The 72,089-nt window shown below is 35.4% G+C and overlaps 1 protein-coding gene across 1 annotated transcript; it reads right to left on the bottom strand.

The window, feature by feature from the left end:
• Positions 1–24,805: 24,805 nt before the first annotated feature.
• On the bottom strand, positions 24,806–67,273 carry LOC123564025 (bone morphogenetic protein receptor type-1B-like). Its single transcript, XM_053526042.1, has 11 exons — positions 67,149–67,273; positions 60,439–60,620; positions 58,625–58,745; positions 56,755–56,869; positions 52,424–52,556; positions 48,384–48,576; positions 45,937–46,128; positions 44,641–44,746; positions 40,359–40,534; positions 32,496–32,626; positions 24,806–25,564 (listed from the first exon to the last, which is right to left on the bottom strand). The coding sequence occupies exons 1-11, from the start codon at positions 67,228–67,230 to the stop codon at positions 25,409–25,411; spliced, it is 1,587 nt and encodes a 528-aa protein (XP_053382017.1). The 5' UTR covers positions 67,231–67,273; the 3' UTR covers positions 24,806–25,408.
• Between the last annotated feature and the right edge of the window lie 4,816 nt (positions 67,274–72,089).

The following is a 72,089-nucleotide window of genomic DNA, read 5'->3' as shown; positions in this document are numbered from 1 at the left end:
GTCTCCCTTAATAAAAAGATTCAAAAATAAACAAAAAATTCCGACCTACCTACCTACCCTAATTTTTTTCAGCATGTTACCGGAAACAAAAAAACTTTTTTTTTAGGCCTAACTTTGGCAGCGGGTAACCCCCCCCCCCCCCCCCCCCTCCCCTCCCCACTCCAGTATAAAAATGAACAAAATGGCGTCTTTCGAAAAAATCTTTCAAAACTGGACTCCAAACTTTCAGAGATAACTTAGATTATAGCTACAACTAATTTTTCAGTAACTGAATCGGCACGAGTAAATGATCTTCACTGGCTTAAACGATATTAAGAAAACAAACTAGGAACTGTTTTAAGGCCAATTACAGTTCAACGTGTGCAGATCTTTTTGGCTGTTTCCTTTAGATGATGCAAAGATCGATATCCTGACATTGTACTATTGGAAGGCAAGCCACTCATTCTGTAGCAACCTACTATAACATTGTAGATATAAGAATTCAATGCTATTTTTTGTGCGTTAATACGGTATAAACCACACTGGGACCCTTTGCAAATCATCCAAATATCTCTAGCGTGATTCATAGATTGGCAAGAAGTCCCAATGTGATTTTACCCGTATCAACGCACAAAAAATAGCTTTTAATTCTTAAGCCTTTACACTACTAGTAATATCTACAGAACGCAGACGACAATTAAGAGACCATATCGGCATAAAATATAATACTTGTAATTGAATGTCGGATAATTTGCTCGTTTTCTTGCTTCCGCCATAGCCAGGTCTCAACAGTCTAAGCCGTGTATTTTCACGAAACAGTTTAATAACAAGTAAATACTTACGACGATACTTATATTGGTTTTGGACAGTTGAATTTTAGCCAAGAGACAACAGTTGGAATGTTTTGAGAAATGAACATCTTCAAAAATGTTTTTGATGACATTAAATTAAACAAATAACCAAGTTTACTCCCTTAGCAGGGTTAATGAAATATAATTTATGTAAAAAATTAAAGACTGTGTTGTGATAGTTAAAGATCCTTTGGAGGCGTGGAACGCAACCAAGACTGCATGTCAGCATTCGATGTGTAGAAGCAAGATGTTTCACGAAAATAAATTCCGTTTTGATATTCAGATAAATCGCAGGAACTGTTCAAAATTAAATGTTAGAATTCTACCACAAGGTCGGTTTTAGGACAAATGTTAATGTAAAACTGATTCAGAATCTATATCTATAACAGGTTAAAATTATGAACTGATAGTCTTATTAACCTTTTACAGTGCACGTACTCGTGTTTCGTTAAACATTTATGCATGGCATCAAATTTTGATACGCCGCTCCAAATCACACAACACGGTTTCAGTATGCATTAGACGGCGCCAAGCTTTAATGAATCTTTCTTTTTACACTGCACGAACTCATGTTGTGTTAAACGTCTTCACATTGGACTGCATGACATCAAGTTTCAATATGCATTAGACGGCGTAAAGTTCATTATACACTGCGCGTACTCATGTTGTGTTAAACGGCTTCACATTGAGCTGCATGGTATCATGTTTTGTTAGATGATTTCATAACTCCTTACGGTGCATCACAACAAGTTTTTCAATGCATCGTTCCATGTTTAAATGGATGGAAGGAAGTTTTGTATTAAACGGTTTCAAAATACAATGCGTTGAATGCAAATATATTGGACGGGATGGAGTTTTAGACTAGACGACGTTGAAATGCACTGCACTGACTGACTTGTTTGTGAATGGATTGTATATTTACTATTTTTGGCGGTAACCGCCGCCCATAGAGCGCTCTACTACAAGGCTGTCAAGACGGTCCACACAGCAACTTAATCAAAACAAAGCTTTTGTACCATATAGGCATAATGTTCTAACATTACCAAGATGTAAGATTATTTTTCAGTTTCAAGAAGATAATAAGTCATCTGTACGTATAATAGCACAGTTATGTTTAGAAATGACTTTTCTAAGGCTACTTGGTTATCTAATTGTCCTATTTCTATTTTCATTCAAATAAAACATTTTGGATTAATTTACAAGAATCTATCCCACTTAGACCTTAAGTGTTTGTTTTACTGTTGGAACAAAGGTCAAAAAATTTAGTGAAAACAGTGAGCTGCAAATTCCCACAAAACTGATTAACATTGTAAATCTGATATTAAAATTTTTTGTGTTGAACTCTTGGGGAAAAATTCAAAGAAATTTTATGGAAATTGGTTTTTGAAACTGAAATAAATCTATGCCTTGGAGATATTTTTTAACAATACTGAACTTCTTAGCATAGCCTGCAGTCTCCAGAATGATACTGATAAATACATACCATTTCTTTCATCTTATCAACTATTATAACACTTGGATCTTTATTGAATACGATTCAAACTAAAATATGCGATCTCAGTGCAACTGCATCGCTTTATTCATAACATCATTTTTACAACAGCGTCTCAACCCCGGTCCACGCCCATGATGAAAATATGCCTGGAGGGACACCTGGGGTCTTCCGCCACCATGAAAAGCTGGAAAGAAGCCATATGACCTATAACTGTGTCGTAGTGACGTTAAACTCAACAAAAATGTAACTAAAACAAATCGAACATGAAAATATTGAAAATTATGCACATGTCCAGTTCATTTTGATGATGTATACCATGTTATTTCGACTGGATAGAAACTTCAGGTGGACTTTAGTACAGAAGAAAGTGTGACGGATGGACTTATGGGCGACACTATGTCTCCTGCTGGTCTTTGATACCGGGTGCATAAAGTGTGATACAGATGGTGTGTGCATATTCTTTCCATTTATTTCGAATATGCAAATCAAAGTCTTTTTCTTTGGGTTTAACGTTCCCTCAGAGCATTATTTTGTCACGGGGCGGGGCACCTGGGTAGAACCACAAACCTTCCGTATGACTGCTGGATGGCTACCTAACATAAAGAATTTTACGTTCTAAGTTAGGTTCAAACCCACATCAGTGAGGGAAAAGTGATTTGAAGTCAACGAACTTAACCACTCGGCCACTGAGGCCCCTTAAATCAATAAGTGAGTTGTATGGATAATTGGTACAGCATTTCTATCATTTTTGATAAATGATGAATTTGAACTATTGTCCTTTCTGATATAAAAATCTTCTGTCATTGATTTCACTTCCAATTTCTTTCAGGAGAGAAACTAGCACACATACTGATTTCTATCGCTTAATGTATTCGCTTGTCAGGGTGTTTTTTTCTGTGGGTCATCGTAGCCTTATGATGAGAGAAAAAGCTCTTTGAATTCCAAATAAATTAATTTTCCTTAGACGCTTGATTTAGGAACATAATTCAAAGAATGAGAAAAAGATGTAACATTTCCTCTCAAATTTTATGTTGTTTTACAAACACTGTTTCATTTTGACTGACAAGAAATTCATATAATTATATAAAGATATTCTTTTGGTGTTTTTGATATTGATATGTGGCTGACGATTTAATTCTCATGCGAAATATAAGAACACAAATATGTTATCTAACCACTTTATACAACTGCGTCAGGTATCGATCCCAGTTGAACTTGCAGTTCGAATCTTAATTACGACACTATTTGTGTCTGTATTTTAAAGGTACATAGGACTTGTTCTATGACATAAATCTATTTTAAAAGTACATTATATCTATTTTAAAGGTACATATGACGTGTTCTATGATATAAATCTATTTTAAAGGTACATTATATCTATTTTAAAAGTACATAGGACTTGCTCAATAGATCATATCTATTTTTGTTTGAAGAAAATGTAATCATCAAGGCCTACAAATCCAATTAATATATAACTAGAACATCATCAGTACAAGTTCTAGCCCTCAAAAACAGCAGTCTATCCTTTAACAGGGACTCTTACACTTTTACAAAAGGCCGCAAGTCTATTACAGATTTCATTATATGGACCTACATCTTTTAACAATCCCTACTAAGAATGATACAAGTTAAGAGGAAAATGGAAAGCATCTATACGTAGTTTAATATCAGCAACTTACTGCCGTGTTAATCTAAAAAATGAAACTTGCTGCCTTAAGATGAAGCAATAAGTATTTCAAAAACGGGAAAACGGTTTTGGGATGTTAGTAAATTTTAAATTCATGAGTAACTTCACCCGCTGAAGCAGAGAAAAATAACAGAATAGTTTCTATTAAAAAGAAGGCAGCACTACGACAAATTTGATACACATTTATAGATGTACATGATCATTGATAAAACTTGATTCAAAGGTGCCTATTTTCATATGAATATTTTTTATTATTTTATAAACATTTCTGGTATTTCTGAAAAAGACTTATATCAAAAGCTCAGCAGACATTCTTCAAAATCATAGAATTTTTCAAAAAATGGGGCCCCAAAAACACCCGGGCTTTTAAGTTTTATAACAAAAACAAAGATCCTAATTCCGTACTTTTTTTGTTTAAAAGTCCCCCGTCATACTTTTTCCCGTTCACTGCCAATCTTTTTAAAGCAAAATCCAATTTTAAAATTATTTTGGAGTAAAATAGTTCTGTCAATTATACATTTGGGATACTGGGGGTTTTTTAATGTAAATTGTTATTGGTGATCTTTTTAAACTACAGGGGGGGAACCCTGATGTTCGTTTTATTAGGTTAACTCATAGCCCCCCTTTTCCCCTTTTCTTTAGATAAAAGCCTGCCGCATACTAAGGGTTTTCTCAAAACACTATAAACTGAATATAAATGCATCTAGATTGCCACTTTTTAAAAAAAAAAAAAAATTCTTACTTTCATTTCCAGTAGTTACCCAAAAAGAAAGTTACTTTTGGTGTTTTTCCCCAAATGAAGATTTAAGAAATGGAAAAAGCGGGGTTAATTGTTTTTCTGTATTTTGGTTTCAGTGTGGGAAATTCACTGTAATTATCAGAAAGGGGACGGGTACAAAAAAAATTTGGTTGGAATTTTGCAGGTTAAAGCTGGTGTGTGGCGAGACGGGGAACATTTTAGGGGTTTTGATATCAACGGTGGGGGAAAAAATTAAAGCCCCAAAAACGACAGATTTTGGAGATGTAAAGAAACGTTAGATGAACACATAGCCGGGCAAAAACCCACCAAACTTAATTTAACGTTTTCAGGGTAAAATGGTTGTTTTTTTTTATGGCCCCCCGCCCCTCCCCGCCACCCCCCAACCCAAAAAAAGGAAAAAATTGGGGGTTATTTAATTTACCCGTCTGTATGCCTTTAAAAATTTTCATCTTCCCCCCAGATTCGCGGCAATTTCAAGAAAAGAATTTGTGGAGCCATAAAGCGTTATAGGATTGGTATTCAGAAAAGTGAAGTGTTCAGCCGGGATTTTGTTTTGGGGGTAAAAAAAAATCAGAAAAACCCAGAAAAAAAGGCCCTTGATTTTGAAAATAATATGAAAAAGGACCTAAATTTTTGCTACACGATCAATAGTCATGAACATAGGGTTTTTGTTTATAGCATATAAAGTTGTGTACCGGTGTTTTTTTTTTTTTGGATTTCAGTCCACAATATGGCCATTGACTTAGTCAAAAATATACATTAATAGCCTAAAGTATTAAATGTTATACAGCCTGTTGAGTTGTGCAACTTGATTTACAATTTTTACGCGTTGAGGCTTTTTTTTTAATTAGTTTATGGTCAGTTATATTCTTACACCCTTCGTACTCTATGACCTAACAAACCAAAGCAATATGAAAGTTTAATAAGTCCTGAACAAATAAAAAAATATCAAAAACCCCCAAAAGAATATCTTTATATAAATATGTGAATTTCTTGTCAGTCAAAATGAAACAGAGTTTGTAAAACAACATAAAATTTAATAGGAAATATTACATCCGTTTCTCATTCTTTGTATTATGTTCCTAAATCAAGCGTCTAAGGAAAATTAATTTATTTGGAATCTAAAGGTTTTTTGTCTCTTCATAAGGCTGTTATGCCCCGCAAAAAAAAACCAAAGCAAATTTCATTAAGCATAGAAACCCGAGTGTGCTATTTTCTCTCCTAAAAGAAACGGAATTAATAATGACAGAAGATTTTTTATATCAGAAATGGCAATAGTTCAAATTCATCTTTTTTTCTCATTTATCAAGAATGATAGAAATGCTGTACCACTTTTTCATACAGCTCACTCACTTATGTTTTAAAAAGGGGCCCAGTGGCCGAGGGGTTAAGTTTGTTGCTTAAATCATTTTCCCCTAATGATGTTTTTCGGTTTTAATTGGAGCAAAAAATTCTTCATGTTAGGAACCCCTCCAACAGTCTACGGAAGGATTATGTTCTAACGGACAAAATAATCCCCGGGGAAGGCCGGGGTTTCCTTCCTCCCCCCATAAAACCGGAAAGCATAAGACCAAAAATTTGTGTCGCTGTAACTTTAAAAACCCAATGAAAAAAACTTTTGATTTGCATTTCGAAATAAATGCAAACTATGCACCCCCAATTTTCCTCGGTTCGAAGACCAGCAGGAGCATATATGTCGCCCATGCCCATCCGTCACTTTTTTCTTCTGTATTAAAGCACCTAAAAGTTTCCATCCAGTCAAAATGACAGGGATACATCAAAAAAAGAAGGGGACATGTGGTTTTTCTTTATTTTCATGCCCGGATTTGTTAGTTATTTTTTTGAGTTAACGCACTACGAAAATTTATAGGTCATATGGCGATTTTCCATTTTTCAGGGTGACAATCCCCGAGGTGCCCCCCCGGGGGCATATTTTCATTAGGGCGGGCCCGGGTTGAACGCAATTGAAAAAAAGACGTTATAATAAAACGATGCAACTCCGAGATGCATATTTTTGTTAAAATCGTACCAATAAGGGTCCAAGTTGTTTAAAAATTGATAAGAGAAACAAAATTTTTTATTTGCAGTATCTTCGGGAAAGCTATCTTTAAGTTCAGTATTGTTAAAAAAATATCCCCCAAGATAGACTTTTTCATCTCAACACACTTTCCATAAAAGTATTTGGAATTTTCCCAGGGTATCTTAATATCAGATTTAAAATTTTTGAAAAAGTTTTGGGGGGTTTGCGCTCAGTTTTCAGTAAATTTTTTGCCGGGCAAGAGAATTCTGTTCTTTAATTGTTTCTTATGCTTCTTTTGACGCATTTGAACCAGAATAGAATCAATGTCTCAGGATAGTAACCTCTATTACCATTCCTTGCTCTGGACAAATACATCATTTGAGATTAATTTAATAAGTGGCATTGGTTACTGGTGGTAATTAGATCCTTCAGGCAATCTTATTTCTGCATCAGTTTGGAAAATAGTGTTGAACATGGTAATAGAAATTACAAGCCTAAGAAAACTGATTGGTTTTTCATGGTGACATTAATTACATTTTTAGCCCTTAGTAGTTATTGAACCAGTAGTAGAAAATTTCAAGGTTGAATTTGTAGAAACTTGAAAGTGAAGATGAAACCCAAATAAATTAGGATAAACAACACTTAAAGGGAAAGGGAAGCCATCCCCGTTTTTCATAACCGGAAAGAATTTCCAAAATCGACCCGTTGAAAAAAAATTTGGCATTTTTGAAATTAAGAAAATGGCTGATCCCGGAGGCAGCTATTTTAGTGTGTTTATGACGTCATTTACACACTGCTGAATTCCTTATTTAGCAAATATAACCTTTTAAATAGATTAATTTTATATGTTTCTTGACTGTAAGATGTATAGTGAAACATGGTAATTTCTTCTTTATAGGGGAAAAAGTAGTGAAATTTTTTAAACAGAAATAAAAAAATACAGTTCAAATACATTCTGAAATTTAACAAATCCCCATAGTTAAGGGCCACCTTTTAATCAAATATTTCATGCTCAAAACTTTCTCTTTTTTTAAGGCCGTTTTGAAATTCTTTCACTTCTTTAAAGATTTAAGAAATTCTTGCAGACAGAATAACAAAGAAAAATTTTTCCTTTTCCCCTTTAAGGTTAAACGGGAAAAAAAAATTTTCTTGTAATTTATTCCAAAATTTTTGAGGAAAATAGAATAGGAAAAGAAATTTAACCCTTTTTACCCTCAGAATTGTGTTAGTATTAAATTACACAGATATTCTAATTTTCTTGAAACCAAAAAAAACCTCATTTGTAAAAAACTTTTTTTGTGAAAATTAATCTTGGTTGTCTTAAAAAAATATTGAAGAGCCTAAATGTATTATCATAATTTTTTTATCTGAATCAATTTGAACATCAGATTCAATTTCAACAGTATGCCTATATGGTGCAAGAGCTTTGTTTTGTGGACAGTCTTGTAGTAAGCGCTCGCTTCTAGTGGGGGAGAAACAAACGCCCCCTGCCCATAAACGGGAGCTTTTTCGTTTAGCGTTAAACTTTAAGGATAGGTCAGGAGGCCACCCAGTGTCATAAAGTGCCTTGGTGGGGATCTTCATATTTTGGGGCGTGATTCATAAGGAGAATTAAAAATTTTGCATTTTGTCCTTGCTACAGCAACACTGGAAAAAATTTTTGGAAAAAGACCTAAACCACCACACACACACACCCCACACGCCCACCAACACGGGTACATTTCCCCTAAAGGGGGGCCAGGGAAAATCACTTAAGTAAATTTATTAAACTGTTTTTTGTCGTTTTTAAATCTAATTTAGATTTTAAAAGTGGTGAATACACCCTTTAGACTTTATCGCAAGGCCGGGTCAAAAGGGGTAAAATGCATTTTGATAGACTTTCTAATGGGGGCCATATCTTTTACACACGTCTTCAGCTCAAGTACATTGAGAATGTTTTTATTGGGCCGACAAGAGTTTTGAACCATGTATAACAAAAAAATATTTGTCGGCCAAATTTTTTTGAGGGCAATGGGATTTTTATTGCGTTCTAAAAAATTTTTTTATGCGATTGCATGACAAAAAAAATATCTTAAATGGAAAACATTCGCTTTCGCTGCTGCTGCTGCTGCGCTGTGCTGCGCTTTTTAAAATACTTCTGAAAAAATTTAAAATATGATTTAATACAAAAGTAAGGCAGTACAACAGGCTACACATCGACGTTTCGAATGCCGACAGCAGCCTTAAGGGTTTCCCGCCCAAAAGGTATTTTCACGGGTTTTTTTTGGGCTACTTTTTAATTAGTGCCGTGGGCGGCTGTCACCCGTATTCGTTTCATGCTGTGTTGTTTATTTCGGCCCTTAGGATCGGAGACTTTCATTTTACTATAATGAATTCCGTTTAAGCCGTGCTAGGTTTATTGGGTTTTTTTGGTTGGGACTTTGTTTCCCAAAGGTCTTTTCACAGATTTATTTTACTCTCCCAAAGAACGTAAAGTTTGTTGTTTGTTTCATTTAATGTCACCAAAAGCTTTTTGAGATTGGTAACTTTCTTGAAACTCTCCACCCGTTGTTGAACTGTCAATTTTTTTAGCCTGAGCCAAGAGAAATATCGTAAGCTTTAAATATTTACTTTAGTTCAAACTGTTTCGTGAAAATAACAATAGACTGTTTAACAAACATCAATACACCGGGTTACGAGGAAGCAAGAAATAAAAACTCCGGCTTTCAATTCCGGGTGTTACATTAATTTCGAAAATAAAACCCGGGTAAAAAAGTGAAGAATTAAAAGCTATTTTTTACGTTGTACGGGTAAAAACCCCACATTGCGCATGAAGGGATGTTTTTCAAAAAGTCCCGTGGGGTTTATTCCCGTATAAAAACTTTTTTCTATTCTAAAAGATAACGTGAATGTAAATATTTTCCCCATTTAATTGCATAAAGCATGTTTAAAAAAGCAAAAGAAAACTTTTTTTTGGGGCCATTGTCATTGCAGAATTTTTTTGATAAATCTTTGGTTTTTGGCGGAAGCGGAGAACAAATAGATGGACAAGGCTTTTTACTAACTTTCTTCAATGTTGATAGTCTCTGCATTTTAAAAAAAGGGTAATATTTTTTTTTTCCATTTCCTGTCTAGATGTTTTAAAAGTCTGTAAGTGATGGAAGCAAATGCCAGAAATAAAACACACGAGGGAAAATTTGGGATGTTACGAGTATTTTTAATTCTTTAAAAATAGAACGAGCAGTGAACTCGACGAATTTTTTTTAAAAATTTAAATTTGGGGTTTTTTACATAATATAAAACGATTTTTTTTTTATCAGCTGAAAATTAGGCCGTGCTGCGACGATTCGGTGCCCACTCTAAGCTTTTTTTTTTTCTGAGTTGTTAAGTAAAAACACATAGGCTTCTTTATATATCTTTTTAAACTTTTTTGTAATTCAAAAAAAACTGCAGACCAATTCGATGTAACAGAACAATATGAGTACAAAAGTCAGCCCTCTAAAACACAATCTAACTTTAACAGGGGGTTTTTACACTATTATAAAAAGGCACAAGCATTTAAAAATTTCATTAAATTTAACCTACATCGCTTTTTTAAATAGCCCCCCACCAAAAGAGTCTCGTTAAAGGGGTAAAGGGGGAAACCTAATATCGAGGGTTCAAAGGTAAAAAGGGGACAACTATAAATTTGGTCAAAAAAGACATTTTTTTTTTTTGAAGCATACTTGATTCCTTTTTATCTGGTATAACCTTAATGGGCCCCAAAAAGAAAGAATATATTTGTGCCAATTCCTTTTGGCTAAATTTTTTCCGGTAGAAGGTTCCAAGTGATTGGCACCTTCTTGTGCTCACTTTTTCACATTTTATAATAGTAAAAGGTGCATCTGCGTTTAAAACGTACTTGGAACCTTTTACAGTAGCAGTTGAAAATGCAATAAAAAAAAAACAAGTGGGAATGTTTCGGGAAAGGTAACGAGGGGGGGCACCACCTCCAATAAGACAACTGAAAATGAAGAGCGTTTGTCAAAGAACACATGACAAATTTTGCAACGGTAACTCGCACACACCAGAAAAACACAAACAGGAAGTACTGCCACAAATTTTAGTTCGAAGAAAGTACTCGCTCTTTGTGAAGAATGCAAGAAACGCAAAAAGGGGTTTTTTTTAACGAAGCAGTGTACAAATATACATTTTATTTTTTAAAGATAACAGCTTGTCCATTTTCCATCCCAAAAAAGACCAGTGCCAAGTATTAACTAGTATGAAGATTTGAAGGCTGAAGGTACTTTATATGATGAAGCTGATTACCAAGCTCACCAAGAGAAAAAACAAAAGCCAGACAAAAAAAGAAAACGACTAAAAGCAAGAAACAGCCCTAACATTCGACCTGCAAGCAGTCTTAACAACGCCTTGTATTTGATTGGAGACTGTATTTAAAAAGAAAAACAAATTGTTCAACTTTCATTTTATGATTTGGAAAAGGAAATGGTACGTGTTATCTCTGGGTGATCTCACGGGAAAAAAAGGGGGCTTTTTGGTCAAAAGTGCTTATTTTTTACATTAAAAATTCATTTCAAACAAAACATATGCATTTAAGCCGTTTACCTTCACAAACGACACTTGGGGGGGCAGAAAACCGAAATCAGTATGGGGGCCCGCCCCTTGGTTTCTGATTCAGGAAATTCCAATCTCAAAATCATTAATCCAATTCTTGAAAAGTGGTTTAGTTGAAATGGAATGGATTTTTAAATTATGCTTCGATTGAACATTTTCCAAAAAATAACAAAGTTGTTCCATCACAATGGGAAACGTAATAACTTTGGGGACATCAATAAACTTCGATAATGGGCAGTTGGTCCAATAATAGGGTGTTTTAAAGATAATCTCCGATCTATTGTAAAGAAACGTTGGGTTTACCCGTATTGGAAAATAAAAAAGTGTTGATTGTTTTTGGTCAAAGGCCACGTTTACAAAGTTTTTAGATGTCGTGTCATTTAAAAATAGAATATAAAATATAAAATATACAATGACCAGAACTTTTGTAGAAAGAAAAATGATGTGGATGGGGAGAAAGTTAACTGGTTGAAAATAAAATAGATCACATGCGGGGGACCCCCTAGTAGCATCTTTGTGTCACGATTTTTTAGCTGACCCTAAAAAGAGCAAAGGTTTCAAAAAGGGTAGAAGCAAGCGAAAAATATTCTTAAAGCACCACGATAGGCGTATAAGGGGAAGGGACCAACTCCCTGCAAAGAAGGCCCCAAAATCTGGAAATTCCCCAAAAAAATACTAACCCTACTATAAACCTGCCAAAATAAGACTGAAAGGGGCAAGCTTCCATCAGTGAGAAAAGGATGAAATTGAGGCAAACTAAAACAATGCGGTGAGTCAGTTAAGACAGTTATTGCAATCACAAAAAAATATTTTGGATTACAACACATTAATTAGTAGCTACATGAAATTTTGAACTTACGGTAAGAGGATTTCCTTGTTTACAATGGAAAAGGGTTCAAAACAGTTGCCACCTTTTTTCCCCTTTTTAATTCGAAATTATGTAAATAAAAAAAGCGGTAAAAGGTACCATTGCATTGGCACTTTTTATTGAAAAACAAGTATTTTAACTTTTGCCAACGGCAATAGCAATTTTTTTCCCCCCAATATTTCTTTTACTTTTGTAAATGGCTGTTTTTTAAACGCAAATAAAACGTTTATCAATCTTCTTTAACTCAATAATTTCAAGCAGAATATTAATGGTCATTTTCAACAGGGAAAACAAAAAAAAGCTCATTTCTTTTTGGGAAAAAAAATGGAATTTTAAAAAACCCCTTTTTTTGCGATTTTCTCAAAATGTTAAAAAATGAAGTTGGCCCTTTTACCTTTGAGCCCCCGATTCACCCACTTTATAAAAAAATATCAGCAAAAGATGTGTGTTAAATTTTAAAAAAAAACTTCTACCTTAAGGTGAAGCAGCAAATTTTGTCGGAATCTAAAAGCGAGGAAGTTCGGGTAGAGGAAACATTTCGACCCTGTTGAAGGGAAGAAATATATCAGGTTGTTTCCATTTTTAAAAAGGGGCGTGCACACATTTGATGCCATTTTTATAGGTGACTGCAATATGGATTTTCAAGTTTTCTTTGTCTTAAAAAAAATCATATAAAAAATTGTTTCGAAAGTGGCCTTTTTCCATATTAAATTTTTTTTTCATTTTTAAAAAAAATTTCTAGTTTTTTTGAAGAAGACTAATTTTTTAAAACCAGCACATTGCGTTCATACTTCATATAAAAAAAAAAAAAATTATTCATTCATATTTTCTAGAATTTTTTGAAAAAACACCAAGTGTGTCTCCTAAAAACAGCAGTAGGTATTGTTGCAAGTATCAGTAATATTTTGTAAATTGCATTGTACATCTAAGAACAAATAAAATTCAAATTTAGTTTTTCCCCTACAATTTTTATCGTAATTTTGTCGAAAACCCAGCAACATAAAGAAAATATGGGGAAATGGAAACAACATGGGATTTTTCGTATCTAACAAAATATGAGTGTGTGAAAAAAAAAAATAGATTTTAAAAAAAAAGATCCTTTGTGCCCTGTATCAACTTATGTCGCTTTTCAACTGCTTTTCAGTAAAAACAAAGGGAGTTTCCCGTATATATTTGCCCCAAATGACTTTTCCCAATAATCATGCACCTTCCTCACATAATTCAAAAGTAGGGGATGAATTTCAGACACATTTCCGTCAGATCGCTGCATACTTATTTACAAATACTACTGCCAAACCTGTATCATTAAGCAGCCAGTAAAAATTAATATCAATTTGATAAGTTGACTGTCTGCTTAAGGCAAGTTGCTCCTTAATGCAGGTGACGGGTAAGGAAGGTTTGGCTGTATTACATTTGTAATTACAGTGGAGAAAAAAAATAGAAATTAGCTCCTTTCTGGAATATACAGGTATGTAATACAGAACACATTAGACCTGTTAATTATACTGTGACTGGGTTTTCATTTCTTGTAACTTATAATAAATTGGTATCAAGAGGCTTCTATGGTAGAGTTGTCAAAGTCGCTGACTTAGAAACTTTTGCCCCTAATCAATGTGGGTTTGATACCTGACCGGAGTGTGAATTTTTTTGTAAGGAAGCCTCCCGCTGGGTTACCCAAGGTTGATGTTTTACTCAGGGCGTTCGGCCCCAAATGAAGACATGGGTGGGGGCCCCCCCCTGAAAAGCTGGGAAGTCTATAATTGCGTTTGCATGACATTAAATCCAACAAAAATGGGATCATGCTCAGCTTTCAGCAATCGGCTTTTATCACACAATCTGCTTAAAGTGGTATGTGAAATGAATAGTCTTTTAGGGCGAAAAATTTTTGAACTGATACATATCTCACTTTTTATTACCTTTTTTAAAATTTTCCCAAATTTCTCTTTAACTAAAGACGTTCTTTTTAATTTCTCACATTCCAAACAACTCAAATGGGGCGAATAGGTTTTTTTTTAATTTTCAAAAAATTTTTATTAGTTTTGAAAATTTTTACAAAAGCTATTTGATGGGGTATTTTCCTTGTAGATTTTAGGGATTCTGGCCCCATTTTAAAAAAAATTAACTATGACTTTATTGTAAATGATGTAATTGAACTTTTGGGGTAAAAGAAAATTTTAAAGCAAAATTTTATTCCATTTCTGAAAAACCCATTTTTTATAATTTTGATTTTATCCGATATTCACAACTGAAAAAAATGTTTGACTATAAAAGTGACAATATTAAACATATTTTGAAGATTCAAAAAGATCCAAATATCCACCTAGGAAATTATAAGAATGATAGATAGTTTACATATGGATCTTGCAAAACAAAGCTGCAATCGAAAAGCACTGTTACAGATGGTGTATCAAACAGTATGGTGTCCGACCATGCCCTTTCGATGAACCAGTACGGCGTTTCCGGGAAAGGGCTATTTACAGGAATTTTTAAACTGTGAATAAAGACTCGTGGAAATAAGATAAATTTCTGATTTTACACAAATCTGCTTATAAACCCTTTTATTATCTTTGCTAATTCAGGATTTACAATACAAAGACAAGACATCATTGACATTTTTTCACTTTTTACAAGTTTATTTACAAAAAATTATATACAAAAAAACAGCATAACAGAGGTAGACTACAAAAAGTCAAAATAACACAAATGCACAATAAAATTCATTGTACAAAGCTGCTAAAATACAAATAAGATTTGATCAGCAATTAAAAATATCAACTTTAAACAAATTTGATCACTTCAAATGTATATTTACAATACAAGTATTTCGCTACATTTATTCGTTTTGGTAAAAAAGAAGAGACTGCCAAACATATCAACCTTTTTTCCCAAAAACGTGGTTTTTTTTCCTCCAAACGAATTGTGTGGAATTTTTTAAACAATATTTCAGTAAGTTAACAGTGTCAAAATTCAGATAATCATAATTTTAACAACTTTTGCATGGAGTTCAAAACCTGGAACTTCTGTATATAAGGAAACAATTATTCTGAAAATTTTAGCAGACACATAATTATGTATCACAATATCTTTTATGTTGAGATAGGTATTGAAATCTGAACATCTTCAATCAGTAAAACTTACAGGACCTCACAGCTTGTCCTCCCATGTTTAATGATTTACCACAATATCCTGTTCAATACCGGAATAACTGTTCTTGAAATTTGATTTCACGATTTCAGCCAGAAGTTTTAACTGCTTTTACATATTTCTGCATCAAATCAAACCAAACACTATAATTTAATAGTAGAAGAAAACCTGAATCTAAATACTGATATTTATATCTTTATATACAATTATATGTATCATAAACTTATATCTAAATTCACCTGATTTTTTTATAAACTTTATATTCAAGACACATTTTCTTTCCACTACGTTAAGTATGTATATGCCAAAAAAATCATAGCTTTTTTAACAATTACTGTGCCATCCAAAAAGCGTGGGGGAAAACAACAAAATCAACATTCTTACCCCCCACCCCCCGCTAAATTGACAAAGGGGTACAAATTCCCCCCTTTTATTTTTTTCCCTTAATGCCAATTTTTACTTCATGTCCTTTTTATGATAATTATCATCTTAAAACTGTTATCTTTGATTTTGGTTTATTTTTTTTGTAACGTCCTAGACCCGATGCGGTTTAATGCAGACAGAAAGTATATAAGTTAGTAACCATAAATTTTCTTGATTAAAAATGGTCTACACTTTTTTTTTTAATTCCACATACACATCTACTACAATCAGTATCTTAAAAGACAGAATACTTACTGTTTGTTTCTTGCTATCAACAGAACGTAAATCTTTTCAAATATATGTATTATCAAAATGAATCAAAATCTTTTAAATATTAATACTTGTCAATCATTTTATGATTTTATGAGTGAAGGAAGGCAGTTAATATTACCCCACATACAAAATATCATAAATCTTACATTTTAAATTTTCATTTAATAACTGGAAAGCCTTTTAAATCTCGAGTAAAAGTGAAAGCTTTTTTTCCAGCAAATGAAACATACCATAGCTTTATTTCTGATTAACAGTAAACAGAACTTTATGAAACTTTTCATAAAGGTAGCCACTTTTCATTAAACTTTTTTCTAAACTTTTTTATAACAAGTTTTTCCATATAAAAAATCAAAATAACTGAGAATGCTACTGCAAAAAAACTATATTTAGCACAAATCCTATTTTGATACAGAAACTAAAGCAGATATTGACAGGTGTCAGTGGGCTGTATATTTCGCTGTTTATTTCACACTGTGCAGTAAACAATATAGAAAGTAACACATTATCACTACAGCAGCAAGCATAACTCTCTTGATTAAATACTTGCAACTATATTTAGCACAAATAAAAACTTGTAAAACATTATCTTATTCCAACATGTTTTTCCTCATACAAATAATTAGATAATTAGGTGTTACATCTATTAAAATGCCTATATATTTTTTTGTTCACTGATTCTAGAAACACTTCAGTAAAATGTTAACATAATTCAATTCAGTTGCTACTTTGAAAAGTCAAAAAAAATAATATATATATATATAAACACAATTTAACAACAGTTTTTCATTGTATATATAAGTATATTGCAAACAGACTACACACCCTGACAACCACGTTGTTTAACCAATCAGAATAATTTTACCATCTTGGTGGAACTCTAGGTACATTTGTTTGCAATTATTTCAAAATCAAGCAGCAGTCTCTGACAAGAAGATTTTTAAAGTTTCAACTACATACATATACGGAAAACAGACCACGCCCCTTCATAGCCATGATTCTTAAAGAACTGAAATTTGAACATCACCCAAGGAACATTTCTGCCAATGAACTAGCAGTATATGAGTTTTTCTTTTCTGATGCCATGGCAATCACAGTTAGAATAGAATTGTTTTCTTTGACCAATTTTGAAAGAGAAACATCTGATGGACATTCCTGTGAAATTTGGTTACAATTGGCCTAGCAGAATAGGAGATGACATTCCAATCAATTGTTTGTTAGATAGAGAAAGTTAAAATACCAAACAGGACCTACTTATTTTTATCTTATTATTTTACATAAAAGTGGGTCAAGGTATTACCTAAAATAGTTACTTTCCATTACCTGAAAATGATAACTTCACAAAATTACTGAAGTTCAGGAAAAAACTGAGGCATAAAATAATGCTTTAAAAGAGGTAATGAAATAAATACAAAATGATTATGTTTTCTATGTACAAAAATAATCCCATTTAAGCACGTAACATTGCAGTTTGACAAAGCATTGTGTTTCAGAAAATAATGTTATGAAAAAATGCTTTTATTCATATTTGTTTTCAAACACCAATAGAAAACAGAAATTCTTCCTTCAACACTATTTCTAAAAATAATACGAACTTTTACTTGGTTAAAATTCCTGCATGGAAGTTCTTTTCTCTTAAAAATTAACATTTAGACAATTCCACACAAGTTTACAAAAATTCTTCGATAAAACATTCCACACACTTAAAAGAAATTAAAACCAAATATATCTGTAGTATTCCCTAAAATGACTTTGATGTAAAAATCTCCAAAAAGGTATTGTATATAAAGTTAAAAACATGATTTTTTTAGCTTAAAAAGAACCTACAGACATTGCCATTTATAATGGTCAATAAACATCAAAGGAAATATGAGGACTATATTGTGTATGTAACATATAAAACAGCAACAGAATAAAATGTTTTGATAAATCACTGAGATCAAACAAGATGCAGCCATACTATTCTACATATGTAAATATCATACACTATCCTTCAAACACTTCTTTCAATACACATTTGTAAGAAAGTAAAAATTTGCTCATACTAATATGCATTTGCGAGCATGTAAAACCTTGCTCATACTAATACACAATTGAAAGAAGGTAAACATTTGCTCGTACAAATATTCATTTTTAAGAAGGTAAACACTTTTTCATACAAATATGCATACGTAAGAACGTAAAAACTTCATTTATGAAGTAGTGTTGAAACCCCTTTCTATTGTATATTGCTGGAAGTAGATTGTGTTGCTAGTTTTACTTCCTATTATTAACTGCACTCTTTTACATAACTGACAACTTCTTCACATAAAATTAACAGGCTATATCACCTTGATCATTAAGCACATTACATAAATGAGGTGCAATCTTGTAATGGATTAGAGCGAGTGTAGGACAAAATCCCCTGCGGACAAAACCCCCTTCGCTCATTTTTGCATAGGCGGACAAAACACCCTTCGTCGTTTTTACAAAGAGGACAAAATCCCCTTCGCTGAATTTTACAAGGAGGACAAAAACCCCTTCATGTTATTTACAAGGAGGACAAAACCCCCTTCGCTGTTTTTCACAGGGTGGACTTATAAAAGTTGAAGGGGGTTTTGTCCTCCTTGCAAAAAACGTGAAGGGGGTTTTGTCCGCCTTGTAAAATTCAGCGAAGGGGGTTTTGTCCTCCTTGTGAAAAAGATGAAGGGGGTTTTGTCCGTCTGTGCAAAAATTAGTGAAGGGGGTTTTGTCCGCAGGGGATTTTGTCCGGATCCCGATTAGAGCATGTGGTCATCAGTTTCAACCACATTTCAAAAAGCAGCACTGATTTTTCTGATGAAGCATGTTCCAGGGAAATTCATATAAACTAAGATCTTTTAAAACAGTTTTATAAACAAATGTGTTGACCCAAGTTAGAAGTGAAAACTTTCTAAAAAGTCATCCATATTGACCTAGCTAGCTATAACCAATGCACTGAAGTAAACACTCAGTAACAAACTTTGTTGTGAAATACTTCTCAGCCAAGCACATACTGTCAGTTTAAGAGATGTTGTTAGTCAGATTTACAACAAATTTCTGTAAAACCTTTGATACGAGCTTAAACTGATGCCTAAGTAAAGACTTTCAATCAATGTTCATTGTAAACAAAAATACTAACGAAACAGCATCTGAAGGACAGGCATGTATATCTACACATGAAGTAGCACCAGTAATCACACACATACGTAATTTTTCACCTTCACACAATGGTACAAACTACATGACAAACATATGAAAAATGTAAAAAGCTTATAAAACAGGTGAATACAGCATAATGCCATTTTTAATATTTTTTAAAGGTGGGGGTGCTGATGCTACTGGATTGCATGATTAAAAGATAACAGTTACTGTGTGATAAAACATGGTGAAATACAAAAGCTTGTTCAGAGAAAATTCTCTGAAAATTCTGTTAAAGTGATTACTCAATTTGGCACAAGAAAGTCTCAATATTCAAACTTAACAATACAATATCATCTACAATGTACTTCAAAATAGAAGGATGGATGTCAACTTGACATATCTTTAAGCAAAACAAACTATCTTAACTGTACTCAAAAGAAGAGACAATTTAAATCTAAAATGTTAAAGCCTGTCAATTTAGGTAAATATATCTTCCTGCACATTACTTCTTACATTTTCCAAACTATATTTTATATGCTAAAACATTTTCCTCCCACAAATCAGTACAAATGTATTGTTAAAAATACCAGAACATGATCAAAGTTAAGATTGCTTTGAAGAAGACAAATTCCTAGAACTGTACAGGATAGATCATAAATTTGCTATGATATTCCTGATCAAAACGTCAACATTGAACAAAGTGCATAAACATGTACAAAATGTGACATATATTTACAACCTACACCAAAATATTTCAACTGAATGTGCACCCAAGTGTGAAATTATTTCATTTTAACCAATTTCCTACTTTTTTTGTATTTAAGCTTTACAACTTTTCAAACTTACAGCAATGAGATCTATAAAAGCTATGCTACAAGCATATCTATCTGTTTAAAACGATAATACTGTCAAGTTTGTACATCAAAGCTGTCTTCATGTATATTAACCTGAATTAACTTTATTTCCATTGCATACATCTTTCCATTTATAATAACCTAACTGGGCAAAACAAAAGAGAGATCCTAAAGCGGTTACTTAAATTAAACAGGACAAGAGGGCCATGATGGCCCAATATCACTCACCTGGGTTTAGTTGCTTACTTGAACAGTTAAAAGTTTCAACTAAATAAATACAGGCAGGTAATGTGTATGTGTGGTTTTTGTTTTGTTCTTCTTTGGAGGAGAGGGGTGGGTGGGGGTTTGACGGGGAAAATGATGTGTTATGACAATATCAAACAAAAAGATTCCGAAAGTTTCCACCACATAAAACAGGAAGTTTTTCTCTATGTAAGTCAATATAAACCAGGTGACCACCAGGGTGGAGCTGTATTTGACCTTGGGGGATAATTTAAACAATCTTAGTAAAGGAACACTAGATGATGCTACATACCAGATATAAAAGCCATAGGACCTGTGGTTTTGGACAGGATTTTTTTTTAAATGTTTCCCTATCGGTTGCCATGGCAATTAGACTTCTGAACAGAATTTAATTCTTTGGAGACCATCCAAGGAACATCCCTGTGAAGTTTCATCAAAACTGGCTTGGTGGTTTAGGAGGAGATGTTGTTTAAAGGAAAATGTTGACGGACGACGGACAATCACTGACCACAATAGCTCACCCTTGGCCACTTTGTGCTCAGGTGCGCTAAAAAGCAAACACAACTGGCTGATAATTTTCTCTGCCTATACATACAGTGAAATCACTAATATTCATGGGGGACTAATTTCTTCATGGATTTTGTGGTTGTTTCAGCACATTAAATTAAATCCCAACAAACAAGTACAATTTCCATTCATATGGGAGACGTACTAGGTAACATGAGGAATGGTTTGATGACGAGTAAAGTATCCGTTTGTATGATAAAAGTCTTGGTTTTGTTACATAGTTAACATATGTCAATCATTTCTGATGCTCAAGAAAGTTACAACATCAGGACTTCACTCCAACCGTTACAAAAAGTACAAAACGTGTGACAATTATTATTGACATCAAACCAATCCAACCATTTCTTGTGGCAAACCCAAGGGACTTTTGGATACCATACACATGGAGAAAACATCCGTATTCAGGTATCATTTTGCCTATATTTTCCTTATTGCTTGGCATATTTTCATAAAATCAAGTGCACCTAAGACAGCAAAATGAATGTAATAAGAAAAATTCATGTGTCACTCGAATCTGGACATTTACTCCGTGTGTATGGTATCCTAACGTGATGTGGGTTGGCTGCCCTGTGTGTAACCTCTGATCAAAGCCATGAAATTTAATGCCCATGAAACTAATTTTGCAGTTATTAGATACTAACAATAGTTAGTCACACTACTTGTGAAATTTCTCTAGTCCAGGGCAGTTGAAAAGGCTTGAAAAAATGGCTGTTTATTTATGAGACATGAAGTTAATAATACCAAATCAGTTTACAATCAAATTCAATTTCATAACTAACTAGAGCTATCACTAAAGGTGATGAATGTACCCACCCGCATGCACTGACACAAGACTGCATAATTATGTGGACTGTATGTATATAGACTGTATGTATACAGTATAGTAACAAAAAACAAAGTCCCATAACTATGCAGAATATTTATCTAAAAGAATGTAACATGCACCATGCACAACTAGGGTTGGTACTGATCACTTGTGTGAAGTTTCATTAAATTGTGTGCAAGGGTTCGGAAGATTAGGCACGCACAAGACTGCATATGCAGACTGTATGTACATAATATGTTAACAATAAACAAAGTCCCATAACTCTGCAATTTTTGTTGTTGAAAGAACCTAACATGCCCCATGTACAACTACTGTTGTTACTGATCACTTGTGTGAAGTTTCATTAAAATGTGTCAAGGGGATGAGGAGAGATGGTGCCCACAAGATTGTGTCTATGTATATAGTAAAGTAACCAAAAACAAAGTCCCATAACTCTGCAAATTTTTTTTCTGAAAGAACCTAACATGCCCCATGCACAACTGCTGTTGTTACTGATCACTTGTGTGAAGTTTCATTAAATTGTTTCAAGGGGATGAGAAGAGATGGTGCGCACAAGATTGTGTCTATGTATATAGTATAGTAACAAACAAGGAGCTGCGTTCAATAAAGGCTTGATGCCCCCGGTGGCATCCTTGTCGATACAAAGCAACCTAAGGCCAAAACGAGGTCAAGGTCAAACTGAAGTCAGGTGATGTTTGAAGATGAGGAATGGTCACAGGTTACATCTGTATTAGTATCAATTCATTCTTGTAAGCGGTATTGATGCTAGACGAAATGGTCCCATTTGGTTAACCAAGGGATGGCCCATATAAAGCAACCTAAGTCCAAAATGAGGTCAAGGTCAAGGTCAAACTGAGGTCAGGTGATACTTGAAGATGAGGAATGGTCACAGGCTACATCTATATTAGTATCAACTCATTCTTGTAAGCGGTATTGATGCTAGACGAAACGGTCCCATTTGGTTAACCAAGAGATGGCCCATATAAAACAACCCAAGTCCAAAATGAGGTCAAGGTCAAGATCTAACTGAGGTCAGATGATGTCTGAAGATGAGGAATGGTCACAGGTTACATCTGCATTAGTATCAAGTCATTCTAGTAAGGGGTACTGATGCTAGACGAAACAGTCCCATTTGGTTAACCTTGTACGGACGGACGGACATTCCTACATATGGATACTTATGTGGCTACTCTTTTGTTCTCTCTATTATTCTTTTAGCCACGTAAGAGAAAAATAGCCACATAAAAGCCTTACAGAATGAATGACATCAAAGGAAAAGTACAGTTACCTATTGTTCCTATAGCCACGTAAGTATCCATATGTGAGCTCGGACGGACGAACGAACGGACGGACTGGAAATCACTATATGCCTCCCGCATCAGTAGATGCTTGGGGCGTAAAAACAGAGTCCCGTAACTCTGCAATTTTTTTTTCTGAAAGAATCTAACATGCCCCATGCACAACTACTGTTGTTACTGATCACTTGCGTGAAGTTTCATTAAATTGTGTCAAGGGGATGAGGAGAGATGATGCGCACAAGACTGTGTCTACAGACAGACAGACAGACAACCTGAAACCAGTATACCCCCCTTACAACTTTGTTGTCGGGGGTACAATTAACTAAAAGTAATTGTTCAATAATTTTTACTAATATTTGAAAAATGATCCTGTAAATAAAACTAGCAATGTTTAAATATACCTGATTAAAATTCACCATTATGTAAACAAAACATGTATATTAATGACAGTAAGTATATCATGTTATAACAAGAGGGCCCTGAAGGCTCTGTATAACTCACCTGACCAAGTTGTTACCTCATATAACCTAGTATCTAATTTACCCTTGACAAACATTTTGACCATCTTTTATGTATATCAGGTAGATCATTAACCAGGTTTTTCAATTATTTTACCTAGTGACATAGTTTTAGACCTCTGGTACCCCAATTTGAACTTCACCTAGATTTCATGCAGACAAACATTCTGTCAAAGATTTATGATGATCAAGTTGAAAAAAGTGCCCTCTACAATGTAGACAAAGTTTTTCTATGATTTGACTTAATGATCTAAATTTTCCTAAGTGACCCAGTTACAAATTTATCCTAAATTTTAAACAGACAAACATTCCTACAAAATCGCATAAAGATCAGGTAGAAAATTTGGCCTTTTGTTTGTTAACATTGTCTTTCTATAATTTGATCTAGTGGCCTAGTTTTTGCCCTAGATAATACAGTTTCATACTTGACCTAAATTTCACAGCGATATTCTGACAAAGTTTCATGAAGATCAAGTAGAAAATGTTGCCAATAGAGAGTTTTTTTTCTCTAATTTGACCTAGTGTCCTAGTTTTTGACCAAGTAACCCAATTTTGAACTTAACTGATATTTCATAGAGACAAACATTCTGACAAATATTTCTGATGATCAAGTAAAAAATGTGGCCTCTACAGTGTTAACAAGGTATGATTTGATCTCGTGACCTAGTTTCTGATTCCAGATAGACCAGTTTTGAACTGCCCTAGATTATAGTGACAAACATTCTGACAAAGTATAATGAAGATTAAACAAAAAATGTGGCCTCTGGAGTGTTAACAAAGTTTTTCTATAATTTTACCTAGAGACCTAGTTTTGACCTAAGTTAAACCAGTTCTGAACCTGACCTAGATTTCATAGAGACAAACATTCTGACAGAGCTTATAGAAAACGAGTTTTAACAAGATCTTTCTATAATTTAACGAATGATTTCAGACATAATGACTTTTATCAAATTGTCACGGAGAACATATGCCCCGTCTGGGGATCGAACTCATGACCCCGTGATCCATAGATCTGCACTCTCCCTATTGAACTAAGTGGCTGACCTAGTAACCTAATTTCTGGCCCCGGTAACCCTGTTTTACATTTATCTCACAATTCAAAGAGACAAACATTCTATGTCAAAAATTCGACGATGCATGAGCAAAATGGACACAGGGTGATCACAATAGCTCACTTTGAGCTCAAGTGAGCTAAAAATGATGTGCATATCATGATATATGTAAAATGCCTCTCATTTTTAAGATTGACAAAAAAAAGTTTCCAAAATAAAAGTTTAAATTTTTTTTATCACAACAAACATTGAAAACAAGGCTAAAAATACCACTTTATAAAACTTAATTCAACCCAAAGACAATTAGCAAAATTTCTTTGTGTTCATAAAGATGAAATAAAATGTTAACAAATGTAATAAAAAGTTGATTTTGATACACGTAAATGCTATATTTGCGATATAATTAAAACAGCATACTCGATATTGCTTTATATAAAGTAAAACCTGTTTCAATCAATCTATTAAGTTTATAATATGCCTAGATAAGGTTTATAATATGCCTTCTTAATTCAAATTTCAGCTTTAATAGTTTCACTATTAGCACATTAAGACTCAAGACCTGCAAAAATGAACCTGTATTAAAAGGTACTTGTTGAGGAAACAATCAATAACATTGTCCATGCTTGCTCGCTCTCTCTTCACCAGATATTTGGAGATTGTGACACATCACTTCTAAGCACCATGTTCTATCTGCAGTCTATGTATTTAGATAATTTTAGCATATTGCTACAGTCAAGTCTGTACAGACCAATAAGTTTTGCAATTCTGCCATTTTATCTCGACATTGCATGTTTGAATCATTTAAGCATTCTGATGCTGTCACGGTTGTATGGACTGAAGTTTTGCAATTTTTTCTGTGGCTTCGAGAATTTCTTCCAATTTTGAAAGAGTTTTCTTCACACGTAACGCTGTAAGTCTTGCTGCTGGGTTTGCACTCCAACACTCGGCCATCACCTTCATCATCACCTTCATGTACTGTAGCAAACAAATAATAACACATTAATAAAGTAAAGAATTACTAAACAGTTATTTTAAACTTCATTTTAATGCCCTTTGTATCAACTATTTTCATGACTTACATCAATGCTGCTTGTTGACTGAATTGTTGACTGCCTGTTGACTGAATTACTGACTTCAGATCAGGATCCAAGGTTAACAAGTGACCGAGTATTGCAGTGGCAATACAAAAGTCCTCTACCGGTGGAAAACTTTGTTGGTGTTCTTTTCTTGTGGATGCTGGCAATAGCGTTTGGATTAAAAATGCTTCAAGGCATTTAGGAGCTAAGAAACACAAATTATTTTTACTTAAATTTCAATAGTGACCTTGACCTACAAGCATAGATCTTGTAAGAGACACATTGTCTAATCACGGGGAACATTTGTGGGCAGTACTAAGATATTCCATCGATGCACATAAAAGTTTTATCGCAATTCAATTGTGACTTTGACCTTTGGTCTAAAACCATGGGTCATGTGCGCTACACATAGTCTAATCATGATTGGGAACATCTCTGTGTAGTAATAAAAAATCCTTCAATGCATATAAAAGTAATGTTGTGGAAACAAATTTTTATTTGACCTTGAACAGTGACCTTGACCTTTAACTGACAAGCATAGATCATCTGTTGACACATTGTCTCACCATGGGGAAATTCTTGCATGTAGCACTAAGATCCATCAATGCATATAAAAGTTATGGAGCAGAAAATTTTTTTACTTGACCTTCAATAGTGACCTTTACCTATAACCTATAAGCATAATTCATGTAAAAGCATAATCTAAATACTGCCTTCTATTCATAGACCAAGTTTTATGAACCTAGCTTGAATACTTTTTGAGTAATTGCAGGATCCAGATTTGCGGATGGACAGACAGACAGACAGACAGACAGACATACCAATGGATTGAGGGCATTCCTACAGTCCCCTCCGGTGTTCCACCAGTAGGGGACTAATAACTATTGTAAAACAAGACCAGTCCTGATTGCAAATGTGCCATTGGTCAATTTCAAAATTTTACCATGAGAGAATCAGTCAGATGCTGGAGATTTTAGACTGGTTTTCAAATAACTTGTCAATCTAGTAAATATTCATGATGCTATACATATAGACATATCTAGCTCCCAACAGGGCACTTTGATACCATTAAGAAAGAGGTACAATTACTTCACTAATGTCAAATACAAATTGTCTGTATCAATGTATAATGGTAATGAATTTTCACAACACATTTGTGATTTTTCTTTTTGTTTCTAATGATTTTTTTTGCGTGGGAATTGACTGGAAGGTAGAAAATTTAATTCAATATATCAAAGAGATAGAAAATATTCAGAATTTTCCCAAGGTATTTTTCGAGAAAAGAAGGATTGACATGAGATATACACGTGCCGTCTGCCTGGGTGAATCAAATATAAGAAGATATTACTATTTCTTAGGAGACCAATTATGGCTACTATATGGTAACATTAACATTTATAACATTTTCCACTAAGATACAAATATCTGTCTGGACCCAAAATTTGCACAGAAATAATTTTTCTTACAAAATAAATGTAGTGATATCGGTTATCACTATGTCTATATATTAACAGGTTCCTATTATCTTGGTCAATGGATTCATGTTACAACAAATTTCTGGAATATTCACACAGTAATATTGGTATATGCTACCCTACTGTTTAGCCAGTTATAAAAGCACAAGTTTCCAAATTATTTCACAGATATTTTTTTCTACCAGCAAACACTAAACTCCTAATTGTGCTAATTTCATTCAATAAATATTACCATGAACACCTTATATCATTACCTATATTATCATGTGTAAAGACACTCTTAAACAAACATTTAATAGAACTATGCCATTTTGAAAATGCAAAAGGTAGTAAAATATGAAACAAGAGCTGTCACAGGAGACAGCGCGCTCGACTATTTCGATGCTGGATAGTGAAACTAGGCACATCTGAGGAGACTGGAACTGTCACTGGAGTGTTAAATGACTCCAATGGTGGATGAAGATATTGGACAATAGCTTAAGTCTGTGTCAAAAATATAAAGTAATAAGAGATAAAGATAAAGTGTATCAAAACACTAAGTATAATTCTAAGTAAAAAGGGGGCATAATTCATAAAATATTGGTGCAAGACTTATGCACCTTGTGTCATATGATGTGGGTGATGATGTGGAACAACTACTTCCAAGTTTGAATCAAATCCATTTAATAATAACTGAGATATGGTGAAAATGCATCAAAATTAACTCTAAATTCTAAGTAAAATAGGACATAATTCATAAAAAAATGGTGCCAGAGTTATGCACCTTGTGTCATATGATGTGGGTGATTAGGTGGAACAACTATTTTAAGTTTGAATCAAATCCATTCAGTTATAGCTGAGATAGATTGAAAGTGCATCAAAACTTTAACCTGAAATTCTAATTAAAAAGGGGGAATAATTCATGAAATTTTTAGGCCAGAGTTATGCATCTTGTGTCATATGATGTGGGAGATGATGTTTAAGAATTATTTTATGTTTTAATCAAATCCATTTGGTAATAACAGAGTTGGAGTGAAAGTGCATCAAAACTTTAACCTGAAATTCTAAGTAAAAAGGGGGAATAATTCATGAAATATTTGTGCCAGGGTTATGCACCTTGTGTCATATGATATGGGTGATGATGATGAAGAATTATTTTAAGTTTGAATCAAATCCATTCGGTAATAACAGAGATGGAGTGAAAGTGCATCAAAACTTTAACCTGAAAATCTAAGTGTAAAGGGGGGATAATTAAAAAAATATTGGTGCCAGAGTTATGGCCCTTATGTCAGATGATGTGGGTGATGATAAGGAATAAGTATTTTAAGTTTGAATCAAATCCATCAAGTTAATACAGAGATATGATGAAACAAGAGGGTCATGATGACCCTGGATCGCTCACCAGAGTAATATGAGCTACATGTTTCAAATGTCAAACTGATGATTTTTAGAATTTTTTTGGAAGATTTTCTGATGTACAATCAAGTAACCCCTGGGGCGGGGCCAAGTTTACCCCGGGGGTCATGAATGGAACAAAGTCTGTAGAAGTCTACTAGGCAATGTAACATATCCAATATCTAAGATCTAGGCCTTCTGGTTTATTTTTAGCAAATTTATGAAGATTTCCCTATATACAATCAAGTAACCCCTGGGGCTGGGTAAATTTGACCCTGGGGGGTCCAGATTTGATTTTTTTTTGTAGAAGTCTACTAGGCAATGCTACACGTGAAATATCTAAGATCTAGGCCTTCTGGTTTATTTTTAGAAAATTTTTGAAGATTTTCCTATGTAAAATCAAGTGACCCCATGGGGCAGAGTCAATTTGACCCCGAGGGTCATGATTTGAAATTTTTTTGTAGAAGTCTACTAGGCAATGCTACACGTCAAATATCTTAAGATCTAGGCCTTTTGGTTTATTTTTAGAAAATTTTTGAAGATTTTCCTATGTAAAATCAAGTGACCCCTGGGAGAGGGTCAATTTTGACCCCGGGGGTCATGATTTGAACAGATTTTGTAGAGGTCCACTAGGCAATGCTACACGTGAAATATCTAAGCTGTAGGTCTTCTGGTTTATTTTTAGAAAATTTTTGAAGATTTTCCTATATAAAATCAAGTGACCCCTGGGCCGGGGGTCATGATTTGAACAGATTTTGTAGAGGTCCATTAGGCAATGCTACATGTCAAATATCTAAGCTGTAGGCCTTCTGGTTTATTTTTAGAAAAATTTGAAGATTTGGGCGGGGTCAATTTGATCACGGAGGTCATGATTTGAACAAATTTTGTAGAAGTCTACTAGGCAATGCTACACGTTAAATATCTAAGACCTAGGCCTTCTGGTTTATTTTTAGAAAATTTTTGAAGATTTTCCTATGTAAAATCAAGTGACCTCTGGGGCGGGGTCAATTTTGACCCTGGGGGTCATGATTTGAACAAATTTTGTAGAGGTCCACTAGGCAATGCTATACGTGAAATATCTAAGCTCTAGGCCTTCTGTTTATTTTTAGAAAATTTTTGAAGATTTTCCTATGTAAAATCAAGTGACCCCTGGGGCGGGGTCAATTCTGACCCCGGGGTCATGATTTGAACAACTTTAGTAGAGGTCCTCTAGGCAATGCTACATGTCAAATATCTAAGCTCTAGGGCTTCTGGTTTTTGAGAAGAAGATTTTTTTAAGATTTTCCTATGTCAAATCAAGTGACCCCTAGGGCGGGGTCAATTTTGACCCCGTGTTCATGATTTGAACAAACTTGGTAGAGGTCCACTTGGCAATGCTTCACACCAAATATCTAAGCTCTAGGGCTTCTGGTTTTTGAGAAGAAGATTTTTAAAGTTTTTCCTTTCTGTTGCCATGGCAACCAGAGTTCTGCATGGAATTCAATTCTTTGAATAATTTTTAAGGACGACCACCCAAGGAACATCCCTGTGAAGTTTCATCAAAATTGGCCTGTTGGTTTAGGAAGAGATGTTGTTTAAAGGAAAGTGTGGACGGACGGACGACGGATGGCCGGACGGTGAGCGATCACAATAGCTCACCCTGAGCACTTTGTGCTCTGGTGAGCTAAAAATAGAAAGTGTTAAAAATTTTTAACCAAGGTGGGGACACGGAAAGACGGCGATGCCAGGTCGAGTAGGATAGCTCTCCTTATACTTCGTATAGTCGAGATAAAAAGTGTTGTTATACATTGTATTTGTTAAAATCCATTTATCATATTAAGACAAATGACCTTTTATAATAACATAACCTGTAGAACACAGATGACAGAATTTTCAGGATTTTCATATTAATCCTTTGAAATTGTGCAATGGTACAGTTCAATTTTTTATTCTAATTACAGAAATCTTTGTTTCAGATAACAAAATCTTCTTTGCATGCCAAAATAATAACCTCCAATCAATCTTCTGAACAGAAGATAAAACTTTTGAACAATAAATAGGAAAAACTGCTGCAACTATAAAAGCTACAAAACATAACATGTATATGAATGAAAAACAAGAGGACCATGATGGTCCTGAATCGCTCACCTCTTCCCACATGACCCAGTTTTTCTATTATTTGACATAGTGACCTAGTTTTTGAGCTCATGTGACCCAGTTTTGAACTTGACCTAGATATTATCAAGATAAAAGTTCTGACCAATTTTCATGAAGATCCATTGAAAAATATGGTCTCTAGAGAGGTCAAAAGATTTTTCTAATTTTAGACCTACTGACCTAGTTTTTGACCGCAGCTGACTTGACCTAGATATCATCAAGATGAACATTCAGACCAACTTTCATACAGATCCCATGAAAAATATGGCCTTTAGAGAGGTAACAAGGTTTTTTTATTATTTGACCTACTGACCTAGTTTTTTAAGGCACTTGACCCAGTTTCAAAATTGACCTAGATATCATCAAGGTGAACATTCTGACCAATTTTCATGAAGATCCATTCAACGGTATGGCCTCTAGAGAGGTCACAAGGTTTTTCTATTTCAAGACTTACTGACCTAGTTTTTGATCGCAGTCGACCCAGTTTCAAACCTGACCTATATATCATCAAGATAAATATTCAGACCAACTTTCATACAGATCCCATGAAAAATATGGCCTCTAGAGAGGTCACAACGTTTTTCATTATTTGACCTACTGACCTACTTTTTGATGGCACATGACCCACTTTCGAACTTGACCTAGATATCATCAAGATGAACATTCTGACCAATTTTTATGGAGATCCATTCACATGTATAGCCTCTAGAGAGGTCACAAGGTTTTTCTATTTTTAGACCTACTGACCTAGTTTTTGACCACACATGACCCTGTTTCGAACTTGACCTAGATATCACCAAGATGAACATTCAGACCAACTTTCATACAGATCCCATGAAAAAAATGGCCTTTAGAGAGGTCACAAGGTTTTTCTATTATTTGACCTACTGACCTAGTTTTTGATGGCACGTGACCCACTTTCGAACTTGACCTAGATATCATCAAGATGAACATTCAGACCAACTTTCATACAGATCACATGAAAAATATGGCCTCTAGAGAGGTCACAAGGTTTTTCTATTATTTGACCTACTGACCTAGTTTTTGAAGGCACGTGACCCACTTTCGAGCTTGACCTAGATATCATCAAGGTGAACATTCTGACCAATTTTCATGAAGATCTCATGAAATATATGGCCTCTAGAGAGGTCACAAGGTTTTTCTATTTTTAGACCTACTGACCTAGTTTTTGAAGGCACATGACCCAGTTTCAAACTTGATTTAGATATCATCAAGATGAACATTCAGACCAACTTTCATACATATCCCATGAAAAATATGGCCTTTAGAGAGGTCACAAGGTTTTTCTATTATTTGACCTACTGACCTAGTTTTTGACGGCACGTGACCCACTTCCGAACTTGACCTAGATATCATCAAAATGAACATTCTGATCAATTTTCATCAAGATCTTTTGAAATATATGGCCTCTAGAGAGGTCACAAGGTTTTTCTATTTTTAGACCTACTGATCTAGTTTTTGAAGGCACGTGACCCAGTTTCGAACTTGACCTAGATATCATCAAAATGAACATTCTGACCAATTTTCATGAAGATCTTGTGAAATATATGGCCTCTAGAGAGGTCACAAGGTTTTTCTATTTTTAGACCTACTGACCTAGTTTTTGAAGGCACATGACCCAGTTTCGAACTTGATCTAGATATCATCAAGATGAACATTCTGACCAACTTTCATAAAGATCCCACAAAAAATGTGACCTCTAGAGTGGTCACAAGCAAAAGTTTACGGACGGACGACGGACGCTGCGTGATCACAAAAGCTCACCTTGTCACTATGTGACAGGTGAGCTAAAAACAACAACAACATGTGCTTGTATATACTCACATCATCTCTGAGCCACCTGTTTGGTATCATCGGTCGTGCTCTGTCCATACACACTACTTTCTTCATCTCCTCAAAGCTTGGGTCTGATGGCACCAAATCTTGATATGGTATCGCTTGCTCGTCTACAGCCCCTAAATGGCAAACAAAATTATATTTTCAACAATAAGTTATACCAATATACAAAATCTATAGTAATCAAAATTACAAAATGGATGACATTGTAGAAAATCTGAAATAGATAAATAACTAGTTTTTGGTTCTGTTCATACCAAAAGGACTTATGGCTCCGTATAGCTCTTATTGAACGAGGGTAAAGGTGAGCAGAAGCAATGAGTTCATCAAGTTTGAGAATCATAGGTAGGGGTCAAAGCTGAAGTTATTGAGCTATAAATTGAAAATAGACAGGCAGATGACCAGCATGATCACATTACACTTCCATCTCGACAGACTGCATGACAGTGACCTTGACCTTTGAATAAGAAACCTCAAATTAAGATAGATCCTTAGTGTATGCTCTTTTTGTACTAAAGATTACTGTTATCTAAATCTTTGTCCCACTGACCTTGAAATCATCTGGCAGAGCTCCAGGTAAGATGCATATTAGCGTAAATTACGCTTTGAAATAATGCATATACGCATGTCTGATAATTTTTAAGTGTATAAAAACGCACGCTATGACTTTTTACTAGCGTATACAAAATCTGAATCGTCTAGATGCTTTACGTAACAGAGAACAGTCAGCATTAATTCTCCACATTTAACGTACACACGAATTGAATGGCACTCTATAACTCTAGGTTAAACTATATTATACACTCAATGCATGCGTAAATCAAATAATTGGGAATTGAATTAATATCGATGGTACGGTAGTGTATTTTAAAGCGGTGTCGATTTAAAATATCAACTTCCGGTGCGGAGTAAACACGTCTCTTTCTAAGAATGTAAAAAGTGAACAAACACTCAACGCATTCTTTAAACCAACAAAAATGATTCCCAAAACATAGTTAAAGGTATATTGAATATTCTATTGGGTAGGGTAGCGAGTGTGAAGTCAAAGCAGGCCAAGGGAGGAAAAAGAAGCAAAAACTTAAATTCTGAATTGAAACTGGACTGCAAACAAATTCATGGGTGTTACACCCAATAAATATGTTATAAAACTGATTTCTGTTGTTTTTTTTTTCACATTTACAAATTTCAGATTTTACCATTTTACTCATTCACAAAAATTATGATGAGTAAATACTCATAGGCCAAAAAAATTATCTGGAGCCCTGATTCTGGGGTCATTCACTGCCCATTAGTAATAGCCTAAGTCAAGGGATTTTAGAAATAGTTTTTGTACAATCACTTAATCTCTGACCCCTTAACCCAAGGATGAATAGTGGTCGTCCACCGCCCATGGGCAATGTGCCTGCCAACTGTGAGAACTGCATGTTAAAGCATTCTCTAGACATCCAACGGAGATTTTTTTTTGTATTAACATTTACCATGACCATGACCTTTGACCAATGACTTTTAAAATCAATAGTGGTCATCCACTGCCCATGACCAGTGTTCACGTCAAGTAAGATGATCATAGGTCAAAGCATTCTTAAGTTATTGAGCGGAGACAAAATCACTAACAGACAGACAGACTAGGAGATGTCCTGCACCATTACGTATGTCTCTTCAGATTTATAATTATCAACATGATAAAAGTCAAAAACGATATACAAGAGGACCATGATGGTCCTGAATCGCTCACCTCTTCCCACATGACCCAGTTTTGAGTATGACGTCATTTTTTTCTATTATTTGACATAGTGACCTAGTTTTTGAGCTCATGTGACCCAGTTTTGAACTTACCTAGATATTATCAAGATAAAAATTCTGACCAATTTTCATGAAGATCCATTGAAAAATATGGTCTCTAGAGAGGTCACAAGGTTTTTCTATTATTTGACCTATTGACCTAGTTTTCGAAGGTACGTGACCCTGTTTTGAACTTTATTTAGATATCATCAAGGAGAACATTCTCACTAATTTTCATGTAGATCTCATGAAAAATATGGCCTCTAGAGAGGTCACAAGGTTTTTCTATTTTTATAACTACTGGCCTAGTTTTTGACCGCATGTGACCCAGTTTTGAAACTGACCTAGATTTCATCAAGGTGAACATTCAGATCAATTTTCATGAAGATCCATTGAAAAATATGGCCTCTAGAGAGGTCACAAGTTTTTTATTATTGACCTCTGACCTAGTTTTTTATGGCACGTACCCAGTTTCAAACTTGATCTAGTATCATCAAGGTGAACATTCTGACCAATTTTATGGAGATCCTTCAAAAGTATGCCTCTAGAGAGGTCACAAGGTTTTTCTATTTTAGATCTATTGACCTAGTTTTTGACCGCACATAACCCTGTTTCGAACTTGACCTAGATATCATCAAGATGAACACTCAGCCCAATTTTCATACAGATCCCATGAAAAAATGGCCTTTAAGGGGTTCACAAGGTTTTTCTATTATTTGACCTACTGACCTAGTTTTTGATGGAACGTGGACCCACCTTTCAAACTTGACCTAGATATCATCAAGATAAACATTCAGACCAAACTTTCATACAGATCCCATGAAAAATATGGCCTCTAGAAGGTCACAAGGTTTTTCTATTATTTGACCTACTGACCTAGTTTTTTGATGGCACGTGACCCATTTTCGAACTTTACCTGATATCATCAAGGTGAACACTCTGACAAATTTTTCATGAAGATCTCTGAAACATATGGCCTCTAGAGAGTTCACAAGGTTTTTCTATTTTAGACCTACTGACCTAGTTTTTTGAACCGCACGGACCCAGTTTTGAAACTGACCTAGATATCATCAAGATGAACATTCAGCCCAATTTTCCCATACAGATCCCATGAAAAATATGGCCTTTAGAGAGGTCACAAGGTTTTCTATTTTTTGACCTACTGACCTAGTTCTTAAAGGCACGTCACCCAGTTTCGAATATGACCTAGATATCATCAAGGTAACATTCTGACCAATTTTCATGAAGATCTTGTGAAATATATGGCCTCTAGAGAGGTCACAAGGTTTTTCTATTTTTTAGACCTACTGACCTAGTTTTTGACCGCAACGTGACCCAGTTTCAAACTTGACCTAGAAACATCAAGATGAACTTTCTGACCAATTTTCATGAAGATCTTGTGTAAAAATGGCCTCTAGAGAGGTCACAAGGTTTTTCTATTTTTAGACCTACTGACCTATTTTTTTGAGGGCACGTGACCCAGTTTCGAACCTGACATAGTATCATCAAGATGAACATTCGGGACCAACTTTCATAAGATCCCATAAAAAATGTGACCTCTAGAGTGGTCACAAGCAAAAGTTTACGGACGCACGGACGCACTGACGCACGGACGGACGACGGACGACGGACACCGCGCGATCACAAAAGCTCACCTTGTCACTTTGTGACAGGTGAGCTAAAAAGAACAAGAGGACCATGATGGTCCTGAATCGCTCACCTCTTCCCACATGACCCAGTTTTGAGTATGACATCGTTTTTCTATTATTTGACATAGTGACCTAGTTTTTGAGCTCAGTGAACCCAGTTTTGAACCTGACCTAGATATTTTCAAGATAAAATTCTGACCAATTTTCATGAAGATCCATTGAAAATATGGTCTCTAGAGAGGTCACAAGGTTTTCTATTATTTGACCTATTGACCTAGTTTTTCGAAGGTACTGACCCTGTTTTGAACTTTACCTAGATATCATCAAGTGAACATTCTCACTAATTTTCATGAAATCTCATGAAAAAAAATGGCCTCTAGAGAGTCACAAGGTTTTTCTATTTTTATACCTACTGGCCGTTTTTGACCGCACGTGACCCCATTTCGGAAAATGACCTAGATATCATCAAGATAAACATTCAGACCAACTTTCATACAGATCCATGAAAATATGGCCTTTAGAGAGGTCACAGTTTTCCTATAATTTGACCTACTAACCTAGTTTTTGATAGCACGTGACCCACGTTACCTACTGACCTAGTTTTTTGATCGCACGTGACCCAGTTTCGAAAATGACCTAGATATTCATCAAGGTGAACATTCAGATCAATTTTCATGAGATCCATTGAAAAATATGCTCTAGAGAGGTCAAAATTTTTCTAATTTTAGACCTACTGACCTAGTTTTGACCACAGTTGACCAGTTTCAAAATTGACCTAGATATCATCAAGATGAACATTCAGACCAATTTTCATACAGATCCCATGAAAAAGTATGGCCTCTAGAGAGGTCACAAGGTTTTTTTATTATTTGACCTACGACCTAGTTTTTTAAGGCATGTGACCCAGTTTTAAACTTGACCTAGATATCATCAAGGTGAACATTCTGACCAATTTTCATGAAGATCCATTCAACGGTATGGCCTCTAGAGAGGTCACAAGGTTTTTCTATTTCAAGACCTACTGACTAGTTTTGATCGCAGTTGACCCAGTTTCAAATTGACCTATTATCATCAAGATGAACATTCAGACACTATTCATACAGATTCCATGAAAAATATGGCCTCTAGAGAGGTCACGTTTTTCATTATTTGACCTACTGACCTAGTTTTCGATGGCACGTGCCCCACTTTCGAACTTGACCTAGATATCATCAAGATGAACATTCTGACCAATTTTTATGAAGATCCATTCACAAGTATGGCCTCTAGAGAGGTCACAAGGTTTTTCTATTTTTAGACCTACTGACCTAGTTTTTGACCGCACATGACCCTGTTTCGAACTTGACCTAGATATCATCAAGATGAACATTCAGACCAATTTTCATACAGATCCCATGAAAAATATGGCCTCTAGAGAGGTCACAAGGTTTTCCTATTATTTGACCTACTGACCTAGTTTTTGATGGCATGTGACCCACTTTCGAACTTGACCTAGATATCATCAAGATGAACATTCAGAATAACTTTCATACAGATCCCATGAAAAATATGGCCTCTAGAGAGGTCACAAGGTTTTTCTATTATTTGACCTACTGACCTAGTTTTTTTTTAGACATGTGACCCACTTTCGAACTTGACCTAGATATCATCAAGGTGAACATTCTGACCAATTTTCATGAAGATCTCATGAAATATATGGCCTCTAGAGAGGTCGCAAGGTTTTTCTATTTTTAGACCTACTGACCTGGTTTTTGACCGCACGTGACCCAGTTTCAATCCTGACCTAGATATCATCAAGATGAACATTCAGACCAACTTTCATACAGATCCCATGAAAAATATGGCCTCTAGAGAGGTCACAAGGTTTTTCTATTATTTGACCTACTGACCTAGTTTTTGATGGCACGTAACCCAGTTTCGAACTTGACCTAGATATCATCAAGGAAAACGTTCTGACCAATTTTCATGAAGATCTTGTGAAATATATGGCCTCTAGAGAGGTCACAAGGTTTTTCTATTTTTAGACCTACTGACCTAGTTTTTGATGGCACTTGACCCAGTTTCGAACTTGACCTAGATATCATCAAGGTGAACATTCTGACCAATTTTCATGAAGATCTCATGAAATATATGGCCTCTAGAGGGTCACAAGTTTTTCTATTTTAGACCTACTGACCTAGTTTTTGACGGCACGTGACCCAGTTTCGAACTTGACCTAAATATCATCAAGGTGAACATTCTTACCAACTTTCATAAACATCCACGAAAAATGTGACCTCTAGAGTGGTCACAAGCAAAGTTTACGGACGGACCCGGGCGGGCTAACGCACGGACGGACGGACGACGGACGACGGACGCTGCGTGATCACAAAAGCTCACCTTGTCACTATGTGACAGGTGAGCTAAAAACAGATACATTCACGTATCTATACAAACCACCTGGCACTTCACTGGCTTTCAATGCAGATATGAAGACAAAATCATTATTAACACACACACATGTAAGTTCACTAATTGATTTTTACTATCAGGCATAAAAAGATTATACAAACTATTCCAATTATAGGCTTTTAAACATGCAACCTTCATGAGAAAGTGTTCGGAGCAAACACCATCTCAGGGGAAGTTACTCCACATAACATTCTCAGCTACTTTGCAGATTTTTGTCCAGCTTTTACAGTAGTGTTGAATTTAAAGGTTGCCAAGAGACCTTCTTCTGACTAAAAAAGTATGTGAAAAGGTTCTCTGGAAGCACTGCACGCAATCAAGCAACATAATAGCAGACTTGCCTTGATCAAGTCTGTTCATGAGAGGTAATGACATGTGCAACACCTTTCATACACCCTAGCAACGGCTTTAGCGGGAATCTATCATAGTAACAAGAGGACCATGATGGTCCTGAATCGCTCACCTCTTCCCACATGACCCAGTTTTGAGTATGACATCGTTTTTTCTATTATTTGTCATAGTGACCTAGTTCTTGAGCTCATGTGACCCAGTTTTGAACTTGACCTAGATATTATCAAGATAAAAATTCTGACCAATTTTCATGAAGATCCATTGAAAAATATGGTCTCTAGAGGTCACAAGGTTTTTCTATTATTTGACCTATTGACCTAGTTTTCGAAGGTACGTGACCCTGTTTTGAACTTTACCTAGATATCATCAAGGTGAACATTCTCACTAATTTTCATGAAGATCTCATGAAAAATATGGCCTCTAGAGAGGTCACAAGGTTTTTCTATTTTTATACCTACTGGCCTAGTTTTTGAGCGCACGTGACTCAGTTTCGTTTTTGACCTAGACATCATCAAGGTGAACATTCAGATCAATTTTCATGAAGATCCATTGAAAAATATGGCCTCTAGAGAGGTCACAACGTTTTTTCATTATTTGACCTACTGACCTACTTTTTGATGGCACGTGACCCACTTTCGAACTTGACCTAGATATCATCAAGATGAACATTCTGACCAATTTTATGGAGATCCATTCACAAGTATGGCCTCTAGAGAGGTCACAAGGTTTTTCTATTATTTGACCTACTGACCTAGTTTTTGATGGCACGTGACCCAGTTTCGAACTAGAACTAGATATCATCAAGATGAACATTCAGACCAACTTTCATACAGATCCCATGAAAAATATGGCCTCTAGAGAGGTCACAAGGTTTTTCTATTATTTGACCTACTGACCTAGTTTTTGATGGCACGTGACCCATTTTCGAACTTGACCTAGATATTATCAAGGTGAACATTCTGACCAATTTCCATGAAGATCTCATGAAATATATGGCCTCTAGAGAGGTCACAAGGTTGTTCTATTTTTAGACCTACTGACCTAGTTTTTGACCGCACGTGACCCAGTTTCGAACCTGTCCTAGATATCATCAAGATGAATATTCAGACCAACTTTCATACAGATCCCATGAAAAATATGGCCTTTAGAGAGGTCACAAGGTTTTTCTATTATTTGACCTACTGACCTAGTTTTGAAGCCATGTGACCCAGTTTCGAACTTGAACTAGATATCATCAAGGTGAACGTTCTGACCAATTTTCATGAAGATCTTGTGAAATATATGGCCTCTAGAGAGGTCACAAGGTTTTTCTATTTTTAGACCTACTGACCTAGTTTTTGATGGCACGTGACCCAGTTTCGAATCTGACCTAGATATCATCAAGATGAACATTCTGACCAACTTTCATAAAGATCCCACAAAAAATGTGACCTCTAGAGTGGTCACAAGCAAAAGTTTACGGACGGACGCACGGACAGACGGACGGACGCTGCATGATCACAAAAGCTCACCTTGTCACTATGTGACAGGTGAGCTAAAAATGAATGTACTCCATGAACCCAAAGAACCAGAAAATATAACAAAGGTAACACTAATTAATTCAACACATTTGTCTTCTTACCCCCTATTTCTGTTCTTTTTGCAATCTCCCACAAACACAGACCAAATGAATACATATCCCCTTGCTTGTATGCATCAAATGAGAATCTATTTATAGATTCTTCTAACACCTCTGGAGGCATGTAGCGTTTTGTTCCCTGTCGTGTGTTTGGTGCTACATCTACTTCACTTGTTTCACTGGAATTGGAACACAAAACAAAATACTGTAAAATCATTAACTTTTCGTGGGCACGAGTTTTTATCGTTTTGGACCAGAATGATTATTTCATTAGGATATACATTTGTTGATTTTGAATTCTGGACGCAAAATGAAAGGGTATTTTTCTGTCTCGTGGATTTAGATTTTGTGGATTGACTAAAACACAAAATGTGTGAAAATTTATACCCCAATGAAAATTTATGATTTTACAGAAATACGGTAGAGCTGTAACACCATCAAAATCTACAGGCAAAAAAAAAAACAAACCTTAACTACTACAAATAAATAAACCATGGTGAGCAACAAAAAAAATTTGAAGGCATGGACCAAACAGCAAATGAGACAAGAGCTGCCATTAAGACAGCGCGCTCGACTTTTCTCAGTGCTTGACTCTGAATTAGAGCTTTGCCAGTAAAAAAAAATCAAGTTAAAAAGGGGCATAACTCTGTCAAAATTCAAATCAGAGTTATGGGAATTGTGTCTCCTGTTGTAGACTTTGATAGTAAATAACTATTTTGAGTTTCAAGTCAAAAGCTTTAATAGTAACAGAGATATTTGACTTTATCAAAAATGTTAAGAAAAAATTCCAAGTTAAAAAAGAGGCATTTATGATTATTCTGTCAAAATTCAAATCAGAGTTATGGGAATTGTTTCTCCTGGTTTAGACTTTGATAGTAAATAACTATTTTAAGTTTCAAGTCAATAGCTTTGATAGTAACAGAGATATTTGACTTTATCAAAAACTTTAACCAACGGCGATGCCGATGCCGGGGCGAGTGCAATAGCTCTATTTTTTCTTCGAAAAGTCGAGCTAAAAATCGACAGTAAACTTAATTGCTATCTCAACCTTTAGCAATTGTTGAGTAAGTGTTACAACAGTAAGCAAGGATATCAAGTCAACAAATAACCTTTTAGGGCTAAGCAAAAAAAAAGTAAATATTTGAAAGTTCTGTAAAATCTCACTCCTTTTCTGTCTAGACAATCTAAACTCACTATGAATTTAATAAACAAGAGGACCATGATGGTCCTGAATCGCTCACCTATCCCCACATGACCCAGAGTTGAACTGAGTATGACGTCGTTATTTCTATTATTTGACATAGTGACCTAGTTTTTGAGCACATGTGACCTAGATATCATCAAGATAAAAAATTCTGACCAATTTTCATGAAGATCCATTGAAAAATATGGCCTCTAGAGAGGTCACAAGGTTTTTCTATTATTTGACCTAATGACCTAGTTTTTGAAGGCACGTGACCCACTTTTAAACTTGACCTAGATATCATCAAGGTCAACATTCTCACCAATTTTCATGAAGATCTCGTGAAAAATATGGCCTCTAGAGAGGTCAAAAGGTTTTCTATTTTTCGACCTACTGACCTATTTTTTGACCGCACGTGACCCAGTTACGAACCTGACCTAGATATCATCAAGCTGAACATTCTCACCAATTTCATGAAGATCCATTGAGAAATATGGCCTCTAGAGAGGTCACAAGGTTTTTCTATTTTTAGACCTACTGACCTAGTTTTTGACCCCACCTGACCCAGTTTCAAACTTGACCTAGATATCATCAAGGTGAACATTCTGACCAATATTCATGAAGATCTCATGAAAAATATGGCCTCTAAAGAGGTCACAAGGTTTTTCTATTTTTAGATCTACTGACCTAGTTTTTAACCCCACGTGATCCAGTTTCGAACTTGACTTAGATATCATCAAGGTAAACATTCTGACTAATTTTCATGAAGATCCATTGAAAAATATGGCCTCTAGAGAGGTCACAAGGTTTTTCTATTTTTAGACCTACTGACCTAGTTTTTGACCGCATGTGACCCAGTTTCAAACATTAACTAGATATCATCAAGGTGAACATTCTGACCAATTTTCATGAAGATCCATTGAGAAATATGGCCTCTAGAGAGGTCACAAGGTTTTTCTATTTTTAGACCTACTGACCTAGTTTTTGACCCCACATGACCCAGTTTCGAATTTGACCTAGATATCATCAAGGTGAACATTCTGACCAATATTCATGAAGATCTCATGAAAAATATGGCCTCTAGAGAGGTCAAAAGGTTTTTCTATTTTTAGATCTACTGACCTAGTTTTTAACCCCACGTGACCCAGTTTCGAACTTGACCTAGATATCATCAAGGTGAACATTCTGACCAATTTTCATGAAGATCCATTGAGAAATATGGCCTCTAGAGAGGTCACAAGGTTTTTCTATTTTTAGACCTACTGACCTAGTTTTTGACCCCACGTGACCCAGTTTTGAACTTGACCTAGATATGATCAAGGTGAACATCCTGACCAATTTTCATGAAGATCCATTGAAAATTATGGCCTCTAGAGAGGTCACAAGGTTTTTCTATTTTTAGACCTAATGACCTAGTTTTTGACCGCACGTGACCCAGTTTCGAACTTGACCTAGATATCATCAAGGTGAACATTCTGACCAATTTTCATGAAGATCAATTGAAAATTATGGCCTCTAGAGAGGTCACAAGGTTTTTCTATTTTTAGACCTACTGACCTAGTTTTTGATGGCACGTGACCCAGTTTCGAACTTGACCTAGAATTTACCAAGATTAACATTCTGACCCATTTTCATAAAGATCCCATGAAAAATGTGACCTCTAGAGATGTCACATGGAAAAGTTTACGGACGCACGGACGCACGGTCGCACGGACGCACGGACGACGGACGACGGACACCGCGCGATCACAAAAGCTCACCTTGTCACTTTGTGACAGGTGAGCTAAAAACATGATACCATGTAAATACACAGCAGTTCTTGAAACAAGCTGCTAATATGTTATCGTATGAGAGTGTCTAACATCTCATGTCAGAATGTTTCTTCAAATGAAAAAATATGATCCACATCATAAACCTAACTTGCAGACATATCTGATATTTCTAAGATCCAAAGCTGATTACATTAAAGTGATATTCCAGAGACCAATGATAAGCAGACACAAGAAAAGATGCAAAATAAATCTTGACGTGTTGATTTTCAATCAGACAGCTGCAGCTGCCTTGATGCACTTTTGTGGTTTTCATCCAAATACATTTTACTAATATAAATGTCATCATATACAGTTTTCTGTATAGTTGAAATAAATAACTTTTCACAGTAAGTTGTTTTGTTTCAGTTTAAGCCAGAAGGAGACACTTTCAGGAATCTTAGTGAAATTAAATCTGTTGATGTTGGAACTGAGGTGCCCCTCCAAGCACGATTCAACGCCTACTTTCCAAAAGCCTTCCTTAAATGACAGAATTCTACACTCATAACACGGTTTTCAACAAACATCAGTAAGGGGCAAGTGATTTAGTCAATGACATTAACAACTTGTGCATGAAGGCCCCTTTTACAGTAATAAATATAGATAATTAAGCCAAAAATACAGTAAAATCTCACAGTACTGTCTACCTATATAAACACCATTTCATGCATCACTTTTCTGGCTTGATGCGAGATATTTTTTACAACGGAAACTTTGTGATTTTTCCTATTCCATGCAAAAAATTAACCATCTACGAGAAATATAAGCCAGAAGTGTGACCTTGAAGCGAGCCAACGGAAACCTGCGCTCTGCACGTCGTCTCGATGTGGTGAACATTTGTGCCAAGTTTCTTTAAAATCCTTCGAGCAGTTCAAGATTTACAGAGCGGACACGAAACAAAGTCTTATGACCTTTGACCACTAAATGTGACCTTGACCCTGAAGCAAGCCATCCGAAACATGCTCTCTGCACCTCATCTCACTGTGGTGAACATTTATGTCAAGTTTCTTCAAAATCCTCCAAGGGGTTCAAGAGTTACAGAGCGGACACGAAATTGCTAATGGACGGACAAACAGACAGACACCGGCGTTGTAACATAATACGTCCTTTCAGGCGTATAATAAAAAGTAATGAGCATATTTGTGCCATCAGAGTGCACACACTATACATTTCAAAAGTAAATCAATCAAATGACTCAGTATATTTGTGGTTTAAACCAACCAAAAGACTTCACATCTCACAATTGAACCAATCAACAAGAAGGATTTGAAAAAGTTATATATGGAAATGTTACCTGACATATTTCACTGCCAGTCCAAGATCAGCTATACAACAACTACCATCTTTCTTCACAAGAATGTTTTTTGTTTTTATATCTCTATGAGCAATTGCTGGTTTTCCTGGAAATGGGAAAACAATTAACAACTGGAAAATAGGGAGAGAACAAGTTACAAAATCTATATACCAGTATAAACTACCTGAACTATTGGTACATGTGCTGATGATTTGTATTAATAAAACATAGCAAACTGATTTGTTTCAATTTTTTTTTTACATCATTTTACATGAAATTACTCCAAATTCTAAGAACATTATTTGTCAACAAAGTGCAGTGGATGATATTTGCCAAACAAGTATAATTTTCTATGGTAGTGGGTTTAAGCCCTGGAAGCACAATAACATTCTTGTTTCAGAAACTTTAAGAGGTTCCATTTGTAAATGATTTATATTTAATATAGATATCCAATGTCCATCAACCATTTGAGCCGCGCCATGAGAAAACCAACATAGTGGCTTTGCGACCAGCATGGATCCAGACCAGCCTGCGCATCCGCGCAGTCTGGTCAGGATCCATGCTGTTCGCTAACAGTTTCTCCAATTCCAATAGGCTTTAAAAGCGAACAGCATGGAGCCTGACCAGACTGCGCGGATGCGCAGGCTGGTCTGGATCCATGCTGGTCGCACACCCACTATGTTGGTTTTCTCATGGCGCGGCTCATTTAAGTATTTTATCTCTACATATTTACTTCAGATGAACAAAATCTTCTTTAAAACATATTTTATTTTACTAATTATGCGAAATAGCTGTGTATGTAGAGATATTTTCATAATTAAATGTAATGCAGTAACAGTTGTTTGTTAAAAAAAACTTCCATTTTTCAGTGATAGTACACATTTATACTGTATTCAGCTATACATGTAATAAGCGTGTACTGTAATTTTGAACCTAATGCACTGTACAGGTAATACACATTAACATGTTCACCTTATGTTTACACAAACTATATATAGTACTTGATCATTTTTTTTTACATCAGTACACCTTTAATATCATCTATATTACTATAAGCATTTTGCAATATAAAGACTATATTGTGAATTGAAACTTGTACTCCAACCTTATAACATCAACCTTGGCCCAGAACAAATGGATCATGGGTTCTGCATGCCATCTTGATAAAATGGACATTCACCCACCAGACACGTGGAACATTCAACTCCAGTTCAAATATCCTTCATAATTTTAGCCAATATGTACCGTACATGAAATCGGGAGAATAAACAATATTTTTTTTTATTATTTCCATACCTCTTGTACCAAATATTTCTGTATGTAAGTGCGACAAGCCGCAGGCAATGGAATGAGCTATTTTTAGCATGTCATGATGATCGAGTGTGTTCTCGCTGAGGTAATCGTACAGTGACCCGTTGTCATGATAGTCTGTGATGAGGAACAGCTGGGTCCACGAGCCTGTCCCCTTTATATCAGCAGCTATAAAACCTGTAATCAATAAGGCTGTAATTAACTCAGTGTTCTCATTTTGGGACAAAATCTTTTTATGAACAAGAGCTCGTCGAACATGAAATGCCCCCTTGATGCATTCAGTAATTGCACAAGGAACAGAAATTATTTGCTCACTGTAAACAAAAGTTCTACTGTCCTTGTTCAATGTGACCTTGACTTTTGACCTACTGACATCAAAATCAACAGGGGTCATCAGCTGGTCATGACCAACCTCCCTATCAAGTTTCATGATCCTAGGCCCAAGCGTTCTCAAGAAATTGTCTCAAGGTATCGTCCGAAAAAAAGGGTTTAACTGTTCTGGGTCAATGAGACCTTGACCTTTGGCCTACTGACCTCAAAATCTATAGGGGTCATCTACTGGTCATGACCAACCTCCCTATCAAGTTTCATGATCCTAGGCCCAAGCGTTCTCAAGAAATTGTCTGCTAACGGTTTAAATGTTCCCAGTCACTGTAACCTTGACCTTTGACCTACTGACCTCAAAATCAATAGGGGTCATCTGCTGGTCGTGATGAACCTCTGTATCATCTTTCATGACCCTTGGCCCAAGTGTTCTCAAGTTATCGTCCAGAAACTGTTTAACTGTTCCTGGCCAATGTGACCTTGAACTCTGACCTAATGACCTCAAAATCAATAGGGGTCTTCTGCTGGTCATGACCAATCTCCGTATCAATTTTCCTGATCCTAGGCCAAAGCATTCTCGAGTTATCGCCCGGAAACCGTTTTACTGTTCCTGGTCACTGTGACCTTGACCTTTGACCTACTGATCTCAAAATCAATAGAGGTCATCTGCTGGCGATGACCAACCTCCCTATCAACTTTCACGATCCTAGGCCCAAGCAATCTTGAGTTATGATTAGGAAATCATTCAACTGTTCCGGGTCACTGTGACCTTGATCTTTGACATACTGACCTCAAAATCAATAGGAGTCATCTCCTGGTGATGACCCACCTTACTATCAACTTTCATGATCCTAGGCTCAAGTGTTCTTGAGTTATCATCCGGAAACGGATTGGTCTACATTCTGACCAACCGACAGACAGACTGACATCTGCAAAACAGTATACCCCTCCTTCTTCGAAGGGGGCCATAAAAATATAGGAAATCTTCAGTGCAATAATAACAAGAGCACTGCCTTGCGGGTGTAGACGCTCATCTGATTTTTTTGTCTCTGTATAATATTTTGTAAGTCCAAAAGGGGCCATAATTCTTGCAAAAAGCAGGATAGAGTTATGTCTCTTGCTGTACAGAGTCAGCTTTTAATGGTGAACAAATATTGCAAGTTTTAAAGCAATAGCTTTGATAGTTTAGGAGAAAAGCTGAACTAAACACAAAACTTAACCAAGAAATCTGATTTTCTAAGTCGAAAAGGGGCCATAATTCTTGCAAGAAGCAATGTCGAGTTATGGTACTTGCTGTGCAAAGTGAGCTTTTAATACAACAACTGCTCCAAGTTTTAAAGCAATAGCTTTGACCATTAAGAAGAAAATTTGACCTAATCACGAAGTCCAAAAGGGGCCATAATTCTTGCAAAAAGCAGGATGAAGTTATGTTTCTCACTGTATAAAGTCAGCTATTGATGGTGAACAAGTGTTGCAAGTTTCAAAGCAAAAGCTTTGATAGTTTAGTAGAAAAGGTGACCTTAACACAAAACTTAACCAGGCAACGCCAACACCTGCCAAGTAATGACAATAACTCACCTTTTAAACATAATAAATACTGGTATTTTAAAGTGAAACTTTCTCTTTGCTGGTAGAAACAAAATAATTCTTCCAGTCTTTGAAGTGACTTGCCGGCTTAGCTAAAGAGTGAAAACGCAGAGCTATGATTTGTGAGTTTGATCCCTGATTTTATCAGGTTCATGTGGAGAAGTTTGTAGGGCTTGTGGGGAACAGGACAGTACTGGTACAAAATCCAGGAACACTGGGTAGGTTAAGTTAACTACCCACTATTACTTAACTGAAATATTGTTGAAATATGGCGCTAAACCTAAACAAACAAACTAATAAAGTCTTTGAGGTATACCTTTGAAGCGTTCAAGTTAATCTTTATATAAACCTGCAAGATTACTACATGTCAGTGTCAGCAGGCATTCGATTCAGTACCCTTTACAACAAATTTGACTCTTGCATATTAATTTCTTTGTACTCTCTAAAAAGAGACAGGTTACTATTCTGAACCATGTAACACAACTTAAAGCTATAAGGATTTCAAAAGGAGCTGCCCATACCTAATATATTATCATGACGTAACAGCACAGTTTGATAAAGTTCTGTCTCTCGGAGCCAACTGGCCTCTTCTGTGGTAAGAAATATTTTCACAGCAACATTCTCTCCTCTCCACTTAGCCTTATACACCTCTCCATATCTTCCTTTACCAATGGTTTTAGTCAGCTGTATCTGTTTGGCTATTGTTCTCTGAACCTAAATAACACAGTCTCATAACTAAAACATACTATAATATCAACATAACTCACAGAAATATGATACGGCTTAAGCCTTATAATAGACATTAGCAGCATTCTCAGGTTAACATTGCAAGAAATTGACAAATAGGTCACATTTCGATGTCTGGTGACGCCATGTTTTTTTGGTATTATTTGAAAGAATTGTGTCTGCTGAACAAGACTTAGTAAATAAGATGGCCATAAATAATACGCAAGAATCATTATAGTCATGTTTTTTGACAGCTAAATGATCAATCTTACACTGTAATATCTGGATTTCTATTGAAGCATCATTGCAGACTATCAAGTAAAACAAGAGCTGTCGGAGGACAGCAACGCTCGACTATTTAACAGCCTTGTCGCTTGAATGAATAAGAAAGTCGAAAAAGGGGCATAATTTAGTAAAAAAGTAAAATAGGGTTATGGAACCTGCATAGTGCTTATCAGCTCATGACAGTGGACAAGTGTATGAAGTTTCAATCCATTCCCATTAGTGGGTACTGAGATACCAGCTTACATATAAGAATTTAACCCAAAAACTCCTAAGTTGAAAAAGGGGCATAATTTTGTAAAATGCAAAGTTGAGTTATTGACCCTTTGCACTGCATGTCATATCATGACAGTGAACTAGTGTGTGAAGTTTCAATCCTTTCCCATTAGTGGATACTGAGATACCAGCTTACATACAAAAACTTAACCAAAAATTTCTATGTTGAAAAAGGGGCATAATTTTGTAAAAAAGCAAAATAAAGTTATGGGACCTGCTTTGTGCATGTCAGATCATGACAGTGAACAAGTGTGTGAAGTTTCAATCCATTCCCATTAGTGAGTACTGAGATACCAGCTTACATACAAAACCTTAACCAAAAAATTCTAAGTCGAAAAAGGGGCATAATTTTGTAAAAAAGCAAAATAGAGTTATGGAACCTGTGCAATGTAAGTCAGTTTATCACAGTAAATAAGTGTGTGAAGTTTCAATCCATTCCCACAAGTGGTTACTGAGATACCAGCTTACATACAAAACCTTAACCAAAAATTTCTAAGTCAAAAAAGGGGCATAATTTTGTAAAAAAGCAAAACAGAGTTATGGAACCTGTGCAATGTAAGTCAGTTTATCACAGTGAATAAGTGTGTGAAGTTTCAATCCATTCCCACAAGTGGTTGCTGAGATACCAGCTTACATACAAAAACTTAACCAAATCGGGACGCGGACGCCGATGCGGACGCGGACGCGGACGCCGACGCATGGGCGAGTCCAATAGCTCTACTATTCTATGAATAGTCGAGCTAAAAATAAAATTCTGTAATATATTTTGTCTTTTAGGCCTCACCAAATTAAGAAGTTGTTCATCGGTTTTGCCGATTGTATATTTTCAGAAACACAAAAAATTTTTTTTGACCTGTGCTCGCCCCATTGAAAAAAATCAAGTCAAAATTTCTTGGTGCGCTACTTTTTACGGACGTAACAGTGAACAAATGCTTATAATTCCAGTCCCATATTGTTCTAAAATGGACTTTAATCACAATAAATACATACAGCGCACACATCGTCTACAATATATCATAATACTTATATTTAGTGGCATTAAAGTTATTTCCCCTTTATGCAGTTACGCCATTTTCTTCAAATGTTTACCAAATTGAGTTGCTACAATTAAGAAATGAAATGATTTTTTTCGGTGTTCATGTGAAATGAACGACAGAATAGGATCGGCAAATCCATGAATCGCACTAAAAATAGTTTCATTTCTTATATTTACATTATATTTCCTTTCCATTTGTAAACAAGATTGCACACATTTTGTGGCATTTAACATTAAAATCAGCTTCCTGGCCATTCTGTTCACCACACGGAACAACTGCGACGTCATCTAAGGAACGTTCTCCCTGACTATACGCAAACGTCGTCAAAACAGCGGTCGGTTATCACTAAGCAGCGATGACATAAATTTTGCGCCTTTCCTTTTGCTGTTCATACGAAATGAATGTCACAATTTTCAATGGAAAAGAATAGGGCAGATGTAAATATTATCAGATTTATTTCAATGAAAGTTGGATGAAAAACTTACTAATTTATTTGATAACATCAATCTACATTATTTTGGTAAGGGTAATTACGTACTGATGCACATCACTTTTCTGTTTTCTGTTTTTCATGTCAGAATGTTCAAGCATTTGTATACGAAAGTGATTGGGGAAAGGAATTTACATTATGAGTTGTGTTCAGACCAGTTTAATTTTTCAAATTTTCCAATCCTCAAGTAGAATTATGTTAATGCACGTTAATCTCCATTCCAGACCTTAATTGAGACTTTGTTTCAACAAATTTAATCCATTATGTAAATTTGAAGTTAGAACAAGAGCTGTCCTTAAGACAGCATGCTTGACTTTTCTAAGTGCTGGACTCTGAATTAAAGCTTTGCCAGTAAAAGGGGCATAATAGTCATAAGCTTTGAAAGTAACAGACCTATTGGACGTTATATACAACTTAAACAAAAATATTCTATGTTAAAAAGGGACATAACTCTGTCAAAATTCAATCAAATTCAGAGTTACGGGGATTGTTTCTCGTGGTGTAGACTTCGATAGTTAATAACTGTTTTAAGTTTCAAGTCAAAAGCTTTAGTAGTAACAGAGATATTTGACATTTTTCATAGCAGTAAATATTCGTCACATATCTATGTCATGATTATGGTTTAAAGTTATGCATTGTTGTATTTTACGTATTTTTTAACAGCAATTTCAAAAGCATACATTATTTGATTACACTGTACTGTATGCCAATGTTATTTCCTTTTTTTCACGAATTTGCTTTGTTGTGCCTCTGCAGGTCAAATTTTCTCAATCTCTGGTGAATTATTTTTAATGTAAAATGGGCTTTACATTCTATTTTAAGGTTTTTATTAGTCTCAATTTTTTCAGAAAAAAATCAGATTAACAACTTTTCAATTTGGTGTGGCCTTAATTGATATTTTCTTTTTCAGTAAATTATACACTTTCAAATGATACCAAAATTATATGAGCTTACCTCTGAAATGGAACTAGATATGTGTGGCAGTTATGTGAAAATCCTTCATTTTATATCGAATATATATGGAATAATATTTAGGTCAGTAAAGCCTTCTCAATATATTGAGAGGAAAAGGTTTTTGTACTAACTGTTACTGTGACCTTGATCTTTGACCAACTGACCTCAAAATCAATAGGGCCATGCAATGCACATGAGCAATATACAAATCAAGCTTGAGGATCATAAGTCAAAGAATTCTTCCGTTTTTAGCACAAACGATTTTTGTACTATGTCATTGTGACCATAACCTTGATCCACTGACTAAAATCAATAAGGGACATACACTACCCATGAGCAATAAGCATATCAAGTTTGATGATCAAAGGTTAAAGCATTCTTATGTTGTTGAGCTGAAATGGTATTACTAACAGATAAACAGACATATTTAGACAGAGGACACAGATGTATAAATAGGTATCAGAATCAAGATATATATGATTATATATGAAGTGTTGGTGTCTTCCGTTTTCATACAAGCTGATATACCGGTATTTGTTTTTTTTGTGTTCTTTAAACTAGAATCAGTGACACATCACAGACATATATAACTTCTGAACAAATTTAACACAAAGTTAAGGTTTTGCATAACATCTATTCGAAATGGAAGTATGTCAATTTCAAATACACCTGCTTCCACAAAAGAACTTGAGAGAAAAAGACACAGCTCAGCTGACAGTTTGCTCTGAATGAAATCAGAATAAAAACTGACATCTATAAACATAATTCATATGCTTCGAGAAAAGAAAAACGTTACCAATAACGGCAATCCTGAACCACTCCCTGAAGAATGATCTATCATTTCTGACAAAGTCTCATCTTGTGGTAAAATCACTTCTTTCTCTATGTCATTTATCATTTCCTGTTGTTCTATTTCACGCTTCCTGTACCTACAAAACAATATAAAGATGGATTTTAACAGGCGTCGAATGGGTCAGGTATAAACACATACAGAAATTCAATGGATAACCTCTCAAAAACACAAATAACAAGAAGTTGCATTCAATAAACGCTTGATGCCCCCGGTGGCATCCTTGTCGATACAAAGCATCCCAAGTCCCAAACAAGGTCAAGGTCAAACTGAGGTCAAGTGATGTTTGAAGATGAAGAATGGTCACAGGTTACATCTACATTAGTATCAAGTCATTCTAGTAAGGGGTATTGATGCTAGACGAAACGGTCCCATCTGGTAAAAACCAAGAGATGGCCCATACAAAGCAACCTAAGTCCAAAATGAGGTCAAGGTCAAACTGAGGTCAGGTGATGTCTGAAGATGAGGAATGGTCACAGGTTACATCTGCATTAGTATCAAGTCATTCTAGTAAGGGGTATTGATGCTAGACGAAACGGTCCCATTTGGTTAACCTCGTACGGACGGACGAACGGACGGATGGATGAACGGACAGGGCAATCACTATATGCCTCCCATATCAGTAGATGCCGGGGGGCATAAAAATATATTTTAGCCGATATTATAAACAAGAGGGCCATGATGGCTCTATATCGCTCACCTGTTATCATTGCACTTGAGGACAAGAAGGTCCTCAGAAAAAATATCTAAGTCCAAAGGACAGAACAACTAAGGGAAGAAATTAAACCGAAAAGAAAAAGAAATTCTTACAAGGTACAGATATGTCAAAATACACTTAAAAATTGGAGAAAAAACAAGCTATTTATAGTAACGTAAAAGGGAATTAATTAAAAAAAAAAAATGATTGTAAGTTAACAAAAGAAGCATCTGCCAAATAAATCTGTTGACATAAATGAAATTTCAGATCAGTATCTTCATTAGTTACGGAGATATACCCATTTTAATTTGAAATAAAGGGAGGTAATCTGACATAAAATCAGTCCATAGTTACCTACCCTCATTGGTTCAGTCCAACTAATGACAATAATGAAATTTCAAATAAGTCCTATAAGTACTTACTGATATAAATCAAGTTTGATTACAATCAGGGGAGGTGGTAATCAGATATAAAATAACTCTGGAACCTACGAATGGATCTGATTTGTCATGGAATCCAAGATTTATTGTTGTTGAAGATATTTTGGAAGTTTGTATCAAATAAAACCATAAATGAAGTCTCTATATGGCTGCAAAAGCCAAAATAGCCAATTTTGGACCTTTAAGGGGCCATAACTCTGGAACCCATGAAGGAATCTGGCCAGTTCAAGAAAGGAACCAAGATCTTGTAGTGATACAAGTTTTGTGCAAGTTGGTTAAAATCAAATCATAAATGAAGCTGCTATTGTGCAGACAAGGTCAAATAGCAAATTTTGGCCCTTTCAGGGGCCATAACTCTGGAATCCATTATGGGATCTGGCCGGTTCAAGAAAGGAACCGAGATCTTATGGTGACACAAGTTTTGTGCAAGTTTGATTAAATTCAAATCATAAATGAAGCTGCTATTGTGCAGACAAGGTCAAAATAGCTAATTCTGGCCCTTTCAGGGGCCATCACTCTGGATCCCATAATGGAATCTGGCCAGTTCAAGAAAGGAACCAAGATCTTATGGTGATACAAGTTGTGTGCCAGTTTGGTAAAAATCAAATTATAAATATAGCTGCTATTGTGCAGACAAGGTCAAAATAGCTAATTTTGGCCCTTTCAGGGGCCGTAACTCTGGAACCTGCAATGGGATCTGGCCAATTCAAGAAAAGAACTGAGCTCTTATGGTGATACAAGTTGTGTGCAAGTTTGGTTAAAATAAAATCATAAATGAAACCACTACCGTGCAGACAAGAAATTGTTGACGCACGGACGCACGAGACGCACGAGACGCACGGACGGACAGACTGACGACGGACGAAGGGTGATCACAAAAGCTCACCTTGTCACTATGTGACAGGTGAGCTAATAATCAATATCTTTCAAGTTCCAACAAAAGTACATTGAACTTTAAAGGTGGATAATCAGGTTTTGGCCATGTAACGGATTTGTTCGAAACTTTAGCATCTGATCATTTACACTCATTTATGTTCACTTAACACTTAATACAAATTAGATTTTCACTGGAGGTATTTTTAAAATTTCATTTTCCTATCCTGGTTGCCCAACCAAGATAGAGTTATTTTATCATAAGTATAAATTTGATAAACATACTTTGCCTAAGGAAATGTATAAATATTAGACATATTGTAATATATTTGTAAAATATTTGCATTAAAAATTATGTATTTAGATGGAATTCATTAGAAACGCAAGTTTGAAAAATTATTATTACCCCCCTTTGCCTATCTTGGTTGCGCAACCAAGATAGATTGGAAATAAATGAATTCAGAAGCTACACACAGCTTTTAAACTTACATTTTGGTTCAGATTGTTCAATAGTTGATATGTCTATCAAATGCAAATGTAAAACTAGACATTGTATCGAAATAAAAAGAAATACCCAACTTTTTATATACTTTCATATTAAAGGGGAGTAATTACAAAATTTTATAAAGTTAATAAAATATACATTTCAAATAGGAATCTAACTCTATGTAATCGGTCTTTTTGTTCCTTAAATAATTCTCTACCAGAATATACAAAAAGTAAAAAATGTCATTAAATGTTGATTAAATGTGATTGACCACCTTTAAAAGACAGGCCTGAAGATATTTTTGGCCTCCGTAACTTGAAATTGTCACATAGTGTGTCAAGTTTAAAGAGCCTGTTGTATTTGAAAAAAATGCAATCATACTGAGACAGATGTTTGGCACAATTACTGTTTTGATGCACTGTTGCTCAGAGATCCATAAAAGTATAAATAAATATTTGAGAAACATTTGTTAGCTAGCAATGCACTTCGTAGAATACTGCAGTTGAACAAAGGTACATAAACAATATTAAACTATCACCATTAAGAATAAATGTGAAAGTTTAAGCCCTTTTCGCAGTCGTTTAAGGTTCTCTGGGTCTGCATGTCTTGACGGCATCAAGTGAGTAATCAGACAAAAGGATAATTTTACGTCTTACCAATGTGTTGTCTTTTTTAGATAATGAAACGCTTTTAACAAAGGAAAGGACTCAGATTCTTAATTTTTTTTGGCAAATTTTAAAGATCTTCTGTTGGCATTACCTACATCTTTAGTATTTGGATGTGCTTAAGTCCTGAATTCATACAAAATATCAATTACAGGTATCACTGGAAACATACACAAGAAATAAATGAAAAACAACCAAAACTAGAGATGCTTTGAGAAAAGCGCATGTCTCCCACAACTGCAACATTGAAAAATGTCTAGTTTTTCTCGATGGCTATGATAAATAGATCCAATCAGTAATTCAAGGGCCATAATTCAAAAGTGCATGGGAGGATTTGGCTAGTTATCAAACTTGGCCGAGGTCTCATGGTCAAACACATTTTGTTCAAGTTTGGTGAGGGTCAGATGAGCAATGTTCGACTTAGAGCGCGGACAAGCTTGAAAAATTCTAGTTAAGTTTTTCTTGATGGATGTGATGAGTGGATCCAATTAGTAATTAAAGGGCCATAATTCAAAAGTGCCTGGGCGGATCTGGCTAGTTATTGAACTGGCTGAGGTCTCATGGTCAAACACATTTTGTTCAAGTTTGGTGAGGATCAGATGAGAAATGTTCGACTTAGAGCGCGGACAAGCTTGAAAAATTCTAGTTTTTCTCGATGGATGTGATGAGTGGATCCAATTAGTAATTAAAGGGCCATAATTCAGAAGTGCCTGGGCGGATTTGGCTAGTTATCGAACTTGGCCTAGGTCTCATGGTCAAACACATTTTGTTTGTTTGGTGAGGATCAGATGAGAAATGTTCAACTTAGAGCGCGGACAAGCTTGAAAAATTCTAGTTTTTCTCGATGGATGTGATGAGTGGATCCAATTAGTAATTAAAGGGCCATAATTCAGAAGTGCCTGGGCGGATTTGGCTAGTTATCGAACTTGGCCGAGGTCTCATGGTCAAACACATTTTGTTCAAGTTTGGTGAAGATCAGATGAGAAATGTTCGACTTAGAGTGCGGACAAGCTTTGTTACAGACACACACACACAGACACACACACACACACAGACTGGAGTAAATCAGTATGTCTCCCACACCACTGTGTGGTGGGAGACATAAATATTCTTACCTTAAATAAACAAATGTTGCCGTGACAATAAGAACGATGAGACACACAGATACAGAGACGAGCAACGCAATCTGAGTCAAGTTCTCATACCGTTTGTACTCTTTTGGCTCATTATCTGAAACATACATAAAACTATAGTTGACTGATAAGATAATTATAAATTACAAACTATAAGTTGCATTCTTGTTTATTCAAATAGTCTTTTGTTATTAACGCAACTAACCCACACATCGTGATTTGTAATTTTCAAAATAATTTATCACCGAAAGGCAAGATGTCGCCACTGTTTCATGAAACATAATGGTTGACCAGTTTATAGTTTCCAAAATTACGGTAAGATTCAAATTTTTGCAGTTTTTCTCATGAACTTTTATAAACCGTTGTAACGCTTTATTTTGTAAACACTGATAAATATAGAACGAGACGCGACAGCATTTTTAGACGCTATCATCACGCGGGCAGCAAACCAAAAGTGCACATGTAGTTTGACGGGTCAATTTATATACTCTTCTACCAATTAGGGATGTCAGCATATTTACTTTGCCATATTTAGGTAAAAACCACTATCACATCCAAATAACACTACCTAAATAACAGACCTTTCCAAAATTAGAAGTACATAAACATCGTTTACCTCAAAACTGAACTATAGGTAGCGCACAGCATTATGGCGTTTAGAAGTGAAAACAAAACAATAACATAAAATTAAGTCATTACCCTAAGTTTACGATTTAGTCAATGATTCCTCATTGGCCGAGTGGTTATGGTATTTGTATAATTAAATTCACTATTATACCTTTTAGTTGTGAGTTCGATCTCCATTTTCTTTTCAGTTTGCATTATATACTTTGTGTAAGTTTGTTTTTCTCCGGTTTCTAATTTATTGTTTTATTTCTTATTTTCGTATAGAATTGGTAGTATCTATAAATCAATCAATCCCAAAATTATGGCCAGGCAATGCTTTTATTAAAGTGAAGTGTAAGATTGCTATAAAATTTATGAAACTAACCCGAACAGGTTTAAACATATCACAGGAAATCTTTAAAAAACATTAGATCATATTAAAGGTGGAGTGTATTTAGACATAATAACATGTCAACTGCGACAAATAATTTTAGTGAACATGTTAGAACTAGATTTACTAACTTGTTTTGTCTTCATTGAATTGTAGTGAAGAAAAAATTAAAGACAAAATTTCACGGGTCTGGGAATCGAACTCACGACGAAAAAGTATAATACAAATACCTTCACGGCTCTAGGCCAACAAGAGATCACTTACTGCATCGTAAACGTACTAAGTGTACTAACCTCATTTTATGTTATTGTTTTTATTTCAAAACATCACAGTGTGCGATACCTACACGTGTGCGCTCTATTGATAATCACGTGATGTTTGCTGACGGGAATTCCATTTTTTTATAAACCAGGAAACCCTTATCAGAAATGGTAGACAAATGTTTTTAACTTAAATTTATTAGGAAAACAACGATTTTCAACAGAATTTGATGAAAAATACATTGTAAGAACAAGCAGAATATAGGTGAATATAGGAAAAGTTTGATTTTTCAAAAATCTGACACCACAACGTGTGGGTTAGTCGCTTTAAGTAAAATCTTCTAAAAATTTGATGCAAACTTAAAATTGCATCGCCTTGTTAACAGAAGAACTCTCTTGAATGGAAAAGCAACTGTTCTGTAATGATAGTGCAGCCAAACCTGTGTTAAACACTCAGCTAAGGGAGCAACACAATCTGGCTGCTTGAGATAAGTTGAAATTAGAACACAAAGTCAAAGTGGGACGTAATCTGGCAGGCTGCTCAAGGTAAGTGGCTATTTGATACAGGTAGCGACTGCGTTTAGTTATGTATTACCTGGCCTGGGCGTGGTTGATCTCTCATCATATATCGGTACGACACCTCTGTTACACAAATCTTCGTTATCACAACACGCTATGGCAGTTGGCACGCTATGTGGCACCAGGTTAGCTTTACACTGCAATAAGAAATTACATTTTGTTGATGTGATAACAGAACCTTTAAAATTTAGAAAGATGTCACCACTGATTTTTCGAAGTTAAACTCCAGCATATTTACCTCTGTCCACATAAAACTGTTTATTAAGTGGAAACGACTTTCAAGGTTCAGACCCTTGTGACCTTAAACTTTGAACTACTGACCCAGAAACATTACAGGTCATCTACCGGTACTTTATAAGCCCAAACATGCTAATCAAATTTGACGGTTCTGGGGCGAGTGGTTCTCAAATTATTTGGTGGAAACAGGTGACCTTGACTCTTGACCCCAAAAACTATAGCATTCTTCTACTTCATAAGCCCAATCATGCAACTTAGCTTGAAGGTCCTGGGTAAAGTGGTTCTCCAGTTATTGGGTGGTAACTGTTTTCAGGGGTCACACTGGGAGTTTTTTTCTCTGAGCCACTGCTTTTTCCGAAGATAAAATTATGAGGCCAACAACGGCGAAAGCATAGCATTGACGTTCTTGTAGGACTACATTATATGTACCAAAGTACTCGTACTACTCAAGAAATTAATGTAGTTATTACATATTTCTTAGTAACCCTTTAAAAAGCTATTTAGAAAATAAATTTGTGTTAATTTCTAAAATTATCATTTTTATAAACATCATTCTGCCATTTAATAAAAAAAATTCTGAAAATCACATTGAAAATAAAGATGTTAAAATAGAAAATTTAAAAAAAAACAGTGTTTTATTTTGCACATTGCCTATAAGTGGGTGGGGTTCGATGCCTTCGCATGTTGTATTCTCGAAAAATACTTCAAAATAAGAGCTCCTTTTGCAACAGTTGTCATATTTTTCTTAAATGTAGACTTTTTATTGGCTTTTTATTAAGATTGCACTAAAAAATCTCGTCAGAAATGACAGAAATATCCGAAAATCATGGTCGCGAAAACGGGCGACAAATTCAGAAAACGTAAGTTAGAATTAAATATTTGATAAAATACCTATGTTTTATTGCTTTTCTATCATCATAGCTATTCAATACTTACAATTTATGCTTGTCTAAAGCATTTTTATTTGTTTTTGCCCAAACTAACCCTCGGCAATCATAGAAAATTTGTCTAACGGCCGACTGCTCATAAAATCGTATCAAGTGCACAAAATGTTGATTATTATAATCCAGTTTGTTATTCAATAATCTAATTATCGCAAATTAACTGCCTGATCAAATAAAAAATTTGCAAATTGGCTCCCTCCCTTTCAATAACGGATGTTGTGTCTACACAGATTATCGATTTTTCACACCTTTTGGTTCGTAAAACTGGCAATATTCGTAGTTTTGCAGACAGACATAGCTTCGGGCCATTTTCGCCAATTAGAAAATTTCGGAGCCACATTTAATTTTTTGTCGCAAATGGCTCAAGTGGCGATCGACAGCGTGACCCCTGTGTTTTCAAGGTTCAAGCCTCTTAGACCATGACCTCAAAAACTAGGTTTCATCTCCTTCATAAGCCCAATAATGCTACCAAGTTTGAAGGTCCTGGGTCAATTGGTTCTCCAGTTATTGGGTGGAAAGATCAAACATTCACTCTACCTACCAACAGACCAACCAATGCAACTGTCAGGTGCAAATCAATATACCCACTTCATTGAACGGGGGAGGGGATGGATAATAACTCACACACCATACAGAAAATATTTTGTACCTGCATAGTAGTTCCACCTTCAAAATTTGGCAAACAGCCATAGGCAAGTTCATGAATTCTTTCCCCATTCTCAAAGATAGCCCGTATTGATGCAAAGCACATACTGTTGGGTTGGGCAAGACAAGTCTCGTTAAAATCCAAACTTCCATGGCACGGGCTGCAGAAGCATCTTAAACCTTCACCTGTAAATAAACAATGAAATCCTTATTCTTTGCAAATATAATTTAAGCACTTAACATAAGGTTAATTACTTTGTTTACCTTCACGAGAATTGAAAAAGATGAATACCTGTAGAAGCTAGGAATTTCAACTGAGTGCTGTGATCAGTCTGTTAGATAGGAGGGCCATGAAGGCCCTGTATCGCTCACCTGACCTAAAGATCATAAAGATTAAAATTCTGACCAAGTTTCATTAAGATATGGTCATAAATGTGGCCTCTAAAGTGTTAACTAGCTTTTCCTTTGACTTGACCTGGTGACCTAGTTTTTGACCCCACATGACCCAGATTCGAATTTGACCTTATGATCGTTCTGACTAAGTTTCATGAAGATACAGTCATAAATGTGGCCTCTAGAGTGTTAACAAGCTTTTCCTTTGATTTGACCTAGTGACCTAGTTTTTCACCCCACCTGACCCAGATTTGAATTTGACCTAAAGATCATAAAGATTAACATTCTGACCAAGTTTCATTAAGATATGGTCATAAATGTGGCCTCTGGAGTGTTAACTAGCTTTTCCTTTGATTTGACCTGGTGACCTAGATTTTGACCCCACATGACCCAGATTCAAATTTGACCTTAAGATCATTCTGACTAAGTTTCATGAAGATACAGTCATAAATGTGGCCTCTAGAGTGTTAACAAACTTTTCCTTTGATTTGACCTAGTGACCTAGTTTTTCACCCCACCTGACCCAGATCTGAATTTGACCTAAAGATCATCAAAATAAACATTCTGACCAAGTTCATTAAGATATGGTCATAAATGTGGCCTCTGGAGTGTTAACTAGCTTTTCCTTTGATTTGACCTGGTGACCTAGTTTTTCACCCCACATGACCCAGACTTAAATTTGACCTAAAGATCATCAGGATGAACATTCTGACCAAGTTTCATAAAGATACAGTCATAAATGTGGCCTCTAGAGTGTTAACAAGCTTTTCCTTTGATTTGACCTAGTTTTTCATCCAATCTGACCCAGATTTGAATCTGACCTATAGATCATCTTGATTAACATTCTGACCAAGTTTCATTAAGATATGGTCATAAATGTGGCCTCTGGAGTGTTAACTAGCTTTTCCTTTGATTTGACCTGGTGACCTAGTTTTTGACCCTACTTGACCCAGATTCAAATCGGACCTTAAGATCATCATGATTACAATGTAACATTCTGACCAAGTTTCATGAAGATACATCAAAAATGTGGCCTCTACAGTGTTAGAAAGCTTTTCCTTTGATTTGACCTGGTGACCTAGTTTTTGACCCAGTGACCTAGTTTTTGACCCCAGATGACCCAATATCAAACTCGTCCAAGATTTTATTAAGGGTAACATTCTGACAAGTTTCATGTAGATTGGGTCCAAATTGTGACCACATGACCCAGTTTCAAACTTACCTAGAGATCATCAAGACAAACATTCTGACCAAGTTTCATAAAGTTTGGATCACAAATGTGGCCTCTAGACTGTTCACAAGCTTTTCCTTTGATCTGGCCTACTGACCTAGTTTTTGACCCAACATGACCCAGTTTCGAACTTGGCCTAGAGATCATCAAGACTAACATCCTGACCAAGTTTCATAAAGATTGGGTCACAAATGTGGCCTCTGGAGTGTTCACAAGGCAAATGTTGACGGGACGACGCACTGACGCACGCCGACAGATGCCGGACAATGACAGGTCACAATAGCTCACCTTCAGCACCTTGTGCTCTGGTGAGCTAAAAACACGCATGCCGAACGTACAGAAAGCAAAACCGAGTACAAAATGAAATAATATAAATGATAAATGGCAAAGATTCATGCCTAACTTGTAAAACAGCATGTTAAATTGGTAGTTTACTGAGGTTTTTTTGGTTCTGCATTACAAGTTTATTTTCGGTCCGGTTGACTGTTTTTTTGGTTTCTCAGATTTCTAGATATTGCCGGACCGATTGTCCAGCCACTTTCCCCAACTTTCAGGAAGTCTGTAAATAAGCTATTTCCGATGTTTGAAACTAACCTACATAGACCTGATTAGCCAATAATTTGAGTAACAAGAGGCTCACATGGACCTACATGTATGTCACTCACCTGAAGAGGAACATGATCTTTTGACCTTGCATCTGACCAAATTTGGAGAAAATCCATTAAGAGGATCATTAAAAGCTAAGGTATGCTACAGACCAAGTTTGGTGAAGATCTTTCAAGTGATTCATGAGAAGCTGTTTAAAGTTTTCTCTACTTTTTGCTCTGGCAGTGCTAAAAGTGGGCTAATCTGGATAAATCTTGAAAGAGGACCATACATTTAGACTTTAGAGACTAAGTTTGGTGAAGAACCATAAAGTGTTACATAACAAGTTGTTAGAAAGTTTTTTGCTATTCTCAGACCTGATGGCTGCTAAAAGGGGTCAAGCAAAACCATTACACAACATATGACAGATGGAACTGCAAGCATTTGTCTTTTATTTATGATTTCAGACTATGCAAATAGCAATTATAATCACTGTTTTTCCATAGAGTAGTAAAAGCTATTTTTAAACCTATTTTAAACTGAAAGTTGATCATTGGTTTTCCCCATATGTCCAAAAATCCATGGATGTAAACAATCAACATAGGCGTTCGCAAGCAGTACTTAGTTCCAAGATTTCTGTAGAAAAATTTGACAGTAACTTGTATGATTTGGTTTACGAAGTGTGTAATTGTTTTTTCACATAATCCTTTATCCTTTCTAACAGTGTTATTTTTAAAGGTTTGGGGGAATGGTGTCGGGCCCGAAGGAGGAGAAAATTGCGCCACAACCACTAAAATTGGGGGGAAATTGCATCGTGATAAAAGCAATATATTTCATAAATTAAAATGTTATAAAAGAGAAAATGATTTAAAAGCACATTGTCTCATGTTTTAAATGGTACACTTTCCATTATCATGTACATCTAGAATTTAGAAAGGGTTTTATTGGGTGGGATAATAATTAACTAAAAAAAAAAATTTTCAAAGGGAATTTTTTCAGAAATAGAGTGGAAAAAACTTTTTGGACAGAGGAGTGGGGCCCAATTTCGGCCCCAAAAAATCACTGTCTGTCTTAGTTTCTTTCAGTCCTCCAACATTTGACATTGTTTACATCCAGAAATAGATGTCTGCGCATGCACCAAGGTTAACTGTGCTATCATTACAATAATTCCCTAAGTTTCGTGGATGACAATGGTTTTGAGGTAGGCAGTGGCTAGAGAACCGGAATCGGTTCCCTAGACTGCCAACTTATTTGTCCGGAACCGGTTCTCTAAGCAAAATACCGTGCATAGGCTAGGGAACCGGAATTTTATTTCTATGCATAATACTGCCAAGTATTTCCCATCAAAATATTTGAAAGTATATTCGGATTTTTTCAATTTTCACTGCTTCAATATTGAAAACAAATTTGCCCATGTACAAGTAGAACCATTCTTTTCTGTTTTTCCCGTTGCTGTAATATATTGTTGTGACGTCAGCGAAAGGCTTCGGCGATGGATTAAAATCTCTGAAAACCTCAGAAAATGTGTAAGATTATTCTGGTGTAGTGCACAGGCCCCATCTAACGGTATCCTTATGGAATAGCATTTATATAGTAAGAAAAAAGAAAAGGTAGGACACTTCCGAATACCCATAATCTCTTATTCATTAATATATGATCGATGTCAATAGAATAAAATTTAAACGTTAGTTGGAAATATTAAATTTAACAAATATACCACAAAAAAATGTTCAAATAAGTACTTTTTTAACTATAAAATCGGTGTTTTACATTTTGAATTGAGTCCAACATTTGCTTTGCTTCGCTGTTTCCGGATCTACGGTGCGAATATCCTCTGTGATTTCATTGGTTAATAGGTATAGTTTGACAGATACCGGGAAAATCGATATACCTCGGCTATATACCTTCATCATTTTTTAAATAGAACTGAATGAAAAAATAGCGACAAACAATAATAAACAAAAATGTCAATCCAGTTAGGCGAACTAAGGAGCGCTGCTAAGCGTGGCCACAACATTATTATATCGGGCCAAGCCGGTATAGAATATAAATTTTTAAATTTATTTTCACGAAATTTTATACCTTCGATATTGAAGGTTTATTTTTGACCACCGCAGTAAAGACTACAAATTCACTCCATTGCAAACCGGATGTATACAAGCAGGGAAGGTGTAGAAATCAGAAGTTTGTGGAAAATCGCTGATTTCTTTAAAAATACTGTAATGATAAAGGTCAAACTTATGCCGTAGGTTTATTACAATAATATCAATAAATTAAGTGTATCGTTTGAACCGTCCGATCTATATTAGCTTCAAACCAGATTTGGTGTTTCGAAAGTGTCCTACCTTTTCTTTTTTCTTACTATATATGCCCTTTTCTCGTAATTCCGAGCCTTCTCATTGATCCGAGCCTTTGGAAAATTTGCACTTGCAGCTATTTCCTGTTTCTAAATTTTATGTATGTTGTAAAAAATCATATGACAGATAAACAAAAGTAAAAAGAAAATAGAATTACTTGCATTAAAATAGAAATATACACAACAGAAAATTTTGGCACAAAATTTGCTTATCTAAAATCATTGGGGTAATATATAACCTTCTTACAGAAAACAGAAAGCACTTATTTTAAAACTTTTTTGTCCGCTAACACAATAATATATCTGTTCTTAATTTTAACAAAGAACTTTTTCAAAAAAGCCTTAATTTTTCAGAACTAGTACAAATGATTGCAAGTCTCGGTTTTAACGAGAAAGAATCTGGCTGTTTCAGAGGGTTAGGGTCATCATATGAAAGCCTAGATTATTCATTTACAAAAATCCTTAGAATTTTTCTTCATGGGGATTTTATAAGTTTAGATGTTGGAGTACCAAACTATAGCAAAAACTCTTTTGGAACTTAAATCTTCTACTGACCAGCACTGAAAAACCGGCTTAGGGGCTCGGAATAACGAGAAAAGGGCATAAATGCTATTCCATAAGGATACCGTTAGATGGGGCCTGTGGTGTAGTGTATCAGATTTGAAGACTGTCTGGTGTGGTAGGTGTATTTTGGTGTTGTTTCTAAAGCACGCTCACTAGATAATTGAGATTACCCTGTGTTCTGTTTGTATATTCAGGTGATCCTGGGTTTTTGACGTTTTATTCCTGGTTTTTATTTTATGTATGCTTCTTACCCGTCGATTCGTGACGCTTGTTTGGAAAAATCGCGCATGCGCAACAAAAACGGAACATACATGCATACAATTTGTGCATTAAATAATAAAATCTAATGCCTACAACTTTATAAACTTCGAAGTTTTACATGTAATGTTTTTCATATGCAATGCATACCTTTTACACAGCAACCCTGACCGTCTTGATCATTTGGACGTTCACTCATCGATTCGTGGAATTCTATTTTAGGCTATGACGTCATGGAGTACAGATGCGCACCAAAATTTTTGCACCGCCAAACGTTAGTTTGGTTCATTCCAGTCCACTATGCTCAATATACGTTGCAGAATAACAAATTTGTCTAGCATTATAAGATGACTTCCAATACGACTATCAGAACTTTTGATACTTTTTAAAACATCAAATTACAAAATATGAAGGGAATTAACACAGTTCAAGCCTAAATTTATTCATTTCTGCAGTCATTTTCATTGAAAGGTCATTAAATAAGGGAAAGAAATGAAAACAGGCTTGAAATATTACTATGTTACGTCAATAAAATGAAGGACATTCAGTAAATGGGTAGATTTTCTAGTTGCGCTAAATAAACACTTTCTGTTTCATAATTGGACGTTAATTGGATTTTCGCTACACTCGACTATATGAAGTAAGAAACTTTTGGGTAACTCTGTATTATGTAAATTGCTTCGGTGACCAAGATCACGGGGGTACACCTTGGGGAAAACCTTGAAACTGCAGAAACTGCAAAGAAGTGACAGAATAAAAAGAGTAAAATGGGGTGTAAAAGCATATTTTAATGCATTTTTAAAAAAAATTGTATTGGTATTTCAAAATTACAACTTATTTACCTGCTTCTTGCGCATTTTGCTTGGAAATATTGTTGAATAGTGTTTCAGCTAAAAATGGCGTAGTTTTCGGATGATGTACGACTTTGCACGAGCGTGAATTCTAGACGTTTATTTGCGTCACGAATCGATGGGAAATCACGAATCGATGGGTATAAGGCATATAGGGTTGGTTAGACTTCTGAAGCCCTATTGATAGAATTTCAGACTCATGCCTACTACTGTAACCATTAAGCGACGAGTTTAGAGTGTAACCTACCAATCGCCATGTCTGAGCTTCGAGCTTTGTCAGAGACTTCAAAAATTTCTCCAGGTTTACTTTAGTTGATTGGGGAAACATAACCAGATAACACCCAAACTTGCAAAGAAATCACTTGTAAACACACGATTTTTATCAATGTTTTCTCAGTAAATACAATATAAATGAAGTTAAAAATATGACAGCGCTGGAATTTAATGCATAGTCTATACATATATTTAATACTTACTCAAATCTATTGACACATAAATGAGAAATATAACTAAAATCATGTCGAAGTAACTAAGACTTCGACGACTTTCTGTCGCCATTTTGTCTTCTTATGTGCATTTCGTCATCATTTTTTGCTGTCTGCATAATCGGTATTTTCCGGTGATACGGAGTTTACCGAAAGGTGAAAAATTGGTACTAAATTCCGTTACAGTACTCCAGGCCCAGGATTGGTCTTCAACATTAGGTGTCACCCCGGTATAGAAGTACTTCCGAGTCGTTGTATCCTAGAAAGTAGTTCTTTGAAATTTTGAAGTTCCCAATTTAACGCTATCCCTACTTTGACATGTTATATTCCAAATGTATTTATTGATACTGTGTACATTTTTTGTCATTTCTGATGTCTTTAACAGTTGTTTTATGTGTGTTTTTCAGGATTACATTTCTGTGCGGAAGGATTAAAAAACTACACCAGACTGGTGGCCATGACAGATGTCAGTGGGAAATTTAAACCTGGACTAGATACTTTGATGTGTAGCAAAAAGGTTCATCGTTGATGGTGGTGTTTTTCTGTGATATATTGACTGGGATAGTATTACTCTTCAGAAATACAGAGCTGTCAATGCTGCAATTTTGTTGTGAAATTCACAATCCATGTCCAAAAGTGCTTGTTTTACTATACAGCAAAGAAGGAGAAATTGTACCGGGCCGACACCATTATTAAACGGTTACAGTATACCGATTCAGCTCATTTTTTATTTCATATTTATAAACAATTAAATCTTGAGACCTCATTTTCAGTACTTAAGAGCGTTTCAATGGTATAAAAACCATATATAGCCATTAAGTATATCATATCTTCTAAAATAAAAATGATAAAATATACTGTAGAGATGTTATGTTACATATATGAAAAATAATCTGTTCTGGTAAACATCACCCTCTGAAAATACTCCCATGAAATTTGCCATTTAGCGCTCATTTCCTTAATGAATAAAACTAAAACCTGGAAATTCACAATGAAAGTGGCCTATACCTTTTTTTCTATCATGACAATAAGCAATAAAAGTAAGCCAAAAATATATTATAACTGTCTCATCCTTATATGACTAATTATACTAGATTTCATCAACAATATTGAACTACATTTTGGACTATTTCACATGTTACACTGGATGGTCACTTCCTATTTGGTGTAAACAGTCCTTAAAACCCAAGGCCCTTATGGGCATCTGACATAAACATAACATATAAAACAATATGGCATATTGAACAAGATATATTAACACGCCTTGAAATAAATTTCACGCTGTTTGCTTGAAAAATAGACACACGTATGTCTAAGTTCCAGGGGGTGGTTGAATTAGATAATCTTTATGTAACAGTTGGTAGACGGAAAAGGAACCTAATTAATTATACATGCAACCTTGGCACGCCCACCACCGTATAAGGGAGAACCACTAGGCAACATAGTCCAAATCTGTGACACTATTTAAACCCCTGACGGTCTATGTAATATCAAACTGAACTGAAATGAAAGAGATAATTGCGCCACGAGTTGGACTATAGGCGACCCTACAAGCCCCAGTAGAGATAGTCCAACTCGTGACGTAATTCTTACTTTCATTTCATTTCAGTCTGATATTACACACACAGACATAATATATTGTAAGATCGTGAGCATCGTCAGATGGGCCAGGAGCTCCGGTAACGGTACCGCGTACAGTACATCATATTGATAATTAGTGGGTTCAGTAGCACCTGTATACATACCATATATTGTACAAGGTTTGAGATAAGGGAGAACACTTGTAAGGTCCAGAAGCACCGCCAGAGGAACCATGTATAGGGAGAAAGTGCACTGCTAGAAGGTCTTGGAGCAGCGGTAGGAGTGCCAAATTGAATACATACCATGATAGATAGAGGGTCCAGGAGCACCAGCGGTATAAATACCATTTGCCAAAGTAGTAGAGCACCGACAGAACGTCATGAGCACCAATCATGTACAGGACATCGTATTTTAAGACAGGATAGCATCACAACATCCTGTTAGGACCATCTAGTGTTGCTCACCTGTCTTACCATATGATTAACTATTAATAATACTTTTGGATACTGTGCCAGGTCAGACACCGCCAAATAAAAAAAAGTACCGGGAACTTACTGGGAATAAGATAATCGTGTACTTGAGAATAAGGTAACGCTTGTCCACCTTGATTGGTTAGTAATGTAGACGAACCCTAAAAGTGATTTTTTTTCCTTCAAAATTTAATTTATTTTCTTCATTTACAGTATATTATTATACATTTTGGCAATATCTGCTACGTTTTATGTGTATTGAAAAAAAAAAAGTTTTATCAGACGAAGTTTTCTCCCGTCATGCCAAGGGTGAAAACAGGGGGTCATCTCAGTCACACGAAAATTACTCAAAAATATTTCTTGGAAAAATGTGATAAGATATACATGTTTCGATTTATGGAAGGCTGTACACGCCATTATGTTATAATGGAAGTATATGGGAAAATAATTGGTGGTCTCTAACCAGAAGCACAAGGGTTTGATCCTTCATTGTCTGATGCACCTAATAATGCAGTTAACGTTGACAGATATGATATTTCAGATGGAGAAATTCCACATGTTCCGCAAAGGTTTTCACATAAAGATATGACCAGTGCGTTATTTGAAGATAGTGAATTTACCGATGGCAAAGATTGGGATTTGCTACGTTTAAAGACCCCAGAAAAAGGTAAACCTATTTCAAATACACTAGCTAACATGATAAATGAGGCATTTACTTCTTCTTGTGACATTTGATGGCAAAATACAATGTCCTAAAATTGTGAAAAAAATACGTCCTCCTCAAGTAAATCCAGAAATTCGGAAGAAAATGGATAAAAGATGTCAGTCACGAGATAGAGCAATGGTTAACACTCAGAATATTCTGTCAGCATGTATGGCTTCAATGATGAAGATGTGTGAGGTCTTTAAACCTCAAATTCTTGAAAACAATGAGACAAAAGCGTTCTGATACATGAGCACTCATTAATCCGAAACAGTGCAATCTGTTAGTACGCAGACGTTATATACATGTGGTAAACCTGGGTTTTGGCAAAGGAATATTTTGCTTTTTGTCAATATCTTTGTGAATTCACTGTTTTGCAGTGTTTTAAGGACAGTTGCTTTGAGAGCATCTTATAAGCAATTAATGTGGAAGTTTTAAGATTGACAAAGTTATGAGCAAAAACATATTGCGTATTTTCCCCTGACTCGGAAACACAGCTGCTGTAAAAACAAATACATGCTTCTAAATATATATTTTATATTTTGCCATAATATTTCTTACTTCAGTATATGGTAAATATATATCTTAGCATTTTGGTAAAGTTTAAGGAGTTTTAGAGAAATCTTGAAAAATGTCCCTTTGTTTACATTTTGCTAGTCAGTTTCTTGTGTGGCTAGAACTGACAAATGAAAATGCTTTATCAAAATATTTACAGACATTTTTAAGGACTGAAATTTTACTTTCGTGTCAATGATATTATTATTTAGTTATATGGAATTTTGTAGATTTTTAGTTCTCTTGTGATCCTTTAAAAATGGCTCTTAGATGTGATGGTCCAATTTTGGCGGCCATAGTATTTTTGGGAGAATTTGTGTCATTTCTGTGTCAATTCTTTGACACTTGATTTAAGAACATTTAAATCATTGTTTGTAATTTATAATTAACTGATAAGGTGTAGTTTTTCCTCTAGTTTTTATTTATGTTATTGGTTTTTCAAAGCTTGCATTTGATGAGAAAATTTTTGCAATTTGGACTAGGACATACAACAGATTCAAATATTCTAAAGGTTGTGATTTCAGACGTATGACCCTTGACTCAAACGCCCCTCCAAGGGAGTAAAGGTTGTTTGTATCTTGTTTTTCTTAATATTATCCCTAACCCTCTCTAAGTACGCACACATGCACGCACGCACATTCCGAGGTCTTACATTTTTACTATTTCGTTTCTTACTTCACCACCCTAGTAACGTCTGACCATAAGATAAGTTGCCATGGGCTTTCCTGGTTAATTACCCGCTCCACGCATACGTTCGCATAATTTGATGGTGGAATTTGGTTTTTACGGGTCAGAGTTGAAATTTTATACCACAGACGCTATTGGAAATAAATCATAACTTCTACAAGTTCAGTATTCATGATATAAGAGAGGCTTCGTTGAGTTACAGCGAGTGTCCGTCACAACCGCTGCTTTCTTTCTTTCATTTACCCCATCCGCTTAGCTCAGTAGGAGCGCAGATCTATGGATCGCGAGTTCGGTCCCCGGGTAGGGCATGGCGATTTGATAGAAGGCACGTGTCCGAAATCATTCGCCCTCCACCTCTGATTTATGTGGTGAAGATAGAAGTTATTTGTTGGGAATACAGAATCCACGAACACTGGTTAGGTTAACTGCCCGCAGTAACGTAGAAAAACAGAGCTAAAAAAATATTCTTTCTTTTTTTATGTCATGGAATGTTTTCTTTACTCGTATTTCTTATGTTTCTAATAGGAAACAGTATTATGTATGGAATATGTTTCTGTTATGTGTCTATGAATACAAGGATAACATTTGTACACACATCTCCGGAGAGCTAAAACCTCTTTGCAAAGGATGGTGTTTCTATCTAGCCAAGTTGCTAAATAAATTAACCTTTTCAGAACAACAGCCTCCTTACAACAAAATATGCTGTTTTCCCGCGGTTATGAGGAGGATTCACTTTATTCGAAATCGGTGTGTCCGACTATTCTCCAAACAATCGAAATATTTCCAAAACGTAAAATTTGTAATAAAGTTAGATAAAATAATGTTTACTCGAACATGATGTTATAATTACATAAAGACTTTCTAAATTTTAAAAAGTTGTATTAGCACTCTTATCCGAGTTATGTGTTATGTTAAAATGAATATTTCTCATTTTCA

The sequence above is a fragment of the Mercenaria mercenaria genome, chromosome 2 (genome assembly GCF_021730395.1).
Source record: "Mercenaria mercenaria strain notata chromosome 2, MADL_Memer_1, whole genome shotgun sequence".
Taxonomy (NCBI): domain Eukaryota; kingdom Metazoa; phylum Mollusca; class Bivalvia; order Venerida; family Veneridae; genus Mercenaria; species Mercenaria mercenaria.
The sequence above is the reverse complement of the archived record's forward strand: the minus strand, read 5'-3'. Positions and strand labels throughout refer to the sequence as shown.

Excerpts from the sequence above, each read along its gene's own strand:
- LOC123564025 (XM_053526042.1), bottom strand. The coding sequence starts at position 67,230 with ATGGCGACAGAAAGTCGTCGAAGTCTTAGTTACTTCGACATGATTTTA. Across the intron at positions 46,129-48,383 it reads ACGTCATGATAATATATTAG|GTTTTATAGCTGCTGATATA; the intron begins GTATGGGCAGCT and ends TATTGATTACAG. Across the intron at positions 44,747-45,936 it reads AGAAATATTTGGTACAAGAG|GAAAACCAGCAATTGCTCAT; the intron begins GTATGGAAATAA and ends TCCCATTTCCAG.